The sequence below is a fragment of the Nilaparvata lugens genome, chromosome 2, assembly GCF_014356525.2.
Source record: "Nilaparvata lugens isolate BPH chromosome 2, ASM1435652v1, whole genome shotgun sequence".
Lineage (NCBI taxonomy): Eukaryota > Metazoa > Arthropoda > Insecta > Hemiptera > Delphacidae > Nilaparvata > Nilaparvata lugens.
Window position 1 is genome coordinate 47467261 of NC_052505.1, and position 72089 is coordinate 47539349.

Sequence of the window (72089 nt, forward strand, 5' to 3'; positions counted from 1 at the left end):
GAAGTAGGCTACTGTATGTCCTGCGCATGTCATATAATTAAACATTGGCAACAAGCCAAGCAGGGTATTGTACTTATACAATACAAGGGCACCGTATTGAGTAAAATGATTTTCATCATTTCATGGTTGGAATAATTTTACGAAGTTGCTATGCCTGTCATCGCCTTGACAATGATGTTTGACTTCGGTCAATGACCGATGGAAATTGGGCTTGATATGGTTCATTGAGTCTGAATTGTATACGGTTGACGTATATCCAGTAGATGAGTAATAATATATATAGTATTTTTTCGCTGATTCAACTGGATAATGCTATATTTAAAAACATAATGACAAAAATATTACTGTTAATCGCTAAATGGCTTTGTTTACATGTCATATCTCGAGACACAGTGATTGTAAATGGATTGAAATGTGTAGATAGCTTTCTTATCAACAATATAATTATAGTACATCTTATTATAAATCATGATAGTAAATCATAATATCAACATAAAATTCTTAGAGTATCATGAGAATCAAAAAAGGGTTATGGCGTTCTATACAATCAGTAAAAAAACTTGCTTCTTTTCAAGTACCTACTCGCGAGGCATTTTATTAATTTTGAGGGCGCTGAATCCGAATCTAAAATCACAATTTCTCTATCTCCATTTTTACGCAATTTAGGTTTTGGTGGATAAGCAAAGGACGGACGGTTTGAGGGAAAAAGATTACCGGCCGACACATAACGACTTAAGCTTGAACACCCATCCGTTTTACCGTTCAGACGCAACGACTTACATGCTCCGACTTTTGCTTGAGCAAAAGACTGAAGCTAAACTTGAGCGTCTGGACCGGGCTTAAAGCCAATCAGCAGACGGGATTCATCTTGAGGACTCTGCTCGCCCTTCAGTGATGTAGAGCCTTTGATACTTCTTCTGTATGAGTCAATTGTGAGAAGCCCGTTAGAACATGCTTGCGAAATTTGGAGTCCATATTATAATTAGGGACGTTCCGATACTTACTGGTATCGATACTTTGCTTTCGATACCGGTGGTATCGGTATCGAATGATTCGATACTTTACTGGTATCGATACGCAAGTTGAAGTATCGAAACGGTATCGAATGGCGAAATGGGTAAAAAGTAGTTCACTTCAATTAATGACATAATCATAAATAAATTTTTATATAAATTTTAGAAGATTATAAGGATTAATATAGATGAAAATTATAGTACTGAATTATAGCCCAGTGTAGCAGTTACCAGACATTATGACATCACTAATAACAAACAGTACATAACTGACTCAAGCTCAGTCAATATTGGTTCAAAAATTATCAATTTGAGCTCCCCCCTGGATCCGCACCTGCCAGGAAACATGAAAAATAGAATTATTTTGTCAAAATTACGTTGATAATCTTCATCAGAGTTGCAAATTCTCAGCCAAAAAGTTAGTTTGATTGGTTTTGAACCCACAAACTTTGATTCATGAGCTGCACGTGCTACCACTTCCGCTACGGAGTCACTTTGAGAAAGCAGTTGGCTGGTTGTTTCAAATTGTTTAATCAATAGCAATGACAATAAGCCTATGTCCATCCTCGTTAAATCTCAGAAAACTTCAAATATTACTGAACATAAGACATTAAATGGAATTCAAGCTTGGAGACAATTTTCTGTGCACCAAATGATGCAGAAAATTTAAAATAAAATTTTGTAGGATACTATATAGTACATACAAAATTACATTTTGTGGGAACATGCGCGGCAGAGAAAGGTAGGGATACAGCGGCGGCGATGTTGCCGTTCTAAACCGGCCAGCGTTCTCTAATTTCTAGTGAGTGTTCATCAAGTGCTCGTGATACAGTTACAAAGTTTCCTATTTGAAAGCACCAAGTCTAATCGACAAATTGGCAACTGCGCTTCTACATGACTATTCAAAGAGCAATGATATGAAAAGAGCAATAGGAACACTCACACTGAACGCGTGCACTTGCTGGCTGCGTTCAGTGTGAGAAGCTGCATGCAAGTCACAACGTGATTCAATGGCACTTTCCAGATTTCGATTTCCGGCTCATGCATGATCTGTTGTGCAATTGCACATATACACATTTAATGTGATCACACCCTAGTACATAGATGTCGAAGAGCATCAAAGGTCTATGTAGACTACTTCTGCCTTCAACTTGTAGAGGTGCGTTCAGACTTCTGTGCCACGAACACGCGCATTTCACTTTTTATTAGCTGATGCTATTTTTTTCATTATGTATTCGTACAGAAACAGTAAGATACAGATATAATAAGCATAACATCAGCTGATGAGAAGTGAAATGCGCTTGTTCGTGGCACAGAAGTCTGTACGCACCTTAATACATTGACAAAAATAATAATAATTGTCTGAAGCCATACAAATATTACTACATTTTCATTTACAGTAAAGGTATCACGAGTTCAGTAGTGTTCTGGAAAACCCCATGACTTTGAGTTGACTTCATTGATACTTTTGAATAAATTCTTAATTCAAAAATCGTTCAACAAATTCAATTAGTATCTCATTTTTTGTAATTAGTATGTGATAGTGTCAATGTCAACTCAACAAAACATTCATAATTTCAATTCATTCTTTTGAGGGTTTTCAAGCTACAACTCGTGCAATCTTATAGTGATGAAATTGAAAATCATTTGATCTTCCTACTGATCAAGCAAGAAAATAATATTGATTCAGGGTTGCCACCAACCGGGAAAACCTTGAATTCCTCATGATTCTACAAACCGGGAAAAATACCGTGAATTCCTCATGAATTTTTCCAATTACACATGAATCTTTCATAAATTTCAATCAATTTAGTAAAGAAGTGTACGTGCACAGTAACAATAAACTAGAAAAAAACACTTGATGGCTAGCAATAATATAATCGGCAATGTTTTTGAGCTAGCCTACCAAACCAGAAAAAACATCTAAAAACATCGGCTATGGATCTGTACATACATACACACACACACATATATATATATGGCTTCATTAGTAAAAGTATGACTTTGAATACATAATAAATGTTCAAAAGTATTGATAACTTTGACACTGTAGTCTATTTTTGTGAGGAGTGTTTCGTTTATCAACTACTCACTGAGTTTTGAAAATGGACCCTGTCCAAAAGCACTCCACACACATGAGTAGTTACTAATTCCTCACAAAAATAGACTGTAGTGTCAAAAATTATCAATATATTTGGAAAATTAAAACTCTATTCGCAATTCGTCATGGAAGATCAAAATGAAGATTTCTATAATAAATTCTTTACGAATGTATCTTGTTCATCAAATATCGCGGGTATTCTACCTGGAAAATTCGAAATTTTACTCTGGAAAACAGGGAATTACTCATGATTTTTTCATTTTAAAATGGGTGACCACCTTGTGATTTCATTTTGTGTTTATGCTAATAAATAGAAGAAATATGACTTGGTGGAAATCAATGATAATATTAGCATAATGTGTTATTAAAATTTATTTATGTGAATTAGTAAAGCTCTACTAACTTAAATTATTGATATTTCATTCAATTATAACGGATTAATAGAATGTAACATTTTGATGATTTTAAATTAAAAGTGAATAGCAACTTATAGGAAGTTAATAAAAACGTTGATTTTCAAGTAGATGCGTTTTCAAGTTCAAGACACATTGGTGCCTAACATAAGGGAGAAAATAGTTGGAATAACTGTGTAAAAACTAAACGAATTATTCAACTGAAAATGGAAAAAAATAAATGCCAATGAGTAAAAAATTTGGGTATTTTAGTACCCAGGATCATCATTGGGTGAACGGATATCATCAATTTTGAGAATCATCTTGACGAGTTGAGTGGCCAACATAATCTGCTGCTTCTTACTCTGCAGGGTTTCGATGACATTCTGCTCTTTCATGTTGTAAGTGCCTTTGAGCATACAGTCGATACCGAGGGAGGGGTCGTTGTGCTCAGTCTGCAGCGCCTTCACTTCGGTGAGGGTGTCGATCGACGACCAGCCAGAGTTCTCTGCCAGCGCCATCGGAATAGTCTCCAGAGCTTCAGAGAAGGCACGCAGTGCATACTGCTCCAAGGTTGGAATCTGTTCAGACTCTTTCATTGTGGCCAGAGCGCAGGATATCTCGGCTGCACCACCTCCGTATACAATCCTATTATCTAGCACCAAATTCCTAACAACGCACAAAGCATCGTGAATACTTCGTTTAGCCTCTTCGATGATCATCTTGTTTCCTCCTCTGATGAAGATCGTGACAGCCTTCGAGTTTTTGCATTCTTCAATTACCAACATCCTGTCCTTGGTTGTTCCAAAGCTAATCTCGCGAACAACGCCGGCATAGCCCAGCTTCTCCGGTTTCAGTTCTTCAAACCTAGGCACAATGCGGCCACCAGTAGCAATGGCGATTAGTTCAATTTCAGGACCGCCCACCCAACGCACGGCTGGCAATTCGTTTTGCAATAGAAGGTGGTTAGCCTCGTCATCAAAACCCCACTGGCAAATAGCTAGGTTCGCTCCAGCGTCCTTCACAAGCTTCACCATCTCAGTGAACTTCTCCGCTTCATACTGCCTCAGCTGCTTGTAGTCTTCAACAGATGTCACATCCAACTTATGCTTGGTCTTGGGTTTGGGCGGCTCGAATGGGCAGGTGAGGATTGCCATCTTGACATTTTTCAGCTCTTTAGGCATCTGGGGGTGAGAGAAGTCCTTATCGACAACAACTCCCTTAACAAGCATTGTGTCTTCCAATCGGCCTCCTACTTTACCTTCCACCTTGATCAGTTCAAAGTTGACATCCTTCTTCTCCAGGTCGGCTACAGCCATGACAGCGTTGACAGCGATCTCAGCCATTTGACGGTGACACTTGTTGATGATCTTGGAGCCGAGAGTGGTCATGGCGGTCTGGATGAGGGGCTCCAGGTTGTTGGGGTCGACAGGGAAACTATGCGCTATGGTGTCTAGGTGTTTGACGGCACAGCGAGCGGCCAGCTCGAAGCCATCAGCAATACGGATTGGGTGAATGCCTTTGTCGATGAGATGTTCGGCTTGGTCGAGGAGGGCACCAGCAAGCACCACCACACCCGTCGTGCCGTCGCCAATCTCGTCATCTTGCGACTGACTCAGCTGCACCATCAACTTAGCGATCTCGTGGTCGACGTCCATCATCTTGAGGATAGTTGCGCCATCGTTGGTGACGGTCACATCGCCGTCCGAGGATATCATCATTTTGTCCAGACCTTTGGGACCGAGAGAGGTCCTGAGGATAGTGGAGATCTGTCGAGCAGCCAGGATGTGCGACTTGATGGCTTCACTGCCCGTCAGCCGCTTCTGCTTGTCCTGGTCCTTGATGATGATGAACGGCCGGCCGTACTCATCGAACGCCAATGATCCTGGCAGAGCAGCAGTCATTGTAAAAAAGCCAAGTATCCGTCAGCAGTGTATGAATTCAACAGATTACTCTGTGCCACAGCTCATCTGAAAAAAAAACACCCATCAATCAACTAATATCGAAGAAAATTAATAGAATATTGCAGAATAACTGACAATATTATAGTTTCTATAAAACAATTTGAGACTCGATCTAGGAAATCACTATTAAAGGATGTTATCCTCCTAGATCACTTCAAACTTCATTTGAATTTTGTGAAAAATGACTATCAATATAGGTTTAAATAATCGCTCAGTAAATTATTTTACAATGAATTAGGACTATACAAGAACAAGAAAGATTTTTCAGATTTATATTGAGAAGATTTTTGAAAGCTGATATCAAGCTTCTGTTGTACTATACAAAGTTTCCTGCTTTTCATGATAATAGTTTGTACTATTTATAATGTGTATAAAATAAGATGAGACTATGCCCTCCATCCAAAAAACAACGTTGCCAAATCGTGTAAAATTACAAGATTCCTAATTTAACCATAGAATTGTTAGTAGAATAACATTGGCGATAGTTCAGTATTGTACAACAGGTATGAAGAATTCAAAAAAATACATGAAAACAGAAAATTTTCGACATGATAGAATTTTTTTGTTTCAAATGATAAAGATAAGCCAGAAAGTTTCTCAGAAGTACTTGAAAATATTTCGTCAATAGTCAAAAGTAGTCAAATAGTCAAAAGAGATACGATAAAGAGGAACTACTTCAGAAGCGAAAAATTAAAAGGAATTTAACCTGTGCTAATTTGGGTCTTCAATCAAATTCTCCGATTTATATCAATCAATCGCTGGCCCCAGGAAGAAGAACTCTATTCAACATGGCTAAGAAATTTCAAAAGGACTATGGTTGAAAATATCTGTGGATTGACCGATCCAGTAATATCAAGTTGCGGATGGAGGATAAATCGACTGTTCACACCATTGCGTGCGCGGATGATCTGAATTTATTTATTTATTATTATCATCCACCGACCACCTGTAAAAGGGGTATAAGGATATGTCAATTTGTCATTAATCAAACAGCTTCTTAAACCTCCATCTTGAGGTTTGTAAAAATCTTTATATTCCTCCACTGAGTAGGCACATATGAATAGAAGCTCTTTTTTCAATAAAAATCTGAAATCTTTACCTGACTTTTCTTTTATGTGAGATGACAATAAGTTGTACATCCGGATACCTGAACTCCTTACCCCTCGCTCATACATAGTACTTCGGTGTGCATCATCTCTCAAATTATTTCTGGTTGAATATTGGTGAAACGTTTCTCCTGTATTAAATTCATCTATGTGTTTCTTTAAAAAGCAGATTGTTTCCAGAATATATAGGCTAGGGAGTGGAAGAATTCCAAGTTTTTTGAAGTAGGGCCTACAACTAGTTCGGATTGACTCTCCTATCATCACCCTCAATGCCCACTTCTGTAGTCTAAACACCTCCACTACACTGCTAGAATTACCCCAAAAAATAATTCCATAGTTCAGAAGGGAGAAAAACAGGGCGAAATACACACTTTTAAGATCCATCGAATCCAGAGAAGCCTTTGGGTTTCTGAGAACGAAAATTGCTGAATTAAGTTTGGTTTTCAGGCATTCCAGATGTGGTTTCCATGAAAGATCAGAGTCAATCACCACTCCAAGAACTCTTATACTACTTACAGAATCTATATTATTGCCTTCAATTTCCAAGCTACCCCCTTTAGTAGTTCGAAAAGGTATTTCTTTTGTTTATTCTTTATTCAGAATTAACATATTAGCAGCTAACCATTTTTGTAATTTAAAAAGTGCTGCTTTGCTCTCCAGTTCGGCATTGGGCTGACTATTGCTTTTTAGTATAATACTAACATCGTCTGCATATAAAACACTCTTTGCTGGTTCAAGGTAAGAACGTAAGTCATTTATATAGAGAACAAAAAGAAGGGGACCGAGTACTGATCCCTGGGGGGGCCCGCTTCTCGTTTTCATCCAATTAGAATGATACTCATAGCAGTGAGAATCAATGAAAACCTGCTGGTACCTTTTGTCGAAATATGAAAAGAACCATCTAAGGACAGCGCCATCAAAACCATACAGTTGCAGCTTTTTCATCATGATCTCAACATTAACAAGGTCAATAGCTTTGGTGAGATCAGCTATCAAACCATATACTTTTAGTTTTTTATCAACAGAGGATAATATTTCATCTACAATTGAAAAGAGAGCATCGTTTATTGAAAAACCTGGCCAGAAACCAAATTGATCGGATGATGACAGTAAACCTATTCGATCTAATTACTCTCTCATTCTTCTAAGCACTGCGTACTCGAAAATTTTAAGAAATACAGGCGTGTTAGCAATAGGTCTGCGGTTTTCTGGAAGTTCTTTTTTGCATTTTTTATGTGTAGGAATTATTTTTGACAATTTTAGTTTCGAGGGTACATAGCCCACAGTCATAGAACTATTAAAAATGAAAGTTAGTGGCTCCAAGATGTTTTCTGCTGATTTTTTAACCAGGTAATTTGAAATATTAAAACAGTCGCAGGATTTTTTATTTTTCGAGGATTTAATTATCATTTTTAATTCTCCACAACTCATGGGATTGAAGATTGAAAACCTCTGTGTACTTCCATGATTCATATTGAATACTGAACGATAATCATTTATACTATTTTTTTCTAGGAGTTCATTTTGTATTTTTAGTGGTGCATCAATGAAATAATTGTTCAGTATGTCAGCAGCCTCTTTTCCAGGTTTTAAATTCCCCATTTTATTAACAATGCATGTATCTGAGATTGATCCCCGGTTTTTTGCAGATTCAGACCTAACCAAATTCCAGATAGCTCTAGCTTGATTTGATGATTTTTTTATGTAAGCAGTAGCAGCTATTTTTTTAGCTGCTTTCAAAACTTTTTTAAATATGCTTTTGTAAATTCTGTAATAAATTTCTATGCTGAAGTATCTTAACCCTGTATTCGTATGTATATAATATATGAGAGAGTCACTTAGAGATGGGGTTTTAATTAGACAACTCAGAGTTTTCATTCTATCACTTGATATTCTAATGTCAGGAGTAATCCAGGGAATATGATCATTCTTTCTTGCACTGCTTACTGAGTTCTCTGGAACTGAGCTATTACAATGGCTAATATAGGTACTCATAAAATTATCAAACATATCAACATTATTACAATCATATAGGCTACGGAATGCCAGGTCTCTCTAGCAAGTCCATCATTCAGAGCACTAATCTTTGGTAGATCAATAACACGAAACATTTTTCTTTTCCCAAATTTCGGCTTATCATATTTTTCAGAATTAGATTTTGGTTTCTCAACTCTGAACTTGACGCTAATTCCCTCATGATCCGTGAAGGAACAGGAAATTATTTCACTAGAACACAGAGTTGGAGTATAGCTGGATATAATATAATCAATTTCTGTGGCTGTTACTCTTGTAATACTTGTCGGGCCATCTTACAATTTATTCAATTTGAATGTTAATAATAGATTCTTAAATAGATTTTTATTTTTACCTTCTCCACAAAAATCGACATTGAAGTCACCGGAAAGGCAAACCAATTTCCCCCTCTCTCTCATGACTCTAGAAAGAACCAACCTGAGAAGCTCAATGAATACTTGAAAATCTGAATAAAATTATAAAGACTGTGGCGGCAAATAGGATCTAGGATGCGGCACAGGTATTGCAGACCGAACCCTTGCCAAAGTAGAAACGGCTATTTCGTTGAAATTTCAATTAGAGCAATGCTAACTTGGACTTGACTTTGACCTTCGTAAAAGTAGTTTTTTTATCCTTCATTATTTGAGTTCGTACTATGAAAGGTATTATATCATAATGACTGTTCATTGCGGTTTGATTATTGTTTTGTTTTTCCGGTCTTGTACTTTCTTATTATTATCATCATCTTGTAGTGAGGCTGTACAGTTCATTTATGGTTGTGCATTGAGAGGGTGATAGTGTAATGAAGCTTACAAATCGAAGGAAACAGTGTTTCATATAATTTTTCATCTATCTCAAGCGGGGTGTAGTTGTAGCATTCATAATAAATCTGATGGGTAGTATTTTTATTTCCTATTTATTATTTTTGTTTTTCTCGAATTTGTGGATTTAATTATCAAAGTTCTTAGAAGGGTTAGAATGAAGTACTTCTCCACTAGCACGGTTATTCTGATATTTTTATGTAATTTGTTTTTCTCAAACATTTACTTATTCAAAGCAGATATAATTTGATTCTCTCTTATTGCGTTTAAATATCTAATGTGGAACAATGAATAAGAATAAGAATATTTTTATTGCCGTTAAACAAACTTAATTGCAATAGGCTACGTCAAAATACAGTCCGTTTTTTAAAAATACTATGTATACATATAATTAAATATTCTTAATAATACAATAAATAATATAATACTACTATAATAATACCTATAATGAAATACAGTCTAATTCTTTAGAGATTATTATTTTTGAATTGTATTTGTGTCAGATACTAGGTATTCATTTATATTATAAAAAGGGTGGTTCTTTAACCATCTTTTTAAAACATGTTTAAAAGATTTTTCCGGCAGATTCCGCACCCATAGAGGAAGTTTATTGAACATCAGTCGTCTCTGATAAAGATGACTCTTGTGAGTTTTTGATAATCTAATTTGAGGAATAGCAAGATCTGATCGATTTCTAGTGTTATATGAGTGTCCAATACTGTCATACTTATAGAGATTATTTTTTACTTGCATTAAATTGTTATAGATGTATAATGTTGGCACTGTCATGATTTGAGATTTTACAAAACTGTCTCTACATGATTCTCTTGGCTGAAGATTGTCAATAATTCTTATTACTTTCTTTTGAAGAATGAGTACCTTTGTGGCAGTGCTACTATTTCCCCAGAGTATAACTCCATATGCTAACAAGGAGTGAAATAGACCAAAATAGGCTGTTAAAAGTACTCTGAACTTACACAGTATTTTCTCAAACGATATGTCACTCTAGACAGTTTTCTGCACAACATATTCACTTGCTCCCTCCATGTTAATTTACTATCAATATAAAGACCTAGAAGCTTAACAGCTTGATTTTCATTTTCATTATTCAATGAGAAATATATTAGTTCTGTCTTATCATCATTAATTACAAGTTTATTCGCTTCAAGCCAGGTTTTGGATACTTGTATACATTCTAATAGCTTTGTCTTAACATCTGACATATTCTTATGAGAGCACATTAATGTAGTATCGTCTGCATACAGTATAGGCAAGCCTAATGGGATCACACCACAGTGAATGTCATTAATAAATATTAGGAAGAGAAAGGGTCCAAGGATTGAACCTTGAGGAACGCCTGATTTCACATCCAAAATTTCCGATTTTCTATTATTAACAATTACAACTTGTTTCCTATTCAAATATGATTCAATCAGATCTAGTTCCTTTCCAACAATTCCATAAAACTGCAATTCGTTTTCAAGATACTATGAGAGATACAGTCAAATGCTTTTCGCAAGTCTAATAAGCCTACACCTGTAATCAATCTGTCTTCAAAAGACTCTAAGATCCTATTTATAATAGTCTCGACAGCCATTATTGTATTATGAGCAGGCCTGTAAGCATACTGATGACAATATAGAATATTATTACAATCAAAGTATGCATACATTTGATCAAACATAACAGATTCAATAATCTTACCAATAATGGGGACAATGGCTATAGGGCGGTAACTGTCGGGCTGTGTCTTATCGCCTATTTTATACACAGGACAAATCTTACTCAACTTGAGACAATTAGGAAAAGTAGCTTCAGAGCAATACAATACAATACAATAAATAATTTATAACTTGTAATTAATTAATATGTAAGTAGGTACAGTAATTATTTTTCAATTGAGTTTTGCTTTTGAGGGCTGCTCTTAGTCACTGTTTGTCATTATCAGTATTCTCTTTTGTTTGAATCAGTTGTATTATCACTTAATGGTTGAGAGGTTTCAGCTAGCCTATTTGGGTTTGTATGATTGGAGAGACATTATTCTGAAATTCTCAAATGGTGGAAAGTACACCTTAGTTTTCTAAGCATTCGTTTGCACCTTACATTAATTGAGGGGCAATTAAAAGCAATCAATTCATTCTATTATATTGATTTTTTTTCTGCTTGATGTACAGTTTACACTTCGAAATGAACTGGTGGAAACGTATTTTGTTCTCTTTTGGGGATTAGCTTGTTTATAGAATTTTTGTATGGGTAAATGATTATCGGTGCTGGGGGCGATCGACCTATCTTGAGAAGATATAGTGAGCAAGCTTAGTTTATTGATAAGATTCGAGAGAGGTTTGCTATCATTACAAGGATTGATGATTTTACTTATCAAAGCTGAAACAAGTGTCCGCTATTTTGTCATTAATGTGTTTCTTTTTCATATTATGCTTCACTATTTTCTTTTTTCATTGTTGTTATTTGTATACAGCCTATATTATGAACAATTGCTCGACCGGCTTGAAGCTGGATGGTAGTCTTTTTATTGTAATATTATTCTCTCCTTCTTTTCATCATCTTTTGTTTGTTTATAATTTGGAACTTTGAATGGAAATCAATAATGATTGTGCACCAGTTTTTATATCCTCAATTCCAGAGTATAATAATGTTTTTGACACTGATAATCTTACAGTTTTTCATATGAACATTTGTAGTACCCATTAAAAAGAATTTTGATGTATTTATTCTGTATTTGAATCAAATGAAGAAAAAGCCTGATGTTATTGTATAATCGGAGGCATGGATATAAGAACTGATTTCAATACGAAATTGTTTACTATTCCAGGTTACAAATCAAATTTCTCTTGTAATGACAACATATGTGGTGGACTTGTAGTTTTTTATAATGAAAGCCTCAAGTGTATTATGTTAGACAGCAATTTTATTGAGGGGGCGGACAGTATTTTTCTAAATTGTATCAACGGAAACTTTGTTTTTTCATTAATTGGAATTTATAGATGGCATACTGGAGGCAATATAAGGTCTTTTTTATTTTCTTTTTGTAGGTTCTTGAGCAATGTAAAGCAGGAGGTGGTCATTTGCGTGGGAGATTTAAATATAAATATAAATTCCGATGATGCTAATGTTGATAAATACTTTGAAATATTGGCACTGAATGGCTTAGATTCCTTAATCAATCTGGATACTAGAGTAAAAAATACTAGCTCATCATGTATAGATCACATACTATTTAGAGGTAGGCCCTTGTCTAATGTTTTAGCAGCTGTGGTTGATGCAGGATTGACTGACCACAGAGCGGTTTGTGCTGCAATTCCTTGTAAGAGGATCATCCATAATAAAAGAATCACCTATACCTCTAAGATAGATAATTATGTTATGCTGAATGGGTTACTTGAGATTGAAAATTGGAGCTCGGTAATCAGTTGTGTAGATGTGGATGCTGCACACTCAATATTTGAAAATATTTTGCAATCTCATATAGAATCTTCAAGTAAGATTAATGAAGCAGTGAGGAGGTCGGTAAACCATCGTTCCAGGGCGCTGAAACCTTGGATAACAGGTGGCCTAATTCATTGAAACAAGAAACAAACTTTTCGAAATAATGAAAAGGGACCGAAGTAATGTTCGAGCTGAACAAAATTTTAAAAGGTTTAGGGATAAGGTGCAAATTTGGATTAGGGAAGCAAAAGAGAGATACTATTCAACACTTTTCCACAATGCAAGAGGGAATAATAAAAAACAATGGGCAATTATTAATGAATTAGTAGGCAAGCAGAAAAATAAGAAATCGTGTGTAAGCTTTGTAAGAAATGGTGATCTTGTGACGGATGAAATGAAGGTATCAGAGGAGTTGAACAATTATTTTGTAAATGTTGGAAAACCGGATACAACCATTCCTCCACCCACCACAGAAGTCAAGAATGCATTCTTTAGGGCTTTTAAAATTAATCACAGTCTAAGATCACTCTTCTGGAGGCCTAGAAATCCAGATGAAGTGTTAACAGTTATACTTAGTACATGCAGTAATAAATCTCCTGGAGCAGACAAATTCCCACCATTCCTAATAAAGAAAGTAGCATCTAAAATTTGTGAAATACTGTCATACTTGTTCAATAGAAGTCTTCATGAAGGTATATTCCCATCCAAACTCAATGTAGCAAAAGAGATCCCTATTCCAAAGAAGGACAACACAATTGACTGTAACCGTCCCATTTCATTGTTGTCAATATTTACTAAAATATTCGAAAAACAAGTATAGGTTCGACTGGTATCTTTTCTCAACTCAAAAAATTGTTTGGTTCCCAATCAATATGGCTTCAGGGAGGGGCTGAGCACTGAATTGGCTTTGCGTAAGTTTCTTTTCGAGATCCACTCAAATATAAATACAGATTAAAAAGGTTAAACAGATTTCAAATGTCTCAGCACTATTCCTTGATATTCGCAAGGCTTTTGATACTATTGATCACAGTATTTTACTGAAAAAATTAGAATTGGCAGGTATAAGGGGTATAACCTTGAATTGGTTTCAGTCTTATCTTTCAGGGCGGAGTCAGTTTGTATGTGTCAATGATGCCTCAAGCTCAGTAAGATCTATTTGTACTGATGTCCCTCAAGGCTCTGTCTTGGGGCCCATTTTATTCTTAATATTCATAAATGATTTGTATTATGGACCCTTCAAAGGAGCTATAACGGCTTTTGCAGATGACACCGTTCTCAATTATGGTGCAGACAAGGTGAGAAATCTGCATGCCAGTATGCAATCAGACCTCAACTTATGATAAAACAATCTACATTAACTTTTCGCTCTCTGATCCATTTTACCTTGAAACCCCGCTGAAATACCACAATATTAACTGATCAAATCAAGCTAATTGCGTTTGCTGTGAAATATTACAGTCCAAAAGAGTGAAATATTTGGGTGTGTTGATGGAGAGTGATCTTGAGGATGGAGCATATTCGGACATTAAAGAATAGTTTAAGATTGCTTCTTCACAGGTTTTATCATATAAAAAATTATGCCCCAATTCTTTACTCAAAAACATATATTTCTCTTTAGCTCACTCCAGAATTTCTTATGGTATAACATGTTGGGGTTGCACCTACATCACCCACTTGAAACCTCTAATCACTCTACAGCGATCCTTGCTTCGATTCTTCCAAGAACCTCCTGCTATGCATGCTGACATGTTTAGCGGTCTAAACATCTTAAGTATCCTATCTTTATTTATTTACAGGGTTCTGTTACAATTTTTTTGGGCCAGTGGCAATCAAGGCAATGAAATAGATTTTGCTAGGCAAGGGCCATTGACTCGTGCAGCTGAACAAATAAGGATTCCAAGGCCTAACTCAACATTTTTTCCCAAATCGTCTCTTTTTTGGAAGGTAAATTCTTAAACAGGCTGCCAAGGGAAATATCACTTACAGGATCATCACATCTGTTTAAACGTAGATTAAAAATTTATCTAATTGCTATGCCCGAACAAGATGTCGAGAGCATGTACAACATTATTGTGTAGTATATCAATTGTGTTTTTTCTTTGTTTTAGGTTTCTCATAATATAGTGTGATAGACTTCACTTTCATGGCTTTTGTACCGTCGCTGTAACTTAAGATCATTTTTCAAGTACTTCCTTCATTTAAGAGAGGAAATCTTTCTGATGTTCCAACATTCAAAATTCGTTCTTGTTGAATTCTATATATATATATATATATATATAAGTATCATGTGAAATTGTTTATAATATATATATATATATATATATATATATATATATATATATTCATGATTATTTTATAATATGTTATGTATTCGAAACTTCCATATGCGGTCATGCTCGAAAGAGCTTGCATATGTGCAATGTTACTTTTTGTAATATTGTAATAAATAGTAATATTGAATAGTGGAAGAATATATTTTGGACTCTCAGGAGTTTTGAAGTACAAATTATTACCATGAAACTTTAAAAGCAGGAAACTTGATATAGTACAATATAAGTTTGATATCAGCATTCAAGAATCTTCACAATAAAAATCTGAAAAATCTTTTTCCTACAGATACCCTGAAAAGTGACCATTTGTGCACTGATTGCAGGCTGCAAAGAATCACTTTTCCGCACTAGTGCGCAAAGTGAGTACTTTGCGTACTCCAGATTTGCAGCATGACAACGCAAAATAGTTAGTAGGTTATATGGAGCACCAGTGCAGCAAAATCAAAATTAAGTTGGTAACAGTGACTGCTGTGGCTGCTATAGTGAGCAGAGGTGCAACGAAGCACAACGCGCTAATTATTAAGTAGATATTATAACCAAGGACAACGACAGCACAGTGCCACCACAGCACACACCACACAGCTGCCCCCCGCCATTCAAACACTACTACATTATTCAGGCAATTTTACCCATAATTACCCACTTTTCATATTCAATGGTAACTGTAGGAAAAATTTAATGTGAAATACGTGCGCAAAGTTCGTTTGCTGCACTCAAGAAACCATTCCGCCCTCGCCTACGGCTCGGGCGTAAACGTTTCTTTCGATGCAGCAAACTGTCACTTTGCGCACTAGTTGCACAAATAACTAATTCTTGTGTTCTTGTCTAGACCTGATTAATCTAAAATAATTTATTGAGAGATAATTAAAATCTATAGTGATACAGTCATTTTTAGAAAATTCAAATTAAGTGTGAAACTGATCTGATATTTCGATCTTGTAATAAATAAGATGAATATGCAATTGAGAATATATGCTAAGTCAGTAGAGAAGAAAATAGTACAATACTGCATCAATTCTTTTCTCATGACATTTTGCAGAATATTGGCAGGTATTTCTTCTATTTTGTTTTTTCATGGCTAGTATAGTTCTATATGGACCGTTCACTAGAACTCTTGGTTTAAAGTAACACCATAGAATGAGAGTTGCAAGTTGTCGAATTTTGCGAAGGGGGCCAACGGAGTTATCCCTGTTTCGGGTAATGACGCCGCCTGGAAGCATTAATACGTTCAATGCAACTCTTGTAGTTTTGCATTGTTGTTTATGGAGCAATAAGCCACAGTACATGATTAAGAACTATCACATCCCCAAAACAATGAGTATTATTGATTTCTTTGAATAATAGTTAATCCCCAAAACAATGAGTATTACTAACTTCTTGGAATAATAGTTTATGTGCTAAAAATGTCATGGAAAACTTGAAAATTGCATAAGATTCCAAGGGAGGGCTTTTAGCGGATATTAGTTGAAAAAAAGGTTTTCACTTAATGTAGGCTGCAGTTAAATTACTACCTTTCAACCTCATGAGCAGGAACATCGAATAAAAAATAATAAAGATTATAGACACTTATTGAAACCTTTCTGTTTCACTGAATGATCCTATATAATAGGCGCTGATGCGCTCCCAGTGGAAGTATTTCAAGTATCACGTAATATCTTATTCTAAATTAGGCTATTTATGAAATATTCAATTCAGAATCATGAATGTTGACTAATTATTAAGACAAATTACAGGCAATGATAATTGAATAGCGATGAGAATATTATTATCTGTATGACTTGATTGTCTCTGAGGGCTCGTTTCCAAGCTCGGGATTTGGCTAAGTACTGGACTTTAACTGGAGTCAGAAAATTGGCTTTCCAAAACGGGGCGTAGTTGTCATAGTCACGTTTGAATTGAAACTTCGAAAAACACAAAATAAAATAGTGTTTCCAATAAAAAGTTTCCAATTATAGAAATGAGAAAATAGAAACTGCGACTACGCCCCGTTTTGGAAAGGCAATTTTCTGACTCCAGCTGTTTAAAGTCTAGATCTTAGCTAAATCCCGAGCTTGGAAACCGGCCCTAAAACACGGGTATTAGACCACGTTTGATTGGTGAATATTTCAACCGTCGATAGGCTTCATCGTCGTCGACTGTTCTATTTCAGCCGAAACCACTACAAAATGGAAAAATGCTGAAATATGATTTGAAAGTAGTAGAACTAGAAGAGTAAACTATCTTGATATTTCTTAATACGACTTGACTTACATTTTAGTAACTACATTTCTCAATTAAGATCAAATGAATATCCATTACATTTGTCCCAGTATGTCCAGTGAAAATTAAATCTTCGCCATTGTTCAATTGTTTGAAGAACGAGTATGCGTCATTATTTTCTATGAAATCAATAGCATTGAGGTTGAAAGTGTGAATATTTTCCAACTGCCCAGAATAGGCCAGCGCCCCAGCAGCATCGGTAGGCCCATCAATTCCATCTGTGCCTCCACTAAGAAACCCAACTTTGAACGAACTTGAGAACTTGTTTTTTAGCAGGTTGGAAAACTCTAATGCCAACTGCTGATTACGGCCTCCTCTTCCGTTTCCCTTCACCTTGACTGTGGGTTCACCGCCCAATAACAAGCAAAGTTTTGTTTTATTTGATATAAAAATAGCATGAGTCAGCTCTTTTAAAGATAATTCATCAATTCTCAGAGCTTCTGATATAGAGCTTAGACTTGTAATAAACGAGGATTCATCAATTTCTTTGTCCATAGCCTTACTTATAAAAATTATAAGATTAATATACATATTACATACATCAGAAACGAGTCCTTCAACAGAGCTTGAAAGAATAAGACTACAGTAACCATGCTTGGTGGCTTCAATAGATGCATGATGTAAAGCTATTTTATTACTTCCGATGATCAAGTTATTTGCTTCTGTATTACAATATATATTTGACATTGGTTCACATAAAACATTCTGAACAGATCTAGGCAAGTGATTGAACAAAGAATATTTTTCTATTATGCCTAAGGCTTCATCACTGCTATCTCTATTTATCACGGTTGGACCACTTGCAATAAATTCAAGAGGATCACCAACAATGTCTGAAAGAATAAAAGACAAAACTGTGGCTGGGTATGCTAAGTCAAGCAATTTGCCACCTTTAAGCTGCGATAGTCTTTTACGAACACAATTCAATTCTTTGATATCAGCACCAGAACACTGTAATAATTTGATAACTTTGACTTTCTCATCCATTGTCACTGGAGGCACAGGACTGGTCAGTAATGCCGATCCACCACCCGAAATCAAAACTATCAAAAGATCGCCAGAGCAAAGAGAAGAAGACAATGTCTTTATGTGATTAGAAGCCAATTCAGAATGTTCATCGGGAGTATTATATTTTGCACCCTCAAATATCTCAATAACTGAGTTACCTTTAAATGTCAATGACTTAAACAACTCTTTTTGCCCAATTGGAATACTTAGGATGCCCCTTTTCACATGATTACCTAGAATCTCTTCTACTTGATGAGCCATACCGAGTACTGCTTTGCCAAATCCAACTACATAGCAATTTTTATCCACTTTAAAATTTTTGATGCGAGTCATGAGATATCCATTCTCTAATTGCAGTTCTTTTTTCATCAAAGATGTTGGATTTACCGATTCGACAGCATGGTTGTAAACTAACCTCAAGATACTTTTTACTTCAATAGAACTACACATACTGCGTCTCAGGGAAGCCCTGATAGTTGAACTAACACAAGAGTATAGAAATTTGATGTACAGCATAACAATACAAAATGAGCACTACTAAAGATAAATACTTACAGATAATAAAAATTTCGGCAGTGCAGTTCCTCGAATATCAGTCGCAGTAGGATGGAAGAAGAACGGCCATTTTACACAACACAACTACCAACAGGGAACAGCAAAAAATACTTGGAGCAGCTGTAACTTCTTTGTTGTTTAATAACTTTTAAACCCAATGTATAGTCTAAAACTCTTATTGACTATAATTATTCGGATAAAATGTTTGGAAATAGATTCAATTTGATAAGAATTTTACATATTCAACAATCTAAAGTTACCACGCCTTTTTCATGGTCATGTGACAAAGCTCTGACAAAATTTTAGATTCTAATGGCACTGGATCCTGGATTTGATTCATATAATTATTTATTGTTGTAGGTTATGTTATGTTATTTTGCTTGTAAATAGAGGTTATAATAATATCATGCTTGGCTTGTGTAAATGCAACATTTCTGTAGTGTATCTTTACATTTTAACATTGTATCATAACATTATTAGAGGATTTTGTTTTTCAAATAGTAATTAGATTACTTTCTATTTGTTTTTCTGGTCATAATTTATATTGAATGTTGAAAATTCAATTAACCTAAGTGTTCATTTACCAAATCTAAATTTCAAGTTTCTTTCATGAATGTAAGCCCACCTCATTAACTTTAATTATTTTCCCTTTTTAATCAGAGTTGTGGGCGATTTTTGACATAAAGAATAATGGCATCACTTAGAAGATTCATTGGTAAGTTTTAATTTTTAGATGCTAATAATTACCATATAGTTCGTCATTATTGTAATCAACTATAGTGGGTAGTGAGGTCTACATCACGTTTGGGGACGGGGACTCGTTGGACAAAGAACGGTTGGGAAAGAAAAAGTAATAAACCGTTATAATGGGAGTGAATAAATATAGGAGAGCAGCGTTGCCAATTCTCTGTCTTGCCCTACCTTCTAGAAACAAGTATATTTAATTTAATCAACTGTTTATTCTTTTACAAAATATTCAGTTAAGGTTTTATTCTACTCGTTAAAAATATCTATTTTTATTAGTTTATTAAGTTTGTATATTTAAATTGAGAAGGCACAACAGGCTCTTGCACAAAACTGTCTCATTTCAAATTTATACTAGCCTACAGTCCAAATCAAAATCAACTTCAAAACTTCAGTTTTCTCCATCCATGACCAGCATTTGCTGGGGTAGATTGCTTCATGAGGTCAAACATAAGATTGAGATGGGTGGCAGTTGAAGCGAATTTAAAAAACTCTGTATTGCCTTCTGATTCAGGGAGTAAAGCGGCAGGTTCACAAGCTTTGTCCGAAGCACCCTCTCAAATATCTTCACATCCCGCACACGGAGACTCACTGGCATCATGTTGAATATTTTTAGCGCACTGACAAGAAAACTACTGTGTGACCGTGTGAGTCTTGCATGAGGTAGATCAATGTCAGCCCGCTGTCTTGTGTTGTGATCATGCACTTGTCCTCTTTGAAGATAGGTGTGCTGTCCTCTTCTCAACAGTGACAGGGAGCTGAACAGATACTGACTGTAGACTGTCATAATCTTCAGTCTCCTGAAGATTGGCGCACAATGTTCAAGGCGATGAGAAGCAGTGATAATCCGGAGAACCTTTTTCTGCAGGAGCAAAATCCTTCTGCAGCCACCTGCATGACCCCACAGCACTATACCATAGTTGATATGGCTTTGGAAGAGACCGTAGTATGCTGTTACAAGGTACTCCTGGGAAACATGACTTCTCAGCATACGCATCAGATAGATTACTCTTGACAGTCTATTACATATCATGTCAATATGTGGCTCCCATGTCAGTGTGGCATCCATCATGAACCCAAGCAGCTTCACATTACAATTCCCAAAGTTTGGCGGATTCCGCTGCAGAGTGGAGAGGAGATGCTGAGTCTTCCTCTCATTCATTGACAGCCTGTTCACCTGAAATCAAACACTGGCAGCCTCCAACAGCTGGGCAGACTCCTGGATTGCTGCATTAACATTATTTTTCCTGGCCACCAGAGTTGTGTCGTCTGCAAAAAGGATGGCATTTCTTTCCAGCCTGAGGTCATTGATGAAAATCAGGAACAGGAGAGGCCCGAGGATGGAACCCTGAGGCACGCTGCAGCACACATCCTGAGCATCAGACACATCACCACCGATGGACACCACCTGCTTCCAACAATCCAAGTAATTATTCAGTGTACTGAGGGCCACATCACAGACTCCATATCTCTCAAGTTTCTCCAGCAATATGCAGTGAGAGACACAACCAAAAGCCTGTGTCAGGTCGCACAGAGTCAATGCCACAGAGTAATGATCTTCCATTGCTCCCAGCATGGTTTCAACCAAGCTGCGAACAGCATTTGTGGTAGATCTGCCCCGACGGAAACCAGACTGCTGAGGTGAAAAGAGAGAATTTTCCTCAAAGTAAGCACTGAGTTGATTGTACATCACAGCTTTATAAAGATTTTTCCAAACACTGGGATGATTGATATGGGCCTGTAGTTACCCAATTCCTCTGGATCACCTTTTTTGAAGATTGGGACCGTTCTAGATGTTTTAAGCAGGTCAGGGAAGATTCCAAGCTCCAGACAGCGGTTGATTAAGGAACACAATGGATCCGCTATACTTCCAATCACAGACTTCAGGAGTGATGGGGACATCCCAAATATGTCTGGACTAGAAGAAAATAAACTAGAAGATGTCTGGACTAGGTCAAGTTAGACTACTTATCACTTATAATAAACCAATTCACACTTAAAAATTAAAGTCTTATCAAAAAATACAAATCTTCAATTAAAAATAGATATAATAATAAATAGATATCACATAATTGAAAACAATCAAGCTATTAAAAAAACTGTAAAATTTTGAACCGAAATCTTTAGGCACTATTTAGAACTATTTACTTTAGTAATAAAAGTTTTAAATCATTTAATAATAAATTTTTATAATTGAGTATTAAATTCTGTTAACTTTATTCATTCATTGTTGAAAAACGATCTGGAAACATTGCTGAGCCGAAAAATGATAGCGCTATTTGCTTTGTTGGAGGATAGCAACACCAATATTATTCAAATACTGTCATTGTAACGTGTACCTCACTATATAGAAGAGGCCGCAAGAATAGTTTTAACCTTGAACTTTGGCGTGGGGTCCCATCTGACCGAATCCCAAAAGGTCGAAAAGTATACTTTCCCATATGGTCGAACGAATCCCATCTAGCCGATTAGATTCGATAATTTGCGACAAACTACAAAACCTTTCTATCAAATAGGAATCGGTCAGTTGGGAAAATCAAATCGTCAACCTTTTGCGACAATTGAGATTTTCGGCCAAATGGGATTACTATTAAAACTTTTCGATAGTTTGGGATTCGACCATTTGGGGAACTTTAAGTTTCAATTCTACCATTTGGGATTCTTCAATTTTCGATCTTTTGCGACAAAATAATAATTTTGACCAAATGGGAATCGATCATTTGGCATGCCACCGAACTTTGGAAGTAAGAAGATAGATAGAAGTGGTAGAAGGGTCCAGCATCCACACTTTCACATATTATTCCTTCTCTCTGCACCGAAAATAATAGTAAAATGGAAATATCGGTCTTGGTGTCAAGAAATACTAAGTTTTAGTGATCAATCGCATGTAGGGGACCGGAATGGCTTTATTTCCACTTATTTTATTGTTATTTGATTCTTTTCCTCCACAGCTCAATAAATATTCAATCATTGCGAGTTGGTCACCGGAGGGTGAATGAATGGAGTCACATGTTTATTTGTATCAATAGTTTGTTTTGTCTATTCAATATCTCGATCAAAGACTAGGCCATTCCTGGATAGATCGCATCAGGCATCAGTCGGTATATTCCAACAAGGGAAATAAGAAACACTGGTCAAACAGACCACACTTTACTTGATCATGATGGCAGTGTCACAGATCACAAGTATCTTCATTAGATAAGTCACTGTTTTATTTAAACTTTTCAATTAGCCACTTAGATAAGGAGGACCTGAAGATGTTCACCGGACGCGCCCTCACCGGCTCCGGCAGGTGGTTAAATATCCTCATCGCCAGCACGGGGAAACAGTCCTTCACCTTCGACAAACGACAGTGAGGTCCATCCAAATTTGTCCTCCGAGTGTTGTAGGAGTGCACTTGCTCTCTCCGATGTAACGTTGTGATGTTACTCCTCACATATAGCAGTGAAGCCAAGATGTAGTAGTGTCCACAGACTGTGTGGATGCACAATCTGCGGAAGATTGGCTGGCAATGTGCATCACACTTGCTATTTGTGATGATTCGGAAAGCTTTCTTTTGGAGCAGTAGAATGACTCTGGCATGTGGTGGATGTCCCCAGATCAAGATAACCATACAGACTACCAAGTACTGCATGGTACAACATCAGCAACTGCTCAGCTGGGCTCTCAACTTCCTGAAAAGATATATGACTCTTGACAGATTCTTGCACACTCCAAGAATATGATGCTCCCAGGTCAGCTTTGGATCTGTACTGAATCGGAGGAGGGTGACAGGTGCCTGGTTTCGATCTTTGATGCCATAAGTACACATCAATTTCTGGGTCTTTACCTCGTTGAGAAGGAGCTTATTCGCGGAGAACCAGTCCCTTTCAGCAGCAAAGAGTTGCTTTGCTCTCCATCCTGCTGCTGTGGTATCAACACCTCTACCGATGATTGTGGTGTCATCCGCAAAAAGAAGGCTTGAGTCCTCCAGTCTCAGATCATTGATCATAATCAGGAAAAGCAAAGGCCCAAGCACCGATCCCTGAGGCACGCCATGTTCCTCCCTCGAAGTAGCTCCCTTCAGTGAGATGACCTGCTTACGATCCAGCAAGTAATCTGCTACCAGATTTGCCTGGCATGTACAAGGTTTTGAAATGAAATTGAAAGCTGCCAGGTGATTAGTATACGAGTAATGTAGTGAGGGAAGGCGAGTGGCTAGTCAATAACAAATACTATTTGCAATGTTTATATTTTAAATAATGTTAATATTAAAATAATTGTGGAATTTGCCTTTGTAAATAAATTAATTAATGTTTTAATCAATCATTATTATATAGTCCGTACAAACCTTAGTTCGTAGCATGGGGGTTTATGGCCAATGTTATTTCTTACGAGAATAGGAGCTCATCATGTTTATAAGTATTCTTTCAAAAGGACCCAAGCTCTGTTCTTCTCTCACACTATTATTAGTTCACAGGCTTTTTGACTTCTGTGAGATCGGGTGGCAATGTAATCTCTAAGATAAATGCTGCAATCTAATGTTTAGGCCATAGTGACTTACATGTTAATAATTCACAATATTCATTTACCAAATTCTTCTGTGTCAAATCTGAAGATAAATGTTGGTGATGCTGTCCAATAACTTATAAATTATTGTAAATGTTCTACATTTTCTTATGCTCATCTTTTTCAGACATAGGAGCCAATTTAAATGACCCAATGTTCAATGGAGTTTATCACGGGAGTATTAAACATAAATCCGATTTGAAGAATGTACTGGCCAGAGCATGGGAGAGTGGATTGAAGAAAATTATAATAACTGCTGGGTCCCTCAGAGATATAGAAGAATCGCTTAAATTAGCGGAACAAGATGGTAAGGGCTTGGTATATAAATTGAGCTTCGGTGACTAGATTTTATAACTAGAATACAGATATTCTAATTTCTATTCAACATGAAAATGTTGAACCCTTGATAAAATGAATAACTTGTATATTCATACTTACTTACTCACTTCTCTCCTTAGTCATGACCAGATTTCAATTTTAAACGATTGAAACCTTGAAAAAATGAATGCTTTGTAAATTGGGTACATAATGAGGATCACAGCCCTAATATGTGCTTCATAAATCTATACGCCAAATGCACCATACCCCAATACACCATTTTTAGTGTTTAAGTTTGTTTTTTCATTTGATGTCTTTTAGATAGACTATTCACAACTGTCGGATGTCATCCCACCCGTTGTGGCGAATTTGAAGAGAATGGTGATCCAGAGGCTTACATGCAATCACTCCATGACTTTGTCGAGAAAGGAGGAAAGAAGATAGTCGCCATTGGTGAATGCGGTCTAGACTATGACCGAATTAATTTCTGTCCTGTAGATGTTCAAAAGAGGTGAGTTGTTGAATTTGTGATAAGATTCTTAGGAGTAATAGTGATGATGAATACTCGACCGATTCATAATCATAAGTGAAACGGTTGTTGATAGAAACGAGATAGGTCGTAGAAAAAACGATTTGTGAAACACTGTAATACGAAATTTCCAATCTCACTCAAAAGACATGAATTTTTATCGTCCCAAAAATGCAACTCAAAATGTCAAGTGATTCAAAATTGTCTAAAATTGAAGAAAGGATAGATTTCGGAAAACTTTATTGTCTTTGTTTTCGATTTTACTTATGGTATTTTAATTGAATTATTCTCTCTTTTATCGAACTCGAGTTCTGATTCAACTCGAACTGACAAGTAGAATGAACCTATTATGCAACTTGCCCATTCTACATAGGGCATTTTCTCATAGGTAGCATACTATTAGCCCAGAATGATCCCCAAACAAAAATTAATTCGTGTATTTTGCTATTCTGGATTTTCAAGTGCTGACAAAGACTCTGTTCCAATTAAATATTTTGTGATAAAATTTGTCAAATTCATTTTGCTATTTTGACACTTTTCCGTAATTGAGTCAATTACACCAGTGGTTCTCAAAGTGTGGGGCGCGACCCCAAGGGGGGCGCGATGAATGCTCAGGGGGGCGCAAAGCTTGGTTGGAAAATTATTTAAATCTACTTCTAAAATAATTACGATAAGCAATCTTTCTACTTTTAAAATTCTACTTAAAAATATTTTAATGAGAACTTGAATGGTTTGGCATGAATTCAAAACCCATTCAAATTCTCAATCAATGAGTATAATGCACAACATGATAGAAAATGAAAACCTCATTGATCTCCAAGGTGACTATGCGCTTAAAATGGAGTTTGAAGAATATTCTCTCACATCCTTCTGGATTGGTGTGCAGAAGGAACACTCAATTTTGAGTGAAAAGGCATTGAAAATATTGACTCCATTTGCGACAACTTATTCGTGTGAAACTGGGTTTTCTTCTCTAGCTGCCATGGAAAGTAAATTTACATCAAGACTGGATGTGATCCAGGAACTTAGAGTAGCGTAATCAGAGCTGACACCTATTTTCAACAAACTCTGTGCGAAAAAACAAGCTCATCCTTCACACTGAAGCTCTTTTTATTGTTAATTGCTATGATAAACAAAAGTAACAACTATGTACTATAGTATGTAGCTATAGTACCTGAATAAATTATAATTGTTTGTATAGAATTTGTTGTTATATGTAGGGGGGCCCGGCTTACAGCTGAATTATGCAGGGGGGCTCGAAGTGAAAAGTTTGAGGACCACTGAATTACACTTTATTATTTTACTTACAGAACTATAGTCGCATGTTGGAGTAAACCGTACAATTGAAGATGTGTTCCACGAAACTTTAGTCCTGTAAGTAAAACAATGTGTAGAAATAATACGTAGAATTGACTATACATTTGTTTTTCAAATATTATGTGGTTATTAGATCAAAAGTTGAGAACATAATAAATATATCAATTTTCTGTAATGAAAAGGTACGTTGCAAACTTAATAAGTGCTATAGTAAAATTATCTAAATATGCTTTGAAATCAATGTTCCAGATACTTCGAAAAGCAATTAAAACTTAGTGAACAATTCAAATTGCCTCTTTTCTTGCATTGCCGAAACGCTGGAGAAGATCTACTGGAAATTTTGGAGAGGCATAAGAATTTGCCTGGAGGTGTAGTACATTCTTTCGATGGGTCTTGGGAATTGGCTGAAAAATTTATAAATATGGGATACTATATTGGAATAAATGGGTGGTAAGTGAATATGTTAAATGACAAGTCTCATTTCTCATCACTTCAACACATGAACCTATTTGTAAAAAACAATAAACAGATAAACTAAAATAAAGTTAAAATAAATACTGTTCGTATCTTTAGAATGACTAATCTTTAATCAAGTCAATACGGTAAGTGCCTTTAAAGATGTCCATCATGTTATGAAATTGTATGTTCACGAGCAGTTTCTCAAATCATTCTAAAAAAATCAGTGTCTGTTGGAAATGCAACAGAAATTTTTGCTTGTTTCATAGAAAGCAATTCTCTGAATTATCAAATTACTGCTATTTCTATTGAAATACTTTCGAGTCGCGCGACAAGAAGTTTGCACGCATGCTAGATGTTATTAAACAAAATATTATTAACATAATAATAATGTTGTACTTTACATAAAGCAGACTATCCTTCTAATCCATTAAATAATTATCGTCCAATCAGCCAACCTTTTGAGTACTTTTTCCAAAGAGATCAAAAAGTTAATCAAACCTCACTTTGTTAACTATTATTAAAATAATTACTACTAAAAAATAATATAGTCCACAAATGTCAATTTGGATTCCAGTCTAACAAAAGTAAAATAGATGCAATAGCTCTTTCAACACAGAAAATTACCGAAAATTTCAATGACAAACATAAAACAATAGCCAAAGCTTTTAAAACTATTCCTCACTCAAAACCTCTAAAAAATGGAAAAGTAAGGAATTCGCGGAATGCCTCTCAAATGATTCAAAAGCTATTCAAACAATAGATTCCAAATGCACAAAATTGATAATAAACCTATCCTCAAACAACATACTGACATAGAGAAACGATAGCATAGTAGATATCCCATGGTATAGTGCGTTTATGTCGAAAGTTTTACTGTTATCCCAAGCCGATAGTTCACATAGTTCTTTCCTACGCAGCTGTGTGATGCTGATAGTCTCTCAAATTGTGCCGTTCATACACTATCACCCCAACAAAACAGTAAAAATTGACAATAATCGACAGTGATCGGCTTGAGATAACAGTAAAAGTTGCGACATAAATTCCCTATACCATGGGATTATCTACTTACGCTATTGTTTCTCTATAGTATTGACCACAGTCTTACACAGGGAACAATCCTGTCGCATATTCTTTTCTTAATCTACATAAATGATTTTCTCAAGTTGGAGTTGAAAAATGGTGTGTCAATCGCTTCTTTGTTTTTGTTGATGACAATTCATTGTTATTCACTGGAACCACTTGGGAGAATACTAGGAAATAGCTAAATCCGGGCTCAAACAATAAAATCCCGGCTTGATGAGCATTTATTAAAATTAAACATAAAAAAGAGAAATTTCATGTCTTTCTCGCCTAACTCTACAGGCCAGCCGCAAGTTTTGAATTATATTTAAAATCTATTATGTTGACTGCAATGATTCTGATTGGACAAATTTATTGTAAAGCTTAATAGAGAACATCATGTTAAATATTTGGTATAGTGATTGATCAACATTTACGTTGGGTTGTTTACATGAATAATACAAACTCAGGCATTATATAAGTGAATTTCGTAATATCAGCAATGTTAATGACAAAGAAATCTCAAGACATTTATTTCTCCTACATTTAATCATTTCTTCGATACGGAATAAAAAATTTGTGGTGTTACTTACTCCAACCACATGGTGGAATCGTTGTCATTCAAAAACACATTAGATCTATATTAGAAAAACCCAGACTCTGTCCAAGTGAGAACTTATTTCGTGAGCTGGATGTTTCAACCGTCAGGAAACTGTATATTCAAAATTGAATTATCTTCATAAACAGGCATAATATGAATCTCTCCAACTTGCGTATATCACTGTATAACCTCCGTCCCTCATCTATCACTTTCCAAGTTACAGATACTGTTTGATCGATTTGTAGAAGACAGTTTCCATGTCAAAACTCATCAATGTTGTTCCAAACCATTTTATCACAAGTAAATTTGTTCCTTTGTTAGACGTTCTTAAACTTTTTATGAGCGTCATACAGTATGTAATGTGGCTTTAAACCCGACGAATGTACTTTTTCAATTTTGAACGTTCATAAAAAATTGAAAAGTGTCAAAGGGAAAAATTGTACGAATCATATCGGAAATTTCTTCCTCTTTCAAACCATATCCTCATAATTAGATTTTGACTGATAGTTTACTAGTAATTAACATTTTTCAAAACTATTGAAAAATTGATTTATCTCGAAAACTAAGGTCGATATTTGAGAATTTTACCAGACTTTTTTGTTGCAAATTTCATGTAGAATGTTTCATGGTCTTCGGCTGTTACACCTTTCATGAGACAATCTGTATAAAGAAATTTCCTCACAGCCCATTGTGACTTCTCATGATTTTTTTCAAGTGCTCTCTTCACTTTTCCTTTTACCTCAATTTTACTCTTTTTTCTCCTCCCCATTATTTCATAAGTGTAAGACCAAATTACATTTAGTAGCATGTTATTCCCATTAATTCTATTATTTCTCTTGTATTCTCTATCATAGAATACTCGGCCTCTGCACTCAGGTTTTTTAGCCTTGCAGGGATCTCCCGTCATAGGTATTTATGTTCAATTTTTATTTGATGGTATTTTATTTTATATCGTGATCAACTATTTTTCTTTTCAACCATTGTCATTATGTTTTTCGGATAGATAAAGATTTTATTTGAATCAATACATCACAAACCTCCGCATGCTTTCTTCAAATTGAGTGCTTGTATTTTCTTATCTAGTACTGCAATAATTCAAATAGTTCTCAATACTGTAGCTCATAATATAAAAAGAAAGGTTTTTCTTGTGTTTGTTTCAATAGCCCCATTTAACAATATTTCACAGTACTGTATATGAAAAAAATTATTACAGTACCGCTCTCTTTTGTCTTGGCACAAGCCGAATGTAAATGATACAATATAACGCTGTCATATTAGTTTTGCAAGTTTTATAATTTCTAAGGGTAATCTAGTTTCTATAAACATGGATTATATAAATAAAGTGACAGTTTTTATTTATGAAATAATCTACTCTAGTTCAGCATGAAATATGAATCATTCCCAAAGAAGCAAGACGTATTCTCAAAGAAGCTAGAAATTTACTGATAATCATCTTAATTACCAATAAATATGGAACAAATAAAATCAAAACAAAACATAGCACAAATTACTTGGCACTACCCAGAAAAGAAAATCATTAACTATCCAATCTTAATAATCTTGTTAAATATTAATTATTCAATTATTGTTTCTTATCTAGTTGGTTGTTATATACGAGGTGTATGAGAAAAGTAATGAGACTACAGTAATTTCATACTAACCGAAGTTTTATTATTTTCAAACAATAATGTTATTCCCTCCAAAGTAGTTCTCTTGGACAGCTATACATCGGCCGAGTCGTCGTTCCCTCTCTTGGTCACAGCGCTGGAAGTCTTCAATTGGCATGAATTTTAACTGATCGATCAGTCTTTTGAATGCTCTCCAGAGTTCCAAAATGGCTTTCTTTTAGAACATATTTCAATTTCGGGAAGAGGAAGAAGGTAGAATATAATATAATACAACAAATTATAGAATATAATACATACACAGGGTATAGCAACACTACAAATATTCAAATTAATTGAATAAAGCAATAAATAATAGTGTGAATTATCCCCATTATTTTGATAACACCATTATTATCAATTACAATAATATTATACGGAAATGTATTATTACGGTGAATGTGCAGCATACCAATACCCTGATAGTGAAATAGTAAAAAAGTATACTAAAAAAGTCTGTTCGTGGGTCAATGAGGCCAGCACTTTGCCAATCAAAAATTTATTTTATTGCTGAAACCGATCTCCTGGTGACAAATGATTTTGTCGGAGAAGGCTTAGTTGTTGAAATTGTGCTAGGCCCTGAGGTCTGCGGATTTTTATCTGATCAATAAGGTGATCCTAATTCTAGTGGTTTGAGGGTCTTGGAATTAAAAACATAGATATGCGGTTGACTGACTGCTCTTATAATAATGAGAATAATATGGAGAATATTACAAAATACATCTTTATATGAATAATCTAATAATCAATCTGTCTTTAAGAGACCGAATACACATGTCTTTAAGAGACCAAATCTCAGATGTAAGACTACAAAATTGAGTGAAAAATTAATTAAATTAATTGAATAATTGTTAAATCAGGGGTTGTTACCTGTAATATCAAAGTAATATCAAATTTATCAACATAAAGTCAATACAACAATACTATGAAATATTCATTACTCACCCTTAAATGGGTTTTCGACTGTCACTAATCCATAGCCTACAATAATAATAAAGTGCAGCAGTCAACCGCTCTGAATGGAAATTAACTATGCCATTAATAATTTAATAAAAGGATTAGCGATTTCAAAACTGATGGGATAAATGATTCCCAATAATATAATTTTAGTCTCTGAGAGAGAATAAAAAACTGTCTGGAAAAGACATTATTGAATCAGGTCAATAAATAATTAAGCTCAGAAAACATGTCTGTACTCTACAGAAGATAAAAGCGGTCTCCTGTTCAGGTCTCCAAGTCGACCTAATCAGGCTCAAAAATAGGTATCAGGGCTGGCAATACTATGCATTAGAAAATACCAAATAACAAAGGACGTGGTGGGCACAACAATAATTTCCCTCAATAGAACGGGAAAGGAATACAACTAACAAAGACAGAATACAGGAAAATTCCCTCAGTCAAAGTAGAAGACTCAGCAATAATAGAATGGACGTTCAACTGATTTTTTATGATGATTTTGCGTTTACAACAATTCTAAGTACTCTAGGAAAACGTTTGAAAACAATAGAGGAAATAGCAGAATTTAATTACGTAATGTGCGAAATGACATCATGAAACTACTCTAATAAAATTTTATCCTGGAAAAGTTATAATTTCGAAAAAATAAATAAATTTTGGCACATTGCTTTAGTTCAATGTTTAATGCTGAATCAACTAAAACAATCATTCCTACACCCGGTACCTGCCAGATTTGAACGTACTGTTCCAAGAGCTCCTTCCATTACTGATTTTTTATTTTCTATTAATACTATTTTTAATATAATGATATCGAGTAACCTGGATCAGGTTTGGTGTCAGAATTTTCAGGTCGCAACTGATAATTTAATTTTCTGCCGAAACACGGGAAAAATTAGCCTACCAATTCTTATCTAGAGAATATTCTTCCTCCGTTAGTGGTTTCAATTGTAAATGTTTTGTTTTCTATGACTACTCTAATGATGTATTATAATACTTCCAGGGGTTTCAAAAACTTGAAATTGGTTGTAATATTCTTAATAGAAGAGACGTTTTTATAGGTTACTAGGAGCTTCGCTACGAGAATTAAAAGATAAAATTATTTTTGTGAAACATTTATAATCTAAATCCTACCAAAATTGTTATAATCGTTTTTGAAATCACGCCACAACGTGGAATGAAAATAATTGAGTCAAATCATTCGAATAATTAATTAATGTGTTGGAAGTGCTCTGTAGAAGAGTAGTCTAATTGCAGCGAATTTGTAGAATATTGGGCGGGGCTTAAGAGTCGACCTCGACTTCATTCATTGGTAATTAATATTTCCCGTTGACAGTTATCAAATTAGCAGTGACCATGTTATTTTTGTTTTTGCTTGATGCAATTGAACTTTAAATTCCAAATTAAGTTGATTCGGAATTTGATGACTCTGGTGGCCTATCCATGGATCTCTTGCTTATTCTGGAATTTCTGGCATAGCTTGTCGCTTACTTTTTGTTTCACCTATCCAAAAGTGTAAAAGCAGCAAATCCACTGATTCTTTCTTCCATGGAAGTCCATTCATACATGAGAGTTCATTCATAATAGTATAACATATTGTGGCTGATTTCTTATGTCCTAAATTTTACTATAATAAATATTAAAGTGAGATCATTTTTATTTGAATTTGCATAAATCTGAATAGAGTGTATTCAATCACTTTGATTATTGACTACCATTATATGATTTCTTTCTTTGATCTTAGCTAAAAACCGAAAGCTTAGGGATGAAAATTTGGATGTAAACTGACATGTAACTCAATTTAATTTCTATCTAAATTGACAACTCTAGTATTTACTTGTGATCTATCAATATCAATAGGTTTGTCTTGTGCCATGCAATGACATCACGAAAGGAAATAGGAGCAGCTGATGGAATATTATGTTTTTTCGATTTAGTTTTTAGCTGATTTCGAAGCATGAAATTATAAGGCCCAGAGGTAGCCCAAAAGCCTGTTCAGTCAGGATTAAATTTCATGAGAATTAATCAGAGCAGGGTTTTTATTAATAGAAGGCTTCTCTGATTGGCTCTCGTGGTATTTAGTCCGGATTATGAATTAACAGGCGGTGCAACTGGCTCTCTCAAGGCCATGGCTGCCTACAAACATAGAGCAACATAGGAACCAATACAATAGAAATTAGTCGCATTTTTATCATCTCACAGTGAACATCACATTTAACTACCATATGTTTGGAGAGATTGATTTTAAATTTCTTTTGCTATCATCCGGTCACTTTCTGAATCTATTCTTCCAGATGTTCCATGAATACTGCATTGCTTTAAAATAAGGTCACCAAAATTGGTAACTCAACTACAGCTATTATAATCTTTTTCATTTGCTCACACTCTCTTACGTTTTCAACAGACTATGGAAACTTTTTTCTGAACATCTGCTACTTGAGGGACCAATAATCAATCACAAGGAACTCCAGCGAATTTTCCCAGAGTTGAGACCTGTTCCAAAATAATGATTTTTTTTAGCAAATCCACTATATTCTTGATTTAATCAAAATCGTTAGAACCGTTTTCGAGATCCGTCAAACATACATACATATCCACAAACACACATATTCAAACAGAAATATTGCTTTCTTAGTATAATAAATTGACTTCAATGATTATGATTTCATTCAAGGAGAGTTTATTTCACATAATAATAACAGCTGGCATTAAAAGCAAAAATGCCAAACATGATTGAAATTGAAACATTAGCGATCATTAACATTATTATCTTCATCTGATCTAAAGTAACCTGATTATAGTAAGATTCACATCAATGTGTCAGCATTGTTTGAAAGGGGAGCATTGATGCTATTAATGAGGAATACTGACAGTCAACGAACTGTTATGCATATTCTCCAATACTTTTATCGAAATCTACCTTCATCTATTTTCTTTGGTAAAACAATCAATGTTTGGGAATAATTGATTCATGGTAAAAGCGCCTTACTTCTATGGAAGATATTTTTACATAGGGAAAAGCAACAACAGCTATTTGATCGTTTTAATAAATAACCCCTTTCTTTCGCCCAAGTTGAATTTTGGCCGAATCTCTTCATTCTATGCAAACAGATTTCACAACGGACACTTCTGAAGTTTTAAAAATACCCTCCATATATCGTACCGTACTGAATTATTGAAATTTCATCGAAATTGTTTAAGTAGTTTTCGTGATCTGTCGGATATACAAACAAAATTAGTCTTGATAGAATGGGATCAATTGATAGAAGCAACTCCCGTCATAAAAGTTTGTTTTATGAAAAATAAAAACCATCTACACTCCCAGGAATAGCTCTGATTGAAGCAGCAGTGCCCAATCAATTTGTTCTCGATAAATGCATTTCAATTAGTTCTTCAACTTGGTGCCAACGTAATGAAGTCATCTCAACTTAATGCCAACCTGACAAAATTATTAATTTAGTTGCCAGTTAACAACTGTTTCGAATATTTACTCTCTCTAGATTATAGTTTCATAGTTACATATGATATGGAAATTTCAATTATAATTAAGAGATTAGGAGAAGAAGAATATACATGCTAAAAGACGAACTTTAAACCCTTGAAAACCACCCTTAGAGTTGAGATATCGCCAAAATATTTCTTAGTGAGCACCTAGGACGTATAAGGAATCTATATTCCAAGTTTTGTTGAAATCCATCCAGTAGTTTTCCAGAAATCGTGATCAGTGAGATAAGAATTTTATAAGTATAGATATATCTGGCGTGTTGTCATTATTTTTATTATTATTACTAGCAGGGTACCCGTGCGGGAATTAAATGTTCAGATTATTTTTGTAAAATATTTATAACCTGAATTCTACCAAAGCCGTTATAATCGTTTTTGAGATCCATCATTCAAACAAAAATTGCTTGTTGAATATAACTTGAATAATGAATTAATATAGTCACGTCACTGTCAAAGAATTTTGTATCCGAAAAGGTGCTCTCCCTCGATGAAAATGTCATTATATATTGGACCGTTTCAAGTTTCATTCAAATACATTTCTATAATACTTAGTTACCCAAAAATCGTTGTCAGTGATTGTGATGATTAGTTGCGTTGCTATCACCTCAGTTTGAACAACACATTCAACTTTGTTGAAGTATACATTCAACTGCGTATTTTAAAAAGCAATCAAAAGTTAGCGATGCCTTATGGTGTCACCCAGTTGCTCTTATGCACTCATCTTGACATCAGGGAATATTTTTATTGAATCATGCGATGTTTTCAAATTATATTGCTAAATGTTATAACCACAGCTGTTAATTTTCTCTCTTCCTCTCTAGTTTTCAACAAACGATGGACATTTCTGTTTCAATAAGCTGCCACTTGGATGATCAATTTTTCCTCTCAAATTATCTCAGAGATGAGACTCAGCTCAAAATTTTGTATCACGGACCTACTATTTTCTAGGAGCATCTTATGATCTGCCCTCTATCGGTAATAAATAAAGAAATTAGGCCACAGCTTGGCATGAAAATTATTGAGTCTAATCATTTGAATTATTAATTGATGTGTTGGAAGTGCTCTGTAGATTAGTAGACTAATTGCAGCGAATTTTGTGGAATATTGGGCGGGGCTTAAGAGTTCTCCTTCTAAGAGACCTTGACTTTATCCATTGGCAATTAATATTTCTCGTTGACAGTTATCAAATTAGCAGTGATCATGTTATTTTTGCTTTTGCTTGATGCAATTGAAAATAGAATTCCAAATCAAGTTTATTTGGAATTGGTTGACTCTGGTATGCATGGATCTCTTGCTTATTCTGGAATGTCTGGCATAGCCTATCGCTTAAGCTGGTTTACACCGAAGTTATTGACAAATTGTTGATAACTTAATCCTTATGGATTCTATTAGATTGAACAGAACTTGACTAACACATAAATGTTCATCAAATGTTAACATTTTGTTAATAACTTTGGTGTAAACGCAGCTTTACTCTTCGTTCCACTTATTCAAAAGTGTAAAAGCAGCCATTCCACTGATTCTTTCTTCCATGGAAGTCTATTTATATATAAGACTCCATTCATAATAATTAGTCTAACATTTAATGTGGCTGAGATTTCTTTCTCATGTCCATCAATTGGCTCACTCACTTCCATCATCAACAGACGACGAAATAATTATTATCAGCTGTTTTTCCAAGGATAAATAATAATTATCCTTTCAATGTCCTTCAGCGAGTTTTCCCAGGGATGAGATCTAGTGCAATCGAATTTTTATATTATAAAACTACTATGCTCTGAATTTCGTGAGAATCGTTAGCGCCGTTTTCGAGATCTGGTGAAATACAAACATCTAAATATCTAAACATCCAAACATCTGAACATCTAAACATATAAACAGATATTGCTTGTTTAATAGTATAGGATGAAAGGAAATAGGACCAGCTGACGGAATATTATCTTTTTTCGATATAGTTTTTAGCTGATTTCAAAACATGAATATATCAGGTCCAGTAGCTCAAAAGCCTGTTCAATTTCAATCATGATTAAATTCCATGAGAACTAATCAGAGCAGGGTTTTTTTAATAGGAGGCTTCTCTGATTGGTTCCGTGGTATTTAGTCCAGATTAGGAATTAACAGACAGGACAACTGGCTCTCTCAAGGCCATGGCTGCGTAGAAACATAGAGCAACAGAGGAACCAATACAACAGAAGCTGAAGAAATTAGTCGCATTTCTATCACCTCACAATAAACATCAATTCAACTACCATTGTTTGGAGAGATCAATTTTAAATTTATTTTGCTATCATCCGGTCACTTTCTGTACCTATACTTCCAGATGTTCCATGAATACTGCAATGTTTTAAAATAGGATCGCTAAATTTGGTAACTCAACTACAGCTATTATAATCTTTTTCACTTGCTCACACTTTCTTTCTCACGTTTTCAACAGAGTATGGAAACTTTTTTTGATCAGCTGCTACTTGAGGGACCAATAATCCTTTCTGAAAGAGCTTCAGCGATTTTTCCCAGAGTTGAGACCTGTTCCAAAATATTTTTTTTATCGCAAACGTACTCCTGATTTAATAAACGAATGTTAGAGGCGTTTTCGAGATCCGTCAGACATACATACATATCCGCAAACACACATATTTAAACAGAAATTGTTCGCTTAGTATAGGATTGACTTCAATGTTTATGATTTCATTTAATGAGAGCTTATTTTACATAATAATAACAACGCGTATGAAAAGCGAAAATGTCAAACATAATAATTGAAATCGAAACTAATAACAGCTGGCATAAAAAGTAAAAATGGCAATCATCATTTCGAAATCGAAACAGTAGCTATCATCTTATCTCCATCTGATCTAATGTAAACAAATCATAGTAAGATTCACATCAATGTGACAGCATTATTTGAATGGTGAGCATTGATGCTACAGAGTGATCTTTTAGTCCTGTTACCCTATTTTTAATACATGGTAATTTTTCCCTAATAAAGGGAAATTTTGTTTTGTTGCACGAAGTTGGTAGCCCTACTCACTCAGTATACACAAGGCAGTGCGAGTTTATTATCCTTAAGCTGTGTAACATTTTGTGATGATTCTGGTCGTGTTATGAACAGAATGTATTTTACCATAGAACAACGGGTTTTCATTCTGGAACAATATTTTGCTACGAAATCGTACGCGAGTGTAAAAGAAGCATTTCACATCCTCACATCCCCTGATTACTTTTTGTGGGGCTACATTAAGTCTGAGGCCTTCAAAAACAATCTTCACAATATTGATGAACTGAAAGCCAATATTAAGACTTAATCACGAATATTTCCAATATATAGGTTTCTGCTAATATGGTGGAAAGAGTCGGAGCGTGTATAACCTCAATGGGTGGACATTTTGAGCATATGGTGTAATAATTTTAAGTAACTAAGAAATGTGAGTAATGAAATATAAATTTTCTTTTGTAAATAACAAATATTATTTTTTTATTAATACCCAAATTCCCGTTTATAAATTACATCAAAAATTGGGTAACAGGACTAAAAAATCACCCTGTATTAATGAGGTATACTGACAGTTTCAAGTGAATATCAACGAACTGTTATGCATATTCCCCAATATTTTTATACTTTTATCGAAATCTACCTTCATCTATTTATTTTCTTTGGTAAAACAATCAATGTTTGAGAATAATTGATTCATGGGAAAAGCGCCTTACTTCTATGGAAGATATTTTTACATTACGAAAAGCAACAACAGATATTTGGCCGTTTTAATAAATAACCCCTTTCTTTCGTCAAGTTGAATTCTGGCCGAATTTACTCATTCTTTGCACACAGATTCCACAACGGACACATCTGAAGCTTTAAAAATACCCTCCATTCATCATACTGTACTGAATAATTAAAATTTCATCGAAATTGTTTAAGCTGTTCACGCGATCTCTCAGATATACAAACAAAATTAGTCTTGATAGAATAGGATCAATTGATAGAACTCCCGTCATAAAAGTTTGTTTTATGAAACATAAAAATTATCTATACTCCTAGGAATAGAAATGAAAATATTTATTCTTATATTTATATTCTAATATTCATAAATCTGATTACCCTTTTTAAAATTATTCAACACGACATGTTTCGGCTATAAATAATTCCATTATCAAGTGATTGGAAAATAGATAATAATATAATATTCTCAGGAATAGCTCTGATTGAAGTAGCAGTGCCCAATCAATTTTTCTGCGATAAATGCATTTTAATCTTCAACTTGGTGCCAACCTATCAAAGTTAACTCAACTTAATGCCAACCTGGCAAAATTACTAATTTGGTTACCAGTTAACAACTGTTTAGAGGTACTCTCTAGATTATAGTTCTATATTAACATGATGGTATGGACTTTTCAATTATAATTAAGAGATTGGAATAAGAAGAATATGCATGCTAAAAGAAGAACTTTAAACCCTTAAAAACCACCCTTAGAGTTAAAATATCGCCAAAAGATTTCTTAGTAAGCACCTAGGACTTATAAGGAAGCTATATTTCAAGTTTTGTTGCAATCCGTCCAGTAGTTTTCCAGAAATCGTGATCAGTGAGTCAGTGAGATAAGAATTTTATAAGTATAGATTTATACATAAGCATAATGAGAATAGAGAAAATGAGCAATAGATTTATACATAAGCATAATGAGAATAGAGAAAATGAGCAAGAGTAGTGAGAATAATTAGCTTGCAATTCTTATCTAGAAAAACTATTCTTTCACCAATAGTGATTTCAATTGCAAATGTGTTCTTTTCTGTGACTACTATAAAAAAAGTGTTATAATACTTTCGAGGCTTTTAAAAACTGGAAATTGATTTTTACAGCTCACTAAAAACTGAGGAGAACCTAGAAGTTGCCAAGAAGATTCCTTCGGAGAAGTTGATGCTGGAAACTGATTGTCCTTGGTGTGAAGTCAGACCTTCGCATGCTGGTTTCAAGTTTATCAAAACTAATTTTGAAAGTTGTAAGAAAGAAAAATGGCAAGAGGCTAAAATGGTGAAATCCAGAAACGAACCAGCTAACATTATGTAAGTAACTTGTGTTCAACCCACATGCTCTAATAAATGACTCATTTTTTTTCTTAGTTTCATTGACTGGAAAAATGACATAATTAGAGATAAAAAAAGAGATAATTGTTGGCCTGAAAATTTCTTACCAGAGATTCATTTTGGCTAGTGAGAATAACGGAATAATAATTTGAAAAACGATTGCTCAATCAATTGTAATAATAACATTCAATTTGATGTGAAGCAATGAATGGAATATTTAAATTTCATGAAATGTAACCAAGAAGAATTCCATGTTGAGGTGCATACAGACTTATATGCCACGAACACGCGCATTTCATTTTTCATAAACTGATGCTATTCTCATTATATTTGCATCTGTTCAAATGCATATACTGTATAATAAGAATTAACATCAGCTGGTGAAAAGTTAAATGCACGTATTCGTGGCACATAAGTCTGTCTGTATGCATCTTTAGTCGCCTTACTAAAGTCAATTTTACATAATTTTATTTGCAGTCTAATACTTTTCACTGAGTAATGTTTTGCGTTAATCTCAAGTCTCAAGTTATTTCGTTCCTAGTCGAAGTAAAACATGTTCATTAATAAATTAGCTTGATATTCATTCACGTATTCGTGAATTTTTCGATATCTATAATTTTTTGGGGAAAAACTATCGAGGATAATGTAATATTCATACTGCAGAAAAAAGCCGTGAGGATAATTTATAAGATTAATACAAGGTGCTCTTGCAGGTCTTATTAAAAAAAATTCTGACAGCTCCTGCTTGCTATTTGTATATCTGATTTAGCAATCGTTGTCTTCTAAAATAGACGGGTTTATGAGGAAACCCAGTTGACTCATCCTCATAATACAAGATTTAGAGGTTTTGTTTAACCACCTCATAGTCTACTGAAGAGTGGCCGGTTTTATATGGGAATGAGAATATTCAATTCACTCCCATCTCAGAGGGTTTGGAGGAGTTCAAAAAACCACTCAGGGAATAGTTTATTGTATTGTGTCCATACAAATTAGCAGATTCCTTGTTAGTTAATTTTTGCTGTATGTTATGTGTTCTTGGTTGTGTTATCTTGTCTGTTTTGTTTGATAGATGAAGGATATCAGTAATATATTAGATTTCACTTTGAGGGGTCATATAGCCTACTGCGGGAGCGTTGCTTCCTTGATGCAGTTCCATATGACGAACAAGTAAAGTATCTTAATTTCCAGTTTATAGTTTCAATATAATAGCGTTCAAATAATTCTCATATTATTTATGAAAATTGTTCGTTATTCAAGTTTTCAGCTAATTATCTCTTCCCAAGCATTAACAGCTTGGTAAACTGTAAAACATAATAGGTAGTGGACATTAGTTAAAATTAGTTGATTTCAGCTGATATCAGCTAGTGTTTTTATTGGTGTAGGATCCCTACCTGTGCTGACGTCACACGAATGCACTACGGCTTTGTTACGGAGGTAGTGCTTATACACGTACGGGATAGGAGAATTATTTTTGACGCATCATCACGTCTGAACTACTGGACTGATTAACTTGAAATTTTGCATAAATTAACAGAGAAGACTATTAATCAACAGAGAATGGGTATAGAACTTTTCAATACTTCTAGATTTCATTACGTCAAGTTTTCAGTTTTTGTCAAATTTTAAAATAGACCCTTGCGGAGCACGTGTTCCCTGCTACTTATGAATAATAAAAATGATTAATCAATCAAAAATTTATTAACTAGCAACCCAATTTTTTCCAATCCATATGACGTAGCCTATTTGGCTTTAAAAAGAGGTTTTTTAATATTTATTTATTTATTTATGGAGACAACAGGTTACCCCTAATGTGTCTCCTTCACAAATACAACAATACAAGATTAACAATTAGCAATGTAACTTACAATTGCAATAATGTTAAAAGAAAAAAATATATAGAAATACAAGAGAAGGAAAAAAATATATGTATACAAGAAAATTATCATAAAACTGAATATAGAAATGAAAAGATTCTAAAATTGAAATAAAAAATGTTACAAAGAGTGGATAAAACTAACAATTGAATGTCAGAGGACTGATACCTGCCAATGAAGCAACAAAATGAGTAAGAAGTACACAGTGCAATAGATACATACCTATATACAGCAACAAATAATCGACAACACGACCGAGCAAGGACATCTCACAATAGACTGTTTAATATTTTATAAAATTTTTCACGAGAGAACCAGAAGATGTCCAGTTGCCCAGAGTAACAGTTGAAAAGTCTTTGAATTCTGTTGACCGGAGAATTATAGTGACTCACAGTTCTGGAACGGGGCACAAAAAAAAAGAAAAAGTGGAGAGACGTGATATGGTAGATATATAAATATTGACATATGAAAGCAAATATGGGGAATCTATTTTATTATTTAATAAACTATGAAGGAAAATTAAAGACTTAACATCTCGTCTTGTTTTTAATGATTGCAATAATTAGAAAATATTTCTCAGAGTGTCAGAGGGAAAGTCAAACGGACAATTGAAATGGAATTTCCTGAAGTACATGTACCTTAAAAATTTATTTTGTAAACGCTCCAAAAGTAGTACTTGATCATTACAATAGGGGTTCCAAATTTCAGACGCATACTCAAGAATACTTCTGACAAGAGATTTATACAGAAATATTAAGGGTGAGACATCATTGAAAGGTGAACATGTTCTCAGGATAAACCCCATCTGCTGATTGGCTCTGCTACACAAAAGGTCTATATGTTTATTGAATGTAAAATCAGAGCTGTAAATCACACCCAGGTCCTTAAAAGACTCTACCTCCTCCAACGGTACACCATCAGTACTATAGATGCATCTGTGTGAAGCTACCTGCCGGGAAAATGATAAAGTTTTGCATTTAGCTATATTTATTCTAAGGCCATTATTCATACACCATACACTTAGTTTATCAACATCCATTTGAAGGCTAAGGCTGTCATCAGGGCTCAAAATCGCTTTGTACAACTTCACATCATCTGCATACATCAGACAGGATGAGCCATCAAAGACAGCAGGGAGATCGTTAATGAATAGAAGGAAGAGAAGTGGTCCAAGGTTAGAACCCTGAGGCACCCCAGATGTACAGTTGAAAGTTCTAGACTTGAAATTATGTACTCTAACATACTGCACTCTTGAATGCAAATAGCTTTCAACAAGATTTGCCAGGCTTGTACAGAAACCAATCGACTTTAGTTTTTTAACTAATATTCTGTGATTGATTGAATCGAATGCCTTTGAGAGATCCGTATAAACAACATCAACCCGCCCCCCACCGTCAAGAACTCTGGATACCTCATTGCTGAACTCCATTAGATTAGTCACCGTAGAACGGCCTGACAGAAATCCATGTTGCTCGTCTGCGATGACTCCCTTCACCTGCCTGTATATAACTGCATGCAAAATTCTTTCAAAAACTTTGGAAAAACAATTTAAAATTGATATGGGCCTATAATTACTTATACCAGTTCTTTTACCTGACTTGAAGATAGGAGTAATCCTAGCAACCTTCCATTTAGAAGGAAATTGGCCAGTCCTGATCGATAAATTGAAAATGAATTGTAATGGACTAAGGAGTACCTCTGCACAACCCTTCACAATAAAAGTAGGTATCAAGTCAGGGCCCTCAGAACAGCTAGATCTAAGGCTGTTAATAGCAGACAGGATCTCGTCAGAGGAGACAGAATCAATACCAACACCTAATCCCAAGCTCCCAGACATCTCCAGCTCATTCTCATGCATATCAGGGGCGGCGTGTTTATCAACCTCATAAACTGACTCAAAATATACATATAATATTCTATATTGGGTCAATCTTGTATTTACTATCCCGTACATGTGTAAGCCAAAACCTTCCTTTACAATAATATAGATAGATGAACACTCAAGCAAAGTATCACAAACTGGAACTTTGACGAATTGAAAACTTGATGTACTGGGAACGAATTGTTGAATTGAAAAACTTGAAACTTGACGTACTAAATTCTTGGAGGACTGAAAATAGGCCTATAACCATCCTTAGTAAATTAAGAATCTTTATGAAACATTTTAAAAATTTATCAGTTCAATAGTTCAGACGTAATGATGCGTCATTTGTGTATTTCCTATCTCGCACATGTATAAGCTAATTCTTTTCTCTAAAATATTATAGAAGATGATGATTAATATTCACCTTCAATCAAAGTAAATGATAATTTTCTAATTAATTTTCAGACAAGTACTGGAAATATTATCAGCTATCAGGAACGAAGATGCAGACGAACTTACCAGTACAACTTTACAAAATACTGAAAACCTGTTTTTCAATTGATAAAAGAAATTCAAATCAAATCATAATTATTAGGCTCAATTTTTGTTTAATCCCTATCCAGTGCTACACTAATACAGTAGGTGTTTATGAAGTAATCAAGTAAGTTCAAACGTATTATCTCAAAGTTTATCTGATAAGACTCGATTTTTATTATGATTTTCAAGTTTGTGGAAAGTTGTGAAGCTAATCCACCACGTATTTGGTAACCTGTATTTATGTATTCTGTTGAACATTTAATGCAATGAGGCGGATCAGGAGGATAGTGAGATCAACTGACGTTGTGGAGTCTGTGAAAATGATAGGACAACATAATATATTGCCATTCTATTTTCTCATCGCCTTTTATAGAAATATGGGATTCATCGCAGTAGGCCTATATGTAATGCAGGCTAATATTAATTGTTGATAATGATAAATTATATCTCAAATCTGGTAGTTTACCTTTATTATTTATTCATAGTCTGCAAATGATTTAGCAACAGTGCATAGTTGTAAAAGTATAGACCTCTGCTTTGTCAAATAACAGACAAGGATAGCAATCAGGTGCTATCGATGTAAATCAGTGAACTTTATAACGTGAACTCACTGAAAAAATATTCTATTCTAATAATTAAACAATATCGGAGCACTGAGCTTTGCTCTGGAGTACAAAAGCATAGAAGCATAGTTTATGTATGAACCGTTGAAGTGGTTCATAAGCTACCCGGAGAACCGCATCCAATACGTTAGTATAAATGGCATTAACAGTGAAAAGGATAGAATCGACTATGGAGTGGTTCAGGGAAGTACACTGGGGCCGCTTTTGTTCCTGATATACATCAATCATTTAGAGAAGGTTTCCACGGGTGGCAGGTTGTTCCTTTTCGCTGATGACGCGGCGGTGGTGTTGTCCGGCTGCACGTGGGACGAAGCTTACGAACAGGCGGGGACAGACTTGGTCAAAATCAAACGCTGGTTGGAGCAGAATACCTTAACATTAAATATAGAAAAAACCAAGCATCTGCCAATATTTTCAGAAGTGACAGTGACCCTGCTCCGAGACGGCTGGCCCTCCACTTCTGTGGTGACCTGCAGTCGGTGGACTGCGGCTGCGATGTCATAGAGGGTGTGGAACAATACAAATATTTAGGTGAAATAATTGATCATAAATTATCCTGGGTTCCACACATTCAGGGAGTTAAAAACAGGCTTAGGAAACTCATTTACGCCTTTTCGCAGCTTGGAGGGGTGCTGACTGTGGGTCAGTGTAGGACGGTTTACTTTGCCTACGTGCAGTCGTTGCTCCAGTATGGTGTCCTGGCGTGGGGGGGGGGGAGTCTCGGCCGCCGCGCTGCATCCACTAGCTGTCACACAGAGATCACTCATCAAAATAATTCTAAATAAGAATATCCGATTTCCTACTGAACAACTCTACACCGAATTTCTTGTTCTTGACATAAGACAAATCTACATAGAAACTCTTCTTATTTTTATCAAATCGTAAAGAACAGAAATTTTTGCACAGCTAAACCATAATTACCCCACTAGACATATGCTGAATTTTGGATTTAATACACCTAGAGCTACCTTTACATCGGTCGATAACAACCCATTTCGTATTGCTCACCTACTTCATCGCAATCTTCCAATCACAATAAAAGAGGCTGAGGGATGCAGTTTTGCTAACTACAAAAAGAAGATAGTCACATGGGCTTGGAATTGGTCGGGAGGCATCAGAAGCCCTCATAAACTCGCCTTATATGTAGATTCTGATTTAAACTCTGTTAACTCTGATACTGTTATGCAGCACTCTGAACATTATAATTAGTAATTTAAAAATTTTAGGAGATAGGTACTCCAACATAATACTAAGTTTTCATTAAAAAAAACCACGACATCATGCTCTGTTTAATAAAAAAAACTATTAATGATGTATATTCATTTTTCTTCATATAACATATTTCCAATATTGTAATAGTTAAGTGAGAATAATATTAAGGTAGAATTCTGCGGAATTTTTTATTTTACAGTAATTATAGATAGGAATTCTTCCCCCACACACGGACCAATAGTCTATGTGGGGGAATATTTATTTCCTGAAAATATTTATTATTGAATTTTAATGTAAATGTTATATTGATATATTTTTTTGATGAAAATAAATTGAATTGAATTATATTTATTTATTGATACACAGAACACAATTCTTTCAATTGATTGGGGAAGGACCAATAGGCACAGCCCAAAACTGTTTCTTCCCCGAATTTTTAGGTAAACATTATAAATACGTTAGTCCAAAAAGTAGGTTATGTTCCATACACTTTTTAATTCCAATTTTCAGTCCAAACATTTGAAAACAGAAAAGTTCAAATTTAGATTTTTTACAAACCAAATTGAATAACAAAATAACACTCACTAATCACTTGGAACTAAAATAATGATTAACTTTGAAAATGTTGATAATGGTACTTTAATTTAAATAAAAAATAATGGATCTTGAATTAATCATATCGTTGGTCATGTCAACAAATCTGATAATGTTGATCAAGTCGGTTTATCTATAATTGCCAGATAATACTTCTCGCTAAACATAATTCTGTCTCACTCCCACACAGGCACTCGCATCTTCCGTTATCGACAGACGACGAAATTATCATCTGCTTTTCCAAGGATGAATAATTATTATCCTTTTCAGCGGTTATCAATTATTGTCCTTCAGCGAGTTTTCCCAGGAATGAGACCATTTGTGCAATCGAATTTTTATATCATAAACCTATTATATTGCAAATTTCATCAGAATCGTTAGAGCCATTTTCGAGATCCGTTGGACATAAATACATACCCATATTTATACATATAAAAACAGAACGCGCATGCGCGCAGTGTGTTAGTCAACAAATTATTAGCTCTTCAAAAGTATTACAATTTTTATAATTGATTACTCAGTTAACTCATTAGTCTATGTTCAGTGGTTGCAGTGAGGTCTCAAATTTCCAGTGTTCTAATAGAATAAGTCATATGCCGAAGTGTTTTAGAATAATTGTGTGTTGTTGTTAAATTCTTCTGCTCCTAACCTCAATATTTTGAAGCCGACTGTAGTGTCCTAACCTGAAAGTACCGGTGCAGACAGACTAACTTTCAGTCAGAGGCCTTTAGGGTTGTAAGTTGTAAGTGTAAATTGGACTTTGACGTCCTCGTAATCACTGCGAAATTTTGACAGTCGAAAGTAACAATTCCAATATCAATCCAATTGAGGACTGAATCTCGTCTCCTCAACGGTGTGTTAAGATATCGTGCATCGAGGAAGCTCATTCTTTGTGACGCTATACAAGCGGGGGTCACCTGTTAAGTTGCACTGCGTTGCCTATCGAACGTTGAAAGATCGTTCAATTTGAAAAGGAAAGTGTTGACTTCTATATTCTGCCTGCTACGGTGTTGTCTATTGTAATTTGTTATTGCTTATCAGGATTCAGACTAGATATTTCACTATCATTGTCTTGGAGTGCATTATTGTTTTGCTATAGCTTCTTCAGGTAATTGGAGTCGTCAGATTAATTATACTTATTCCGTCTTTATAATAAAGATACTGTCCAATTCCTTCTTTAAACCTACTTTTCCTCACTGCAGGAGCTTCCCTTTTCCTGCCATGACAGCTCTCTAGGCATCTTCTAAAACCTTTCTATTCTTTCCTGTAACTTTTTCTTTTTTATTCTTTCAAGGGATAAGGATGACGAGGACGAGAAGTAAACAAGGAGAGGCTACTGAAAATGCACAGCATCTTCTAGATAATATTAAGAATGATTTAATCAACCTAGAAGTAGCTGAAATAGCGGTTAATTTTCATGGCATCCTTTCCGTTATCAGCAATAAGTACTCAAGTGATGCCATAATCGATTTAGTTCCTGAAATCACATCACTATTAAATAAATCCGATGCTGCTATCAAAGTGAATGATGACTTGAAGTTAGGCCTCAATAATATGTATGAAGAAAATCTGTTGCTGATAAAGTCATTGGAAACAGAAAAAACTAACCGTAAAATGGATTTTGAAAATTCATTACAATGTAAGGAAATAGCAGAAGACGAGATAAAAACCTTGAGAATGGAGAAATTAAAACGAAGTAAAAACTCCCAAAATATAGATTCAGACGAAAGTATATCGAAGCAGTTGAATTGTTTCATGGAAAAACATACTTAAACCGAATTTGACGACTCTTCAACTATTAACTCTTTATCGACTATGCACAAAAAAGCCATTGAATTTTTCAAGATTAATAATGACAGGCTTCAAAAGGAAATACTTGATCTTCAAGAAGACATCTCAAACTACCGTGAACAGCTTTGCAGTGCTGAGGAGATTAACCGATCTCTTCAACAGAGTGTTCGGGAAATGTCAAATCAAATATCTCTCTTCAGAGATAGAGAGTCAGCAACTTCACCACAGTCGAATAGGCCTACATCTGCAAATCCTAGAGCTTCTAAAAAACGGCCAATGAAGATCAGACTGTATTGCAGACAGCGAAGGGATATCTACAAGAGTTTCAATTACGATAACCATACGTTCTCCAGTATGGTTAAACCTGGAGCTCGCTTCAATGATGTAGCAGAAGAGAGCAGTCATGTGGACGACGACGATATACTTGTGTTCTTAGCCGGTACCAATGATATCGCCTGTAATGAAAGGAAGCAATTCAACTCTTCTCTTCGCGATAAACTACGAGATCTACAGAACCGTCGTGCGCGTAATGTGATAGTTTTCTCGGTGCCTCACAGATATGACTTACCAGACTGGTCCGCTATAAATAAAGAAATAGAGTATGCTAACAGAGAGACCTATAATTTATGTAAACATTTTAGAAATGTCTCCTTTGTAAATATCACGAACGTAGGAAGAAGATTTTATACTGCCAATGGTCTACATCTTAATTCCTTGGGAGAAAAATACGTTTGGGATAAAATCTTGGAATTTGTTCAAAAAATAGCTTGTAAGAACGAAAATTCATCTCAACCAATTCCTGTTGAGTATCATACGGACTTTTTTTAGAAATTTGTCAGTAGATTACCAGTCATACATTGGAGGATTGACGAAACGTAAGTGTAGTTCTGAATGTGTTAAGAATAATTATGTTGATAGTCAGCCTGCATTTAATGATCGATCTCTTAATAATTATGTTAGTGAGCCTATGAATGGAATTAAACATTGCCATTCTATTATTCGGCAAACCTCAGCATTCAAAGTGGGCTATCTTAATATTCAGGGTATTGTTGGAAAACATGTTGTTCTGAATGAATTTGCTAATGATAACTTGTTTGATTTGCTGTGCTTGAGTGAGCACTGGTGCAGCAATGATGAAATTCCTTTTAATGTATTAGATGACTTTCAGCTTGTAAATAGTTTCAATAGGGAGCAACATATTCATGGTGCCGTAGCAATCTATACTAAGAGAGCATTGACTGCCACTAGTATTAAATTAGATTTAGCATTCTTGTGCAGCTCACTGCAGCATTTTGAAGCAACGGGTGTTTATTTCAAAGATTTGAAAATTGTTGTTGTAGCTCTTTACAGATCACCCAATGGTGATCCTCAAATCTTCTTAGAAAAATTGGATTTGTTCCACTTCTTTCTCAATCCTCAGTGGAAGAAATTTGGTATAGTAGTGGGTGGCGACATCAATGCGGCTTTTGATGTAACAAAAGATATTTGCAGTGTAAAGGAATTTAAAAATCTATTGGGACAATTCAACTATAATTTTACAAACTGTAAGCCTACAAGAGAGACTGCCTGTCTTGATAATATATTTACGAATTTAAATAGAGATGTAATTTGTTCTTATGTGACACCTTTTGCATTTTTTGATCATGATTCGGTTTGGTTGAAGATTGATTGGTCATGTTCGGAGTTATCAAATCAAAATGATAAAGGGCCTAAGGTGGTCATCACAAGACCGATAACGCAGAATAAATTTCAGAATTTCGAAAATGCACTCAATAGCTTCAATTGGGAAAGGCTGATCATTGATAATACACATCAAACAGCAAATGTGGTTGTTTTCAATAATTTTTGTGTTCAATCTGTGAATGAGATCTGTGACAGTATTGTAAGACCTTCTGAAACGGTAATAGAGCTTATAACTTTGCATAGTAGGAATGAACCACCAAGGGATAAGTTTTCTTTCACTGAAGTAACACCGGAGCTTGTTTTGAATATCGTTAAAAGTTTGAAATCTTCCGATAGCATAGATATTTATGACTTTTCAAGTAATATGCTCAAATAAAATTATAAATTGTATAATAATTCCTCTTACCTATTGTATTAATAAATGTTTGATTGAAGGGGTATTTCCAGAAATGCTAAAACTACCTAGAGTGGTGCCCATTTATAAGAAGGGTGAGAAAGAGTGTCCATCAAGTTACCGCCCAATATCTCTCACACCGATCCTATCAAAAGTTTTAGAATCTATCATCCATCTTAGTGTGTGATTACTTGAGTAAACATGACATACTCTCAGAAGTTCAATTTGGATTCAGAAAGAACAAGTCTACCATCAATGCTATTGACTCCATGATTAAAAAGGTACTCAGGGCTTATGAGGATAAAAAATATGCTCTGGCCACATTTTGCGATCTCAGTAAAGGATTCGATTGCGTGGATCGCGATGTGCTTCTGAGTAAACTGGTTCATTATGGCATTGTTGGTAGCAAATTCAATAACATTTTCGCCTCTTTCCTCAGTGACCGAAAACAAATTGTTTGCATAGGAAAGGAAAAATCTCAAGTTAATGAGATAAAAAGTGGGGTGCCACAGGGATCGGTTTTGGGACCATTATTGTTCATTGATGATTAATGATCTGCCACTCTGTACAAGCAATGCTGATTCTATAATTTATGCGGATGATACAACTTTTTTTAATGTTAGTTCAAATTTCGAAATCCTCCAGAATGAAGCTAAGAACAGTTTGTCTGAGGCTTCAAAGTGGTTCAGAGCCAATGGTTTTTCACTCAATGAAAATAAAACTCAAGAAAATATTTTTAGCTTGAAGAGTTTGCCTATGGAGAGCCGTTTGTCAAGTTACTAGGTGTTTTTATTGACAGCAAACTTTCATGGGAGCCACACATTAAATATATTACTTCCAAGTTATCCAGAGTGGTATACTTGCTGAGAAATTTGATAGACTGTGTCCCCACGTCTTATGTCAAATCAGCATACTTTGCTTTTTTCCAGAGTATAATCGCGTATGGGCTTTTACTCTGGGGGAATAGTCCACATGTTCAAGATATATTGATAATCCAAAAAAAAGTTATAAGAATAATCACAAATTCTGAAAGATGGGCTCATTGTAAACCGTTATTCGCTCAAATCGGTATACTGACAGTAATAAACCTTTATATTTTTACTTGGATGACTAGATCTCAGGAAAGCTATGAAGTTGTTGGAATGAGAATGTTTAATAAATTACCACATGAGTGGATAGAAGCTCCATTTCAATTATTCAGAAATAGACAACATAGCTGGTTAATTAAAAATCCATTTTATAGTGTGAGAGTTTTTCGAATTTCAACAAATTATTCTTTAAGATGAACTATTTTATACTATTTTTTCTAGTATTCATGTTATTTCTTCTATGTAATATTTTACGTGTATGTTATTTTGACTGGTGTTTCTTACATTAACCCTCCATGTTATAATATAGGTTGACTATGTTTGCTAAACAATAATTTCTGATGTTGTCCATAACTAATGTAATGTTGAGCGGCAATAAAATTATATTTATTTATTTATATCCATATACCCAAATAAATAAATATATACAGAACTTGCTCGTTTAATATAATAGAATGAAAAGGAATTGAATACCAGTAAGAACATATATATTGATTATTTTTACCTGTTTATTAGTAACAAAAATAGATTATCATCGCTTCATACTTTGATCATACATTATCATGACTTAATGGACATTTTTCAAAGATCTGAATTAAATTCTCAATGTTGATGCTCCGCATTCAGCCAAATATTTCATGGAAAGTTGTTCCATTGTAGCCAACAACCGAAGTCGGTGAATCGGTGAATGTAATGTACATTCTGAAACAAATACCAAATATAATAATCAGATGGTATAAACCCAATGAAGTGATTGATTGTATAAATGACTAGCTGGCCCGGCGAATGTCGTACCGATAAAAAGTCAACGTATCTCATGTCATACTTGACTTTATTTGCTGAATCATGAAATTCATCTGACAATCAATATTTTTATTTACATCACAATACGGACTTCTTATGTGCTTAGTCATGCAGCATTTATTATTCCAAAAACATATTCTTCTCAATCAATTGGTAGTAATCAGTGAAGTGTTGAATTGAAAGAAATAGATAGGTTAAATCAGTGTTTCAAAAATAAATTTGATGCGTTCATAGTTGTTGATTGTCAATAAATGGTTCGGGAAATATGCGATGTACGATGAATCACACAGAATTTCATATTCTTTCCATCTTCCATTTTAGGATGAATATCAGCTAAGCTAAATTAACAAAAAAAAAGGTAAATTATTCTGCTATTCTTCAGTAATCAATGAATGCAATACGAACAACTCTCTTTCATGAGGTGAATCATTTTTACTTTCCTTGCCCTATTACCATAGGCAAAGAAAGTATTGCTTTCCGAAAAAAATTAAGGTACCCAATTTCTAAATTTCTATACGTTTCAAGGTCCCCTGAGTTTAAAAAAGTGGTTTTTGGGTATTGGTCCGTATGTGTATGTGTGTCTGTGTAGGCTACAATATATCTCATCTCCCAATTAACGGAATGACTTGAAATTTGGAACTTGAGGTCCTTACAATATGTAATGTAAAGAAAATAAATAAATATAAGAATATAAACAGTAGGATATGTCCAAAAACAGGGGTTTAGGCGGTTTTCTCGAAAACGGCTTCAACGATTTTGATCAAATTTATACCTATAATAGTCATTGATAAGCTCTAACAACTGTGACAAGTCCCATATCTGTAAAAATTTCAGGAGCTCCACCCTATCTATGCAAAGTTTGATATTAGATTCCCAATTATCAGGCTTCAGATACAATCTGAACAAAAAATTTAAAGTGGAAAAGATTGAGCATGAAAATCTCTACAATTATTAATGTTCACTAACATTTTCACCTAAAATTGAGAATAAGCTCGAAATTCGATAAAATGTGATTATCCAATTGCAAACTGTTGGCAACTGTTGATTCTATTAAATCATTCACTATGAAGAGATATCAGACCTCGTATGTCTCCAGCGTTATTGTCCTGTCACCAGCTGGCTCAGATCTTTGTTTAGTAGACTTGAGATGCGCATGAACACTCGCGTCAGGTGATCAATTTTCATAACGGCAAGGAAAGTTGTGTGAGTGCACCACACCAGATTTTTCAGTTTCTCATTGATAGGGGACTGATAATATTATTTGTATAGGTCTTCTAAGGAACCATTATCTACAGCTGGTACCAATCAACTACACTTCAACTCCAAACTACCGTATAAAGCAGAAGTGACCTGTTTATTACAGCTGGTAACTTTAGATGCTAAATCAAATTATCACAACATGATCTTTAATCATGATGATCTTTCCGTTCTTCGGTAACCGCTTGGCCGGCAAGTACTAAAACATAGGTCTGTAAAATGGATTAATAAATAATCATTTTAGTCCCCCTATTAGAATTTCTGGTGAGAAACCATCCCCAATATCCACACAACATATTCCCAAAGTTTCATGCCGTTCTTGTCAAGTCTATAGGGAACAAACGAACACACACATACAGACATTCACTTTTTATATATATATATACAGAATGTTTCAAAAATAGTGCCGAACATTTTAGGGTATTGTTTCTGCATGATAGGAGAGTATAAAATGTCGTTTTTCAAGTGTCCAAAACTCAGCGGTTATCCTTATAGCTGCCATTTTGTTTTTTTTTTTCACTTATTATTTTCACTTGAGATTTTTATCTCAAGAACGAAATATTGATCAGAAATTTGGCATGCATGTTTATGCTATAAAGACTCAAATTTGAAAAATAAAATAAAACATTTTTAATCTAAATTTTCAAAATGGCGGCCATTTTAAATTTTTGTTTGCAAATTTCACAAAACCCGTTAACTTTGAAGAAAATTTACAAGAGACAGAAAAGTTAGCAAATTTCATCAAGATTTCAAGGATACCTTATTTATAAAGATTGGTCGAAGATGAACAGAGAAATTAATTCTTTTCGCATGACCACTTTTCACAAGATCATCTGAAAAACATTGTAAAATCAGCTGTTTGGCCATTTGGAGCCATACCGAGTTTCAAAGCTCCATCTTAAATACAATATTGGAATTAAAAATTTAATATTGATGTTTAAATGGTGAAAGTGGTCATGCATGAAGTACGAAAAGAATTAAATTCTCTGTTGTTCTTCGACCAATCTTAATAAATAAGGTATCCTTGAAATCTTGATGAAATTTGCTAAATCTTTTGTCTCTTGTAAATTTTCTTCAAAGTGAACGGTTTTTGTGAAATTTGTATAGATTAAACTCATTCTATATGGGAGAAAGGATAACGAACTTCCATTTATAGTTAAAGCAATACAATAACCAGTTTTTTCACAGCACATATCAAGTTCAACAAATTTCTACATGAGCAAATATTTGCTTGGATGTAAAATATAAATACGAATTTAATTTGGTGCTTTGAAGACCAGGCAGTACAGTAGGCTAGCGTCGTTCAGGATATCATTAAGGAGGATTCCGATTCCCACATATCAGTAAACGTGTGCGCTACAGTGAGAATATTCCCATGAAATCTAATGGGACTATTCATACGAGCCGGGCCGAGTGGAAATAGTCCCACTAAAACGTATTGGAATAATAATATTAACTCTACTTTACCGGGCACGTAAACTGATATTGATACGTGGAGTCCAGTTTAATTGTATTTCTGTCAGTGTTATGTAGTTCTGGGGAAAAAATTATGTTCATATGTGAAGGGTTTCCTCCATCTGTGAACGCCACTACCGACTGAAAACTACTGTCCTCGTTATTCATTACTGGCTACAACTACTGTCCCCGTCTGCAGCAGCCTATTCGTTGATTATTTCTGAATAAATTGACAAATTTTATCAATACTTTTCTTTGTAAGAGTGAATCTCGTAATCCATATTTTTCTCGAAGTATGGAACAGAAGAACAAATTTTGTAAATTATACCTGAGAACTGAGAACTTACCTATTTTTGGGAATCCCTAGGGCTTCTTCGATATGCTTGAATAGAGCTGCTGAAATGACTTTATTCTGAGCAACCCCAAGCTGTCCAATACTCATGAGTGACGCTTGACCAGTTGGCTCAGTAGTTCCCCCAAATGACATCATTTGGTCTGGTACAATTAGCACGGCACAGTACTAGAATTCAAAAATGTCAAATTGAAGACAATTCCTTAAAGCTCATAATGTTTACTCAAGAACGTGAACAGTCCTGATAATTTATAAACAATGTAATCTTGATAATAGAAAGAAGAATGGGGAATATTTTATGAATCTTCTAAGAAACCTTTCACTCATATCTCATATTGAGAAATGAGATTATTTTGCTAAAATCTGTATTTCCTATTGGGCGACTCATGAAAAAGGATTTGGAAAATTTCCAACAATAATATTTTTTACGAATTATAAGAACTGATCACGTCTCATGATATATGCTATGTTTAATGGCTACGATATCCTATACTCCATGAATACCCTACAAAAAAGCTGGGCAGTATATGATTTCTAATCCTTTTTTTAAAAGCCTCTCCACTCATCCCAAAACTTGTTTATAACACCCCAAAGGAATTTCAATAACACAGTCAGCAACATAAATAGTCACCACTACAGCCTATTTATAGACACATTGGTTCTATTAACAGATTTAAAGAGAGTAGCGTATCATGGGGGGATGAGGAGCGTTTCAGGAACGACTAAACTTGAAATTCTAAGCTCGATACACAGGTTTCGTTTTAGTAATAGCGGTGCTTATTTGGATGGTTCTTTTTTCAGTTTTCCAATGTATTCTTCAAGTAGGTTAGAACTTGAAAAGGGAGATATGAAAGGTTTGTAAGTTTAGTAAATTATTTGTATCTTGAATTTCAAAGAACTAGATTGAAGTGGAATAATATTCTCATATCTTAATCATGTCTCTTCGTGGAAAATGACACATATAAAAAAAACAAGTTTTTCAACTACAAGCTAAATAGATTAGTTGATATATCAACTTTTTCCAAGAACTAATGAATAGGAAACGTTAATATTCGGTAGCCTCAGCTAGAGTTTAAACAGGGTTTAGAAAGTTTGTTAGCGATAGAACCAAAATCGGCGTTTAACCAGCGTTTTTTTGCGTTGTCTCAGTCAACTGGTTTTTGAATCAAGCCTGAAAGTCGAAAGTCTGTATTGACCATTTGACGGAAGGAAGGAAGCTGAAATAAATGCAGGCGTGCAAAGCAAGCCTGCTGGTCTTAATTTCTGGATGATTCAAACGGGTGTTCATTGGCGGACTATTGTGGCGAGTATTTTCATAAATGACCTTAGTATGGATGGAAAAGCCCTGCTGTTCGCTGACGATACAACTCTCATTGCACAAGAAGAGGATCCACAATTGGCCGTACTGAGGTCTGCTGAACTGTTGGAGGAGGCGAGCACATGGTTTAGGGCAAACAGACAGTGTATGAATGGAGAGAAGACACAGAATGTTCTGTGCACCCTGAGGCATGGTCAATCTCCTTTTGGTGGGCCTGAGGTTAATCTCCTTGGATTCATGGTTGATTCATCACTGACATGGGACCAGCACATTGATATGATAGGCTATGTAACCGACTCTCCAAAGTAATATATCTGATACGGAAACTGAGAAGCCATGTTCCAAGGAGTTACCTGGTTACTGCATACCATGGTCTGTTTCATAGCCACATCAACTATGGGATTGCACTTTGGGGGCATGCAAGTGGATGTCACAGAAGAAAGTGATTTGTATAATAACATCATCACCATACTTGGAGCATTGTCGCCCGCTGTTCAGGAGGCTGGGAATACTCACTGTCTTCAGTCAATATGTGCTGAACTCCCTTGTACTTCTGAAAGGCCAACTTCACACACACCAAGCAATAGGCCAGATACACAACTATTCAACTAGTGGGCGAGACAACATTGACCTTCCCTACTCTAGATTGGCTAAGGTGCACACTTGCTACCCAATGCGCGTATTAAAAATCTACAATAGACTTCCACTGCATGTGCGGGAGCTGGAGGTGAGAGTGTTCAAGAAAGTGCTCCGAGAGAAGCTAATTAACCTCCCTCTCTATTCTTTGAGTGAGGAGGAGATTGTATGTTTTGCCAGTCTCTTCGATCGGCCATCTTGACGAGATTAGTGTACATATTTGAACGTTTGTGCTTTTATTAATCGACAATGTCTATCTAGTATATACACTGGACACAGACAGAAGAAAAATTGAATTGAGTATTTCATACGGAGTTTGGCAAAATTCTAGCCGGTGTGCTCCCCCTGTTATTTCAGTTATTATTGAAGATATCGACTCAATTTTTTTTAAATGAAATAGGAGGAAAAAATAAAGCGTGCTAGCCTATTTTGAAACAATTTAGTTCGATTTTAATATTAGAAATAGCTGTTTCAAAACTAACCTTATTTTGAAGAAAGGACGATTCTAAATATATTATTATCTCAACTATTTTTTTAAAGGTATCAACTTAATTTTTTTCTGATGAAAGAAGAAGAAAAAATAGGTGTTGCTTCTATGAATTCTATTTTGAAAGACTAATAAAATAAAAAAACAGATTGAATTTCTGAAATGAGACTCAACAATGAAGAATGAACTGTGAATAATGAAGCCAATAGCACAGCTGACTCATATATTGCCAAGTTGAAGATTTCAAAATAAGCGATTGCTCGAATGCATTAATTCAACTTCTTCGAAAGTGATTGAAGAGTACCGGTAACTGCAGGCAAGCATGGACATTGGAATACAATATAATTGATTAATCGATGAATTAAATAGAAATTAGATATTAGTCTGGGAAGTTTTCATTAAATTAGAGTTTCTAAAGCTGACCCTGAAACAGAACAGAAATTGGTCATTTTTAGTAAATGTGACTAACAATTGTATCTCACAATATTGTATCTTAACTATTTTTGAAGATATCATTTTTTTTTATTGATGAGGAAGAAAAAATAGGTGTCGGAAATATAAATTTTATCCTAAAATACTAATTTAAACATTAAAAAAACAATTATGTCAATTTATGTGAGGTTCAAGTCATTTACATTTATAGTAATTAAGATGATTGAATAGAATAATTGAACATTGAGATAGAATTCAATAGTTGAGATAGAGAGATTTTTCAAAAGTAGAGACTCTTGGAGTATGGGAAGAACTTTAAAGTTAAGAACTAGGAGTTGAAGAAGTGGTAAACAATGTACAAACCTTTACTTTTGATCACATTTTCTTATGACAATGATAAATTTTAATTGAATGAACTCTTGAATCAAGTCAAATAATTACTAACCTGAACAAGTCTAACCAAAGCTTACTGAGCCTGGGCCAAGACCAAATCTCTCCTAAACTAAGCTTTTTCTAAACTGAGATTTTCCGAACCTAAGCTTTTCCTCACCTTAGCTTCACCTAAATTGAGTTTTTCCTAACCTAAGCTTTCACTAACCAAAGCTTTCCCTAATCAAAGCTTTTCCTAACACAAGCTTTACCTAACCTTAGCTTCTTCTAACCTAAGCTTTCTCTAACCTTAACTTTTTCCTAACGTTTGCTTCTCCTTACCTACATTTCTCCTAACTCAAAGCTTTTCCTAACCTAAAGCTTTTCCTAACGTAAGCTTTCACTAACCAAAGCTTCTCCTAACCTAAGCTTTCCCTAACCTTAACTTTTCCCAACCAAAGCTTTTCCCAACCTAAGCTTTTCCTAAACTAAGCTTTTGTCAACCTAAGCTTTTGTCAACCTAAGCTTTTCCTAACCTAAGCTTTTCCCAACCTAAGCTTTTCCCAAACTTAGCTTCTCCTAACCTAAGTTTCTCCTAACTCAAAGGTTTTCCTCAACTAAGCCTTCACTAACCAAAGCTTTTCCTAACGTAAGCTTCCCAAACCATAGCTTTACCTGACCTTAGATTCTCCTAACCTAAGCTTTCTTAACCAAAGCTTTTCCCAACCAAAGCTTTTTCCTAACCCAAGCTTTTCTCAACCTGAGCTTTTCCTAAAGAAAGCTTTTCCTAACCTTAGCTTCTCCTAACCTAAGCTTTTCCTAACTTTATCTTTTCCTAACATGGGCTTTCCCTAACTTAAGATTCTCCTAGCCTCAGCTTTTCCTAACCTATTTTTTCCCAACCTAAGCTTTCCCTAACTTGTGCTTTTCTTAACCTAAGCATTTCCCATCACAGCTTTCCCTAACCAAAGCTTTTCCTAACCTAAGCTTTCACAAACCAAAGCTTTCCCTAACCAAAGCTTTTCCTAACCTAAGCTTCCTCTAATCTAATCTTTTCCTAACCCAACAGTTTCCTAACCTAAGTGTCTCCTAACCCAAGCTTCTCCTAACCTAAGTTTCTCCTAACTCAAAGTTTTTCCTAACCTGAGCTTTCACTAACCATAGCTTTCCCTAACCAGAGCATTTCCTAACCTAAAGCTTTTCCTAACCTGAGCTTTCACTAACCAATGTTTCCCCTAACCAATGCTTTTCCCAACCTAAGCTTTACCCAACCTTAGCTTCTCCTAAACTAAGCTTTCCCCAATTTTAACTGTTCCTAACCATAGCTCTTCCTAACCTATGCTTTTCCCAACCTAAGCTTTTCCTAACCTTAGCTTCTCCTAACCTAAGTTTCAACAAACTCAAAGCTTTTCCTCACCTAAGCTTCCACTAACCAAAGCTTTCCCCAACCAAAGCTTTTCCTAACCTAAGCTTTCCCAAACCTAAGCTTTAGCCTACTCAACTTTAGATTCTCCTAACCTCGACTTCTCCTAACCTAAGCTTTCCTAACCAAAGCCTTTCCCAACCTAAGCTTATTCCTAACTCAAGATTTTCTCATCCTAAACTTTTTCTAACCAAAGCTTTTTCCAACCTTAGCTTCTCCTTACCTAAGCTTTTCCTAATCTTATCTTTTCCTAAAATGGGCTTTCCCTAACCTTAGATTTTCCTAACCTATTTTTTCCCCAACCTAAGCTTTACCTAACCTAAGCTTTCCCTAACTTGTGCTTTTCTTAACCTAAGCATTTCCTAATCGAAGCTTTTCCTAACCAAAGCTTTTCCTAACCTAATCTTTCACAAACCAAAGCTTTCCCTAACCTAATTTTTTCCCAACACAACAGTTTCCTAACCAAAGTTTCTCCTAACCCAAGTTTCTCCTAACCTAAGTTTCTCCTAACCTAAGCTTTTCCTAACCTAAGATTTTCAACCTGAGCGTTTCTAAGCTAAGACTTCCTAACCAAATCTTTTCTATGCAAAATCTCTCTAACCTAACCTCCCCTAACCAAAGCTTTCCTAACCTAACCTTTTTCAACCCAAACCTTTGTAACCTGAGTTTTCTATTATCCCCAACCCAACAAAGCCTAAGCTAAACTAACTAATGCAGTTAAGCCCAACCATTGAGCTCCCCTTTAACCAAGCATAGTCCAACCTAATATAACAAAGCCTTACCAGATAAAGACTGAGCAACCCTCAGACTTGCTCAGTCTTCATCACTTAAGGTTTGATAGTCACATCAAACTTTGGTAGGTAGGGTTTCATCAATAGCATTAGATACAGGAGAAAATGTGGTCAGCAGTAATGGTTAGCTCCATTTAAAAATATTCTCAACATTTTTCAGGCAAAAACCGGCACATTTTTCATATTTTCCAGATTTCCTATCAACTTCATCAATAGCATTAAATACACGAGAAAATGTGGTCAGCAGTAATCGTTAGCTCTTTCATGGAGTATATCAAATTGAAGTTTGTAAAACAATAACAATAAAATGAATATTTAACTCTGGAATCATTAATCAAGTTGAAATCGCAATCTTTCTTATCGAGCAATTTCAAAAACCGATGACAACTCTATTTAGCATGCTACAAATTTGTGACCTTTAGAGAATAGAGCAGCAACTCTACAACTCTATGGTGCTAGTAAAAACATGATATGATTATAGGTTAGACAAAATTCAATATTTGCTAATAATATTAAATTTCATCGATTAAAATTGTTATTCAGTTACCGACACGTATTTTTTCTTCTTCTATCATTAAAAAATTTAGTCCCATATCTTTAATAATAGTTGATACAAATAATTATAATAATTAGAATCGTCCTTTCTTCAAAATAAGGTTAGTTTTGAAACAGCTATTTCTAATATTAAAATTGAATCGAATGGTATAAAAATATTCTAGCGCGCTTTATTTTGTCTTCCTCTTTCATTAAAAAAAATTTGAATCGATATCTTCAATAATAACTGAGATAACAGGGGGAGCTCACCGGCTAGAGCTTAGCCCGGACGGTGGGCAGTTTAGGTGTTTTCTAAGCTTTGTTTATGACTAAACTTGATGAATAACTCCTCACTTTTATAATATTTTATTTGAAAGCAAAATTAATATACGGTATTACAGCAGTAGACCTCCGATGCTCTGATTTTTGGGTGGTCTCATGTTATCGTAAGGCGTACCGGTACAATTTCATGATAACCAAAAGCTACATGAGTGGATATTTTTGAAACATAAACTACGGTAACGAATTTAAAAAATTGAATGTAACTCACACTTTCTGGCTTTGAGAGCACTTTAGCAAGCAACTTACTGGTTGTCTTGAGAAAGTCTTCTGGTACTTTACTTTTTGGAACATTTGTTTCAATCCTGAGGAGCGGCATATCTTGAGTTTTTAGAAAGACCGTATTTTAATGACAACACTTGAATCACCTCGCTGTTGATTGACCTTGACTTTACAAAAGGTCTTTTACGAGATTGATGAGAACTGAACTCTAAAATATTGATAAATTTGAAAGATTTCAATGTCAACAAGTTACAACATAACCTTCAAATTTGATTGACAAGAAAATATCGATACTGTTTTACGATCGATCGATCTTGACCATCGGTATTTACTATTTTATATCGAAAATCGAAGCTTCTCTAGGTTGCGGAAAACCAGCACCATTATAATGATGTATTACATAAATGTACAATGTACATTTATGTCATAAATTATGTATTCTTTGCCAACACAACCAACAGAAATGGGACAAACTGTGCTATTGCAACAAAATGGGTCGACGACAAACTAGGTATTTTTTCCGATCCAGCTTGCCTCACGCACACGACAAGCTGGGTTTACTCGAGTATGGGGTCGCGGAATTCCACCACCCCTGGCCGAAAAATTCTATTGACCAAACGTTGACAACTTGATACTTACGATACTTACTTGATACTTAATATTATTCTCCCACTGGAAGCGCGTTTGCGCCGTGGTCGTCAGATATTTTATCATAATATATAGAGCTCAATTTCCTTATGGTTCCTGGTGTCCGTGTGGTGAGATTCTTTCCTCAAAGTATTCTTGTAAACTATAGTATGGTCTTGTTGTGAGGAATTTTCTTAGTTCATTTTCAAATTGACTCAAGTTTTCCAAGGTCTTCAATTCATTTGGCAAGCAGTTGTATATCCTAGCGCAGATATATTTGGGTCCATATTGGGTCAGTCTGAATTGTACCACTAACACATGAGTGTCATTCCTTCGACTGGTGTTGTAGTGGTGATATTGCTGATTGCTCAAAAAAGTATCTGGCTTCCTTCTAGTCATCAAACACGCCTCCAAAACAAACAGTGCAGGTAGTGTTAGAATGCCAGCCTCCACAAACAAGGGTCTACAGTTGGCGAGGTATGGTTGCCTGAAGATAGTCCTTACAATTCGTTTCTGCAGAAGTAAAAGTCTTTCCATGTGTAGACTGTTTCCCCAGAATAGTACACCATAATTTATTATACTATGAAAACAGCCGTAGTGAACATTCATAAGTACTTCTCGATCTAGGAGTGGTTGAAGACAGCGCATCATATAGCAAATAGCAGTCAGTCTTGTTGATAGGTTCTCAATGTGTAGTCGCAAGTCCAGGTTGTCTGATATGGATATGCCTAAGTATTTTGTACTCTCCACCACACTCACATTAGATCCCTCCAATCTGAGGAGAGTAGTACTTTTATACTTTTTCCTATTGTAGAACTGCAGAATTTTGGTTTTCCCCTTGTTTAGCAATAATTTATTTATATGACACCATTTACTCACTTCATTTAGACCGGATTGTGCTTTAACTTTTTGTGTAGTTAAGAAGTTGATATTGTGGTAATTATTAATATTGAATGAAAAAGACTAAGAAATTGTCAAAAAACCACTGATTTATTGATAATTAGAAGGACCGGTTTTGGTTATTACACCATTGTCAATCTCTGATAAACTAAAACTGAATACAAGAGTAGCAGAATTTATACTAGTAGGCGAGTACTGCTATTGGTCAAGGGCATGAACGCCTGCCATTGGCCTAAAGCTAGACAGTCTCCTCCCACTCAACGGTGTGACAAAATGGCGGCTAAAGGAACAGAATTGCCATGATAATAAAATTTTCTTTCAGTACAAAATAAGAACCAAGAAAACAAGTGTGAAAGATAATAAAACAGATATGTAAATGGAAAAACAATTGACTAAGTTATGCTTACAATTTTATGATAAAACTAAATTTGTAGTGTTGTATTGGTTGAAATGAATCTGGTCATTTAAACTATACTGGGAATTTTCCTTAATTACTCTTGTTATTTCTAAAGCCTCTAGAATATTCAAAGATCTGCCTTTGTTATTAACATGCAGAAACTCAACATTCTCCTTAACTGTGAACTTGTGATTATTTTTGTTATCAAATGTTCTGCAATGTTAGATTCCCCATTTTGTTTATTCCAATCTCTGATGTGTTCTTTAATTCTACTTTTGAAACTTCTACCAGTCTGACCCACATAACAAGCATTACAATCATCACATTTAAGTTTGTACACCCCGCTTTTATCCCAAATATACATTTTGTCTTTACTCCAGCTAAATAGACTATTTGAAATCGGTTTGGTCTTGAAAGCAACATGAAATCCATTCCTCTTCAATTTTCGATTTTAAATAGTCTATTTAGCTGGAGTAAAGACAAAATTGATATTTGGGATAAAAGCGGGGTGTACAAACTTAAATGTGATGATTGTAATGCTTGATAGGTGGGTCAGACTGGTAGAAGTTTCAAAAGTAGAACTAAAAGTTTTTCCATTTACATATCTGTTTTATTATCTTTCACACTTGTTTTCTTGGTTCTTATTTTGTACTGAAAGTAAATTTTATTATCATGGCGATTCTGTTGCTTTAGCCGCCATTTTGTCACACCATTGAGTGGGAGGAGACTGTCTAGCATTAGGCCAATGACAGGCGTTCATGCCCTCGACCAATAGCAGTACTCGCCTACTAGTATAAATTCTGCTGCTCTTGTATTTAGTTTTAGTTTATCAGAGATTGACAATGGTGTAATAACCGAAACCAGTCTTTCCAATTATCAATAAATCAGTGGTTTTTTGGCAATTTCTTAGTCTTTTTCATTCAATTGTGCTTTAACTTGGAGGCTGTGTTTATTTTGGTCCTGTATTAAGTGGCTGATATCATATGCAAAAAGCCATATATTTCCTGTAGTAACATTCTCAGATAAATCATTTACATATAGCAGAAACAAGACTGACCCAAAGTTCGACCACTGCAGAACCCCGGTGTTTATCGGTGTCGAAATAGTGGATTTATAAGTTCGAGTAATACCATCATGTCCTGAATGTCTTATACTGACAATTTGTTTTCTATTTTCCAGGTAAGTGGCTATCCATTTCAGAGGTTTTCCTTTAATTCCCATTCTTGCTAATTTATTCAAAAGGTTTACATGAGATAGAAAATTAAATGCCTTTGTCATGTCATAAAAGATACATATCTGTTCACACACTTCATCCAGATTTTCATATATTTGTATCAACAAGTCAAATATGGCATCCGTTGTATTTTTGTTTATCTGGAATCCATATTGTCTGTTATTTAGTAATTTCCTTTTCTCCAGATATGGAGTGAGTCGTTTTAAGAAGGCAATTTCAAAGATCTTTGAGTAAACACTCTGTATTGACACTGGTCTAAAATTTTCAACTTTACTTTTATCACCAGTCTTATATATTGGAACCATTTTAGATGTTTTAATTGCACTTGGAAAGCCGCCCTGCTCAAATGATTTATTCACAATGTCAATGGCTCTACTATAGTGTCTATACAGACACTCAACAAATTACAAGGTACCTCATCCACCCCCACACTAGTCTTCGAACCACTTCGAACAATCATGTTTGCTATCTCATCCTCAGTCACCGGCCACAAACTAAAATCATTCCCCTGCATCTCACTGTCAAAAACACTCAACTTCTCTCCACCCCGACAAGTCAAATGTTATATATATTGGAACCATTTTAGATGTTTTAATTGCACTTGGAAAGCCGCCCTGCTCAAATGATTTATTCACAATGTCAATGGCTCTACTATAGTGTCTATACAGACACTCAACAAATTACAAGGTACCTCATCCACCCCCACACTAGTCTTCGAACTAATTCAAACAATCATGTTTGCTATCTCATCCTCAGTCACCGGCCACAAACTAAAGTCATTCCCCTGCATCTCACTGTCAAAAACACTCAACTTCTCTCCACCCCGAATTGATCCTGTGATTCAAGAATTTCCTGTTTAACCCATTTAACATGTGAATTGTCTTTGTCTTTTAATATTAATTTTGGGAAGCAGTTGTCAAAAGTTGATAGGAAAGTCGAGTAAAAGTGATTAAAACTATCTTCAACCAACCTTCAAATTTTGAACTGCCAATAAATACTTGAATAGGTCCTGCTGTGGTCTTGTAAATCTCCTCTTCTCAGTTTTTTCTTTACTCTTTATGTCACTATATCAAGATTTAGAACAATAATGTCATGATCAGAAAGAATTGGTGGCAATATCTCAATTGTGTAATACTGGTTTGGAATGTCTGTTATGGAATAATCAAGTTGGCATGACGTTCAGTTCTTGTATCTATTCTTGTATGATGTTCTGACGTTATTTTTTAATGAATAACGATTCACCAGGGTTGGCTGCAATCGGTAAAGCATGAGGGCAAAAATATACAAGTCTGGTTGTGGTTTTTAGAACAAAACTTCGATAAAATCCTTACAGGCTTGCTCAGGAGCTCCTGCAGTTTATTGCTCTTGGACAATTTATAGAAATCTTTGGAAGGTATTATTTCCAGAGATTTAATTAACAATGCAATATATTGCTGTGTAAACCAGCTTATCCTATTAATGATAAAATTGGATGGTAACTTTCTCAATACTTCAATACTGATAATTTTATAAATGGATATGAAATTTGTCATGCGTGGTATTGGGGAATAAAATAAATGGTACACCATAAAAAACTTTATACATATATTGTACAAATAAATATTAAAAGTCACATAAATATGGAAATATATAGAGCAACAAACACACACAATAAATACAAGAATAAATATATATGAAAATAAAATATCACAGACTGGTACACTACTTTTTAGCTCTTTAGCATGAAACATTACCATGTGCTTTTTTTGATTCATTGATAATATGCATTTATTTGTATGCAGCTTAGGTATCGACTTGCTGTTGCTTGTCAATTTAGAAAATCCCACTTTATATCTTCTTTCCAAAAATCATAAAATAATAAATTGATAAATCAAAGATTATGAATATATTAATTTCTATAGGCTTCAGTATATTTCTCAATAATATATGTATATCTCTTAGGGCATAAGGTTCGGCCTCTGATGGAAGTAGATGAATCAATTTATCCAGTGAACAAGAGCTACATTATATCATTACAAATTATTAAATAGAATCAATGATTGAGTGAGCGTTTGTATTACAAGATTAAAATTTAATATTCCCTTTAATTTGTGTACCTTTGGATATGTAAATTGACATACTCTTATTTAATAAGATATATTTCTTATACCTTCTTAAGACTTGCGCAAGTTTTATAATAATTTTTAATATTTGTAACCTTTCCGACGAGCTAGCTTTTATATTTGTTTCACTCAAAGCACTGAGGGCGCCCTAACTTTATATACCGTATTTCGATGATATATCACTCACGTGCTGAATTTTTATAAGCTGTTGGCGGCAATCCGAATTTCCTGGTAGTCCTGGATTTTTGGTGGCCGAAGTCATCTTCTCCAAGTGATTAAATAAATATTTAAATGACTTTCCCTTCAATGCAGCTTCACTAAGTCTTATGAAAAATTAATTAATGAATTTAAACTTTAAGTCTCTAAAAAGTACAATGTAATAAAGGGTCTTGTGCTCTACAAATTTCAGTGTCGTTCCATAGTGGTGTCTGGCAGGCAAGTGGGCAGGTTCTACCCTTATTTCTACAATTTCATTTCTGACTTACAAATTTACATATATTCAAATAATTTGCTACTACACCATTTAAAGGTTCAAATAGTCCGTGTCAATCTACTAAATTATTACCTATATCTTGGGTATGATATTTTATATTTTCTCGGATCATATCCGATACATAAACTGAATAGTAATAATTTATAAAATCTTATCATTTATAGAAATATTTATAAATACATTTGAATCGGCTCTCTATTGCCACTCATCGATTACTGAAATTTGATTGGTTCATGCAAATTCACTACTGTATCCATGCGCCTAGGAACATCCTACTTCCTTAATATTCTTATTTATTTTTATTTGGTGGTTCAAGTATATTCATTACAGATAAAAGATTTTTTTAGTATTTATAAGTTGTTTCTCCCTCTACAACAATTAGCCATGTGCTTTCCAAAGTCCTCCATTTGCATACCATTTGTTTACAATGAATTTTTGCCAAGGTGTCTGGCTAGATTTTCACGTTATGCGACTTGATCGTTTATGAGGTCGCCGATCAGTAGGTATTTTAAGCCTAACCTCAAATTTTCAAATACTTTATATAATATAATATAAGTAGCAAATAACTTTCTTTTCCTATTCGGCTGTTCTAATTTTAGCCATGATACCTGTTATTATCTAATTTTTTAATAGGTGTTATCGCATTTGGCAATAATAGACTAGCTATTTCACTTCAGACCTATAAAATTCTCCCAAATAGGGATTTTGTTTGCCCTTCAGATTTTAATATGTTACAATGTTTAAAAGTAATTTGAAGATTTCGAGACATTAGTAAATCATAAAAAATTTCCTTGTGAAAATCATCTACCAAATTGTCAATATTTAAATCACCGCATATCACAATTTGTAGATTGCAATAGTCATTTTTGATCATGTTGATGGTAGTCTCCAATAATTCCATAAAATGATTGAAGTTTGTCCGATGAGGTGGCCTATATATATTTAATAATATGAATTTGAACTTACTGCACTTCATGAGAGCTCCGCAACATTCAAATACTTCCTAAGTTGAGATCTCTTCCAGTTTTGTTATAGAACTCAACTTTGTAATGCTGGAAACCGAGTTTAGTATTGCTACACCACCTTCGATTTTTTTCCTCCTGTGAAATTCAGCAGATACACTATCATGTTCAATTTTAAATTTCTTCATTTTCGTATTATTCAACCAGGTTTCTGCTATATGCAGACAATGTCACACCTCCCATCATGCAATATTGATTCTATCATTTCTATTTTGTTAAATATGGATCGTGCATTCAAAAACATTATTTTCATATTAGATCTTTTTTGTGTATTGTTGTTTTCATTTGTTCTGATATTTACGTATTCAGTATGGCTTCCATGACTTTTCCCGATATTTGCTTGCAAAACTTGATTTAGTTTGGGTGAGGCGTGATTGAGCCTATTTTTCTGTTTGGGTGTCCTTTCTTGTTTAACATGACACCGAGTGCTCCTATCATGCTTTTTGTTAGTATCTTTGATCCTTCCCAGCTTAGATGGACTGTGTCACATTTCAGGTGGTCTCTAGTCAAGAGTCTTGAGTTGTCCACATAAATGTTGCATTCAGTTAATGGCACATAAATCTCAAGGCATCGTTTGTATCATGAATGAATCTCTCATTACAGTCATTTCAAATCGGAATTTAGTTGACAGAAAATCTTGTATCAGGGAATCTCTTGCTGTTTGCCTCAATGGTGTACCAGAGTGGCATCATCACCTGATTAGGTGTCTTTCATTCATAGATGTTATTTGAGCCTACATTTAAAAGTATTTTTTTTAGGTAGAGTCTGTTTGTTTTATTCGAATTTTGAGGTTAAATGATTACCGTTCAATATTCATATAAATAAAAATAATAAAAAACATAACAATACTACAATAAATATTTTCTGTTGTCTATGTTATTTTTATAAATATTTTTCAGTTTACTTTGAGCATTTTTCTCGTTAATTTGAGCAAAAGTCTAAATTTCTGAATCATGTTTCAGTAATTTTTAGCTGGATGAAACAAACTTAGGTACGATTCTTCCTGCTAGGTCGCGCGCTTGTCGGTTCAGCCATCTTGCATCTCGGTTCAGCCAACAAGCTGTTGGCGTGTATTTTGAATGTGAAGTTTTTGTTCCATCTGTATTTTTTCTGATTCTTGAATGAATAAAAATGAGAACTTTGGCTGAGAATTTTCAACTTCAATTGGATTATTAATTTTTAAATGAATTAAAGTTGCTATTAATAACAGCATCACACACACACACACACACACAAACATTTGATGGATTTCAGCCATCATTTTACCCATAATCATTCAATCAACCACTTCTCATATTCAATGGTTACTGTAGGAAAAATTAAATGTGAAATATGTGCGGAAAGTTCCTCTGCTGCACTCAAGAAGCCATTCCACCCTTGCCTATGGCTGGGGCATGAACTGTCACTTTGCGCACTAGTTGCACGAATAACCATTTCATTTGTAACCTTGGTTCCATCTCACCATTTACCTGTGAGTCTTCATTTGTCTTATCCTCCTTAGATCCATTTCCATGATATATCAAGGTATTTGTCTCCTGTTCAATTTCTTCCCTTTTAGGACAGGTTTGCTCTGGGTGAATTTCCTGTGAAAAGTCATAGATGATATTTTCAAGCTTATATATTACATCCATTTTTTTAACTACAACATCTGATAGTCTAATGTTTTCTCTCTTTAAGATATTGATTCCATCTCCAAGTTCACAGATGTCGTCCAATAGGAGTTTTATTATCATATCTGTTTGTTTTCTTTGACTATTAGTCATAGAGTTTGGTCTGGTAATGTGTTCATTGTTTATGATAATCATGCCTGAATCCAGTTTAGAGTTTGTACCGGCTTTTGTCTTGTTTATCTGCTGTAATGAATTACAGTCCGTCCTAACTTGTTCATTTCCAATATCTCCAATAGCTCCATTGGAATATTAACACAAGTTATGTGGTACCACACATTGCCATCACATTCGCATGTTACAGTCCTATGATTTTTCAGAACTGACAAGTTGCATTTTTCGCATTTAAATTGACTTTGTAGATTAACTTGACTATCCTCAACTTGTTCTTTCATGTTCTGGTTGTATCTTGAATTGATTTTAGATGTAGATGCTTTAGTTATGTTAATTGTGGTGAGGGCTGTAATCGACTTACTACTCTGAAGTCTCTGATACTTTGGTTTCATTTCAATAATAAAGGTTTGAATAACTGTATAACTAACCTCCTAATAATAAGAATTTTTATATTCAACTTGAATTTTACAAATTAAGTTTATAACATATCATTCAAGGTTTGTTTGATTGCAGCATAAAATGATTTTTGTAGACACTGAGAATTCAGATGCTGAAATTATATCACTTAGTTTATGACACTTCCCTTTTTACTAATCAAAATTTAGTTAGGTATTGGAAGACAAAGATATTATTAAAATACCAAGCAAATCTACCTATCAAGAGTAGTCTCTCAAGTTTATTTGAGATGATATTCTTCGAAAACTATCCAATATTATACCAAAATATTTTTTACGAGTTGAGATGCATGCACTGATATGTTTAAACAGAATACTGCATGTGGATGCTAAGTCATAATGTGAAATTTTACATAGAATCCAATTTTACAAGAAATATTTCAATTTAGATTGGATATTAGCATTAAAGTTCCAAAATTTAGTATTTTCTCACTGTAGAATGAATTTATCAGTAATGCATGCATAGATCTCACCCAAGTTCGATGTTCAATGTATTTGCAGGTTATCTTGGTATAGTCCAGATTCACTAATAATTTCAACATAAAACTCACTTTTGATCAAAAATTTTTGATATAGATGTTAAAAAGAGTATGTTCAGATCACGAAATAAAATTGTAATATGATGAATACACGAAAATTATTTTTAAAATACATTAATTAGTACAGAACGATTTTTAATTTGACTTCACAGCTGCCAGTGCCTTCTCAATTTGTTTGTATGTTCGACAATAACTTTTGATGCTTTCATAAATCAACTTCAAGTTTTCAACACATATTATTTGAATCAATATACAAATTGATTTCGTTGTGGCCAACAAAATTGACTCACTCCTTCATCTTTTTTAACCATTAAACGTGTTTGAGAAGAATAATTATCATTTCAAATCATAAATAAGCTGTAAACTGTTACACAACGTTTTCAAACTTTCTAAAAGTGGCATCTTTCTACAGAGCTGTAGATGATTATTTTGTTAATGAGTTCAAAATCATATTGTTAAGTAGTTGGAAATTACTATTGAGCCCCTGGCTGAAGAATTCGCTCAAACACTTACAGGGGTGGGTGGGTTGAGTAGGTTAGGGGTGTTGGGGGTAGGTTAGATACTGTAAGGTGGTCTAGTTAGGGGAGGTTAGGTAGGGTGGGTTAAATGCCTCTTATATTCCATCAACTGTTCTATTGAAAGCAGTTGAAATTCAAGAAAAGTAGTGTTGAGTTATTAAT

General features: G+C 34.7%; 3 protein-coding genes across 5 annotated transcripts; 1 reads left to right on the forward strand and 2 right to left on the reverse strand.

Annotated features, from left to right (window-relative positions):
• Positions 1–3468: 3468 nt before the first annotated feature.
• Positions 3469–19321, reverse strand: LOC111051181 (T-complex protein 1 subunit epsilon). Of its 2 annotated transcripts, none has more exons than XM_022337619.2 (2): positions 19007–19321; positions 3469–5476 (listed from the first exon to the last, which is right to left on the reverse strand). In XM_022337619.2, the coding sequence occupies exon 2, from the start codon at positions 5408–5410 to the stop codon at positions 3776–3778; it is 1635 nt and encodes a 544-aa protein (XP_022193311.1). In that variant the 5' UTR covers positions 5411–5476; positions 19007–19321; the 3' UTR covers positions 3469–3775. The 2 variants fall into 2 exon arrangements, with proteins under 2 accessions (XP_022193311.1, XP_039277277.1); XM_039421343.1 differs by lacking the exon at positions 19007–19321 and adding an exon at positions 17435–18999.
• A 28-nt stretch (positions 19322–19349) lies between these two features.
• LOC111051183 (putative deoxyribonuclease TATDN1) lies at positions 19350–44716 on the forward strand. Its single transcript, XM_022337621.2, has 6 exons — positions 19350–19721; positions 24426–24605; positions 24938–25127; positions 26712–26912; positions 39556–39759; positions 43984–44716. Exons 1-6 carry the CDS (start codon positions 19697–19699, stop codon positions 44078–44080), a joined length of 897 nt encoding a protein of 298 aa, XP_022193313.2. The 5' UTR covers positions 19350–19696; the 3' UTR covers positions 44081–44716.
• Positions 44717–51931: 7215 nt separating this feature from the next.
• On the reverse strand, positions 51932–62319 carry LOC111051177 (macrophage migration inhibitory factor homolog). 2 transcript variants are annotated; one of them, XM_022337612.2, is made up of 3 exons: positions 61849–62319; positions 55304–55476; positions 51932–52142 (listed from the first exon to the last, which is right to left on the reverse strand). In XM_022337612.2, exons 1-3 carry the CDS (start codon positions 61954–61956, stop codon positions 52064–52066), a joined length of 360 nt encoding a protein of 119 aa, XP_022193304.1. In that variant the 5' UTR covers positions 61957–62319; the 3' UTR covers positions 51932–52063. The 2 variants fall into 2 exon arrangements, with proteins under 2 accessions (XP_022193304.1, XP_039277278.1); XM_039421344.1 differs by having other exon boundaries at positions 61887–62143.
• Positions 62320–72089: the final 9770 nt, after the last annotated feature.

Coding starts and splice junctions, on each gene's coding strand:
- LOC111051181 (XM_022337619.2), bottom strand. CDS start 5,410: ATGACTGCTGCTCTGCCAGGATCATTGGCGTTCGATGAGTACGGCCGG.
- LOC111051183 (XM_022337621.2), top strand. CDS start 19,697: ATGGCATCACTTAGAAGATTCATTG. Junction 26,913..39,555: donor TATATTGGAATAAATGGGTG/GTAAGTGAATAT, acceptor TGATTTTTACAG/CTCACTAAAAACTGAGGAGA. Junction 39,760..43,983: donor AACGAACCAGCTAACATTAT/GTAAGTAACTTG, acceptor ATTAATTTTCAG/ACAAGTACTGGAAATATTAT.
- LOC111051177 (XM_022337612.2), bottom strand. CDS start 61,956: ATGCCGCTCCTCAGGATTGAAACAAATGTTCCAAAAAGTAAAGTACCA. Junction 55,477..61,848: donor TGCTCTCAAAGCCAGAAAGT/GTGAGTTACATT, acceptor TTTGAATTCTAG/TACTGTGCCGTGCTAATTGT. Junction 52,143..55,303: donor CTAGGGATTCCCAAAAATAG/GTAAGTTCTCAG, acceptor TATTTGTTTCAG/AATGTACATTACATTCACCG.